At 45.2% G+C, this 59,276-nt stretch overlaps 10 protein-coding genes across 10 annotated transcripts; all 10 read right to left on the bottom strand.

Moving 5' to 3' along the window:
- Positions 1-9,131: 9,131 nt before the first annotated feature.
- Positions 9,132-11,959, bottom strand: pcdh1g32 (protocadherin 1 gamma 32; the record flags this gene model as incomplete). Its single annotated transcript, XM_084331487.1, has 1 exon — positions 9,132-11,959. The coding sequence occupies exon 1, from the start codon at positions 11,691-11,693 to the stop codon at positions 9,132-9,134; it is 2,562 nt and encodes an 853-aa protein (XP_084187613.1). The 5' UTR covers positions 11,694-11,959.
- A 2,464-nt stretch (positions 11,960-14,423) lies between these two features.
- On the bottom strand, positions 14,424-20,764 carry LOC311242526 (uncharacterized protein; the record flags this gene model as incomplete). Its single annotated transcript, XM_084331485.1, has 2 exons — positions 14,424-16,926; positions 18,297-20,764. The coding sequence occupies 2 exons, from the start codon at positions 20,762-20,764 to the stop codon at positions 14,424-14,426; spliced, it is 4,971 nt and encodes a 1,656-aa protein (XP_084187611.1).
- A 1,210-nt stretch (positions 20,765-21,974) lies between these two features.
- Positions 21,975-24,446, bottom strand: LOC311242338 (protocadherin gamma-C5-like; the record flags this gene model as incomplete). The annotated part of the gene is made up of 1 exon (XM_084331286.1): positions 21,975-24,446. The coding sequence occupies exon 1, from the start codon at positions 24,438-24,440 to the stop codon at positions 21,975-21,977; it is 2,466 nt and encodes an 821-aa protein (XP_084187412.1). The 5' UTR covers positions 24,441-24,446.
- Positions 24,447-25,622: 1,176 nt separating this feature from the next.
- Positions 25,623-28,091, bottom strand: LOC311242339 (protocadherin gamma-C5-like; the record flags this gene model as incomplete). Its single annotated transcript, XM_084331287.1, has 1 exon — positions 25,623-28,091. Exon 1 carries the CDS (start codon positions 28,083-28,085, stop codon positions 25,623-25,625), a length of 2,463 nt encoding a protein of 820 aa, XP_084187413.1. The 5' UTR covers positions 28,086-28,091.
- A 1,654-nt stretch (positions 28,092-29,745) lies between these two features.
- Positions 29,746-32,223, bottom strand: LOC311242525 (protocadherin gamma-C5-like; the record flags this gene model as incomplete). The annotated part of the gene is made up of 1 exon (XM_084331484.1): positions 29,746-32,223. The coding sequence occupies exon 1, from the start codon at positions 32,212-32,214 to the stop codon at positions 29,746-29,748; it is 2,469 nt and encodes an 822-aa protein (XP_084187610.1). The 5' UTR covers positions 32,215-32,223.
- A 1,060-nt stretch (positions 32,224-33,283) lies between these two features.
- Positions 33,284-35,827, bottom strand: LOC311242524 (protocadherin gamma-C5-like; the record flags this gene model as incomplete). Its single annotated transcript, XM_084331483.1, has 1 exon — positions 33,284-35,827. The coding sequence occupies exon 1, from the start codon at positions 35,819-35,821 to the stop codon at positions 33,284-33,286; it is 2,538 nt and encodes an 845-aa protein (XP_084187609.1). The 5' UTR covers positions 35,822-35,827.
- Positions 35,828-37,665: 1,838 nt separating this feature from the next.
- Positions 37,666-40,140, bottom strand: LOC311242523 (protocadherin gamma-C5-like; the record flags this gene model as incomplete). Its single annotated transcript, XM_084331482.1, has 1 exon — positions 37,666-40,140. The coding sequence occupies exon 1, from the start codon at positions 40,132-40,134 to the stop codon at positions 37,666-37,668; it is 2,469 nt and encodes an 822-aa protein (XP_084187608.1). The 5' UTR covers positions 40,135-40,140.
- Positions 40,141-41,300: 1,160 nt separating this feature from the next.
- Positions 41,301-43,772, bottom strand: LOC311242522 (protocadherin gamma-C5-like; the record flags this gene model as incomplete). The annotated part of the gene is made up of 1 exon (XM_084331481.1): positions 41,301-43,772. The coding sequence occupies exon 1, from the start codon at positions 43,767-43,769 to the stop codon at positions 41,301-41,303; it is 2,469 nt and encodes an 822-aa protein (XP_084187607.1). The 5' UTR covers positions 43,770-43,772.
- Positions 43,773-45,168: 1,396 nt separating this feature from the next.
- On the bottom strand, positions 45,169-47,643 carry LOC311242337 (protocadherin gamma-C5-like; the record flags this gene model as incomplete). The annotated part of the gene is made up of 1 exon (XM_084331285.1): positions 45,169-47,643. The coding sequence occupies exon 1, from the start codon at positions 47,635-47,637 to the stop codon at positions 45,169-45,171; it is 2,469 nt and encodes an 822-aa protein (XP_084187411.1). The 5' UTR covers positions 47,638-47,643.
- Positions 47,644-49,308: 1,665 nt separating this feature from the next.
- Positions 49,309-51,786, bottom strand: LOC311242521 (protocadherin gamma-C5-like; the record flags this gene model as incomplete). The annotated part of the gene is made up of 1 exon (XM_084331480.1): positions 49,309-51,786. One exon carries the CDS (start codon positions 51,784-51,786, stop codon positions 49,309-49,311), a length of 2,478 nt encoding a protein of 825 aa, XP_084187606.1.
- Between the last annotated feature and the right edge of the window lie 7,490 nt (positions 51,787-59,276).

The following is a 59,276-nucleotide window of genomic DNA, read 5'->3' as shown; positions in this document are numbered from 1 at the left end:
CGCCCTTACCCCGGGAACGATAGAGAGATAGAGGGATAGAAAGGAGAGACAGAGGAGAGGGATAGAAAAGAGAGAGATTGAGAGAGAGAGAGATACCCTCACAACACGCCGCTATCCTGTTACACACAAACGCCTTCGTCGAAAACCCATAACTCATGTTAGCGGCGGGAGTTAAAATGGTTGTCGGCGGGTTGGATTTCAGCGCTGCGCCCCGAGGGCTCTCCTCTGTGATTGGTCGACACACGGCCACGAGGCTCAATCTGTGCGCAAACACTCGCTCCTCCAACAAAAGCGTAAAATGTGTTCCTCTGAAAAGAAGGGTCGGGTTACATCACGGTGGAAGGATTTCACCTTTTCTTTCCCACGAGACATCGTCGTGTGGTCGTGTATACACTTTGCCGACTGTTTAAATTCGGTTCGCCGAGTGGCGGTAGACGTTATATACAAAAAGTAAGCATAGGTTTGATTCAATCGCATGGTAAATTAACTGCAATTATTATTATTTTTTTATTGATCTTTTTCCCCCTCCATTTTCCTCCGATTTTCTCCCATCCCAATGTTAGTCGTATGCCAATTCCCAGTCCCTTCCTGGTCGCTGCGCACTTACCCCCACAGTCGGTCTGGGAGAGTGGAGACTACCACGTGCTTCCTCCGACACACGTCCAGCCAATCAACCGCTTCTTTTCACCTGGCAGCGCGGATTCTCATCGAGAGGGTGTAACGTGTGGAAGGATCACACTATCCCACTCAGGTCCTATCCGCGCTTAGCAGGCGCCCCGACCGAACTGTAGGAGTCGCTGTTTTACAACGACCCGGACCCACCCCGCCAGCTTCCCCCACCCTCTAATACAGCCAATTGTATTAGTGTGAACGGCCAGCCAAGCTGGTGACAACCCCGGAGCTGTGAGCTGGACTCGAACAGGCGAATCCAGCTCACAGCTTCGGGGTTGGTGACGAACGCAATCTCCGCTACGCCACCTAACCGCCCAATTAACTGCAATTATGAAAAGTTGTCCGCAGGGCTTCAGACTTCACAACCTCACATGTCGAGCGCTCTACGGAAGCCCCACGGTGGAAGGATTTCAATATAAAAACAGGCACACAGGCGCTCTCTCCTTCCCTTTAAACCGCTATTAGGTCTCCGTCCGAATAAGACAGCCGTGTGTGAACATGGGGAAAGCTGAGCGTATATGTTTTTGCGAAAGCTCATCTTTCCCTCTTATCCACTGTGTGTTGCGGGTGGTATTCCGTCTCAAAGTGCACACTATGTGACGGTAGGGAAGGGAGCGAAAAGAGTGAACGAAATAAGTAGTAATAGTAAAGTTTGCATCCGCAGAGAGGGGCCCAGCATTCCAGCTGTGTGACTCTCCCTCTCTCTCTACACACACACACACACACACACATGTAGAGGTCGTGCCCAAGGTCAGATCCCACCACAGACAGGCCGGCAGGAATAAAGGCAAACACCGTCGATGATGACGCCCGGGTGCGTGTAGCTTTATGCCAAGCAAGCAGTGCAAAAATTTACCGTAGTGGCATGCAGTAATGCGCCTTTCATTTTCCGCCGCCCAGCGCCCAGGTCGCGCGGAAATAGGCTGTCTATTGCCATTCTCTTTGACAAACTCTAACCTTAACCAGCTCCTTAACAACGCCTAAACTTAACCGTTCTAACCTTAACCAACTCCGAAACAATGCCTAACCTTAACCTTAACCTTAACCATGCCTAACCTTAACCATAGAAATTATATTGCCATTCTCTTTGACAAACTCTAACCTTAACCAGCTCCTTAACAGCGCCTAAACTTAACCGTTCTAACCTTAACCAACTCCGAAACAATGCCTAACCTTACCTTAACCTTAACCATGCCTAACCTTAACCGGCGAAAGAATACACGTTAAAAAAAAATCACGTTAAAAAATATTTTCGATGGGATTCGAACTCGCCAGCAAACAAGCCATAGGATCCACAGCCATGTGTCCTTGCCAATTGAGCTATTGCTAGATACTGAATAAGGGGCGGTGACTTATATATATTGAGCTCCGCTCGTGTCGGATCTCATGCGCATGCGCGGGCACCTCACGCGAGCACGCCGGCGCACGCACGCACCTGAGCGAGCACGCCGCCGCCGGTGCACGCACGGTAGCATTTGTCTGAAAAGAAGGGCGCTTTACCGCACTAGCGTGCGGTGACGAATGCGGAAGCATTTTTGCACTGCTTGCTTGGCATTAACGTACAGGCCGCCCGGGTGGCGGACCGACTGGGAGTTTTAAAGGTAAACACTTCTCTCTCTCTCTCTGGGCTTTCGCCGCACTGTAAACGCACTGCGCTCGACTCATGCTTCACTGGGGCGCGCACCCACGCAGGGATGAGACCTCCTTTAGAACGTCAACAGTGCTGCTCGATGGAAAGTCGGAAAGTATGACGGGGGACGGGGGTTTTCATCTTCTGAACCGTCCCCGAAGCGGCGGGGATGTAGTTCCGGTGTCAGGGGGGGGGGGGGGGGGGGGGGGGCGTAACGGTTCAGAGAGTATCCAGTTTGTGACAACAGAGCTCAGAGCTGTGCCTCACTGCCTCATCACAATTCATTTTATCTCGCCGCCTTTTAAAAGTAGACCCAATCGCTTTGCGAGCGAAGACAAACCAAGCCCTTATACTGGAGAGTTCACGCGCTGAACCTGTTCAGATGAGGACCATGTAGTTCTGAACCTGTTCAGATGAGGACCATATAGTTCTGAACCTGTTCAGATGAGGAGTCATCGGAAAGGAAGGTACTGGAGACAGGGATCATCTTCTGAAAGATATTTAATGGGGTGCAAAGAAGCTCACTAACGTTCCAACACAAACGGCGTGTCTTCAGAGCGATGACTCTTCTTCAGATCGCGCTCCAACCTTCCTTTTTGACAAACCAAGCCCTCTTCCCAGATTTCAAACATCCGGAATGTACTCGCCTACTATTTCTGCGGAGGTTTAGCGGTTACGCGCGAGGGAGCGGGAGTGCCGGGTTTAACGGTTACGTGCGAGAGGGAGCGGGAGTGCCGGGTTTAACGGTTACGTGCGAGAGGGAGCGGGAGTGCCGGGTTTAACGGTTACGTGCGAGAGGGAGCGGGAGTGCCGGGTTTAACGGTTACGTGCGAGAGGGAGCGGGAGTGCCGGGTTTAACGGTTACGTACGAGAGGGAGCGGGAGTGCCGGGTTTAACGGTTACGTGCGAGAGGGAGCGGGGAGTGCCGGGTTTAGCGGTTACGTGCGAGAGGGAGCGGGAGTGCCGGGTTTAGCGGTTACGTGCGAGAGGGAGCGGGAGTGCCGGGTTTAACGGTTACGTGCGAGAGGGAGCGGGAGTGCCGGGTTTAGCGGTTACGTGCGAGAGGGAGCGGGAGTGCCGGGTTAACGGTTACGTGCGAGAGGGAGCGGGAGTGCCGGGTTTAGCGGTTACGTGCGAGAGGGAGCGGGAGTGACGGGTTTAACGGTTACGTGCGAGAGGGAGCGGGAGTGCCGGGTTTAGCGGTTACGTGCGAGAGGGAGCGGGAGTGACGGGTTTAACGGTTACGTGCGAGAGGGAGCGGGAGTGCCGGGTTTAACGGTTCCGTACGAGAGGGAGCGGGAGTGCCGGGTTTAACGGTTACGTGCGAGAGGGAGCGGGAGTGACGGGTTTAACGGTTACGTGCGAGAGGGAGCGGGAGTGCCGGGTTTAAAGGTTACGCGCGAGAGGGAGCGGGAGTGCCGGGTTAACGGTTACGCGCGAGGGAGCGGGAGTGCCGGATCAGACAGGCGACTCAGACAGAGCGGTGAGGACACAGGGGGGGGGATTACCGCCCCGCGGGTCTGAGTCCCTCATCCGGGGGAAAGAGACTTACACACTGACCGGCCGAGAGGCTTTAGAACGCACTCATCTTATGAACCGAGGATTTTTTTTTGGTGAGATTCCCAGGTGAATTACAACCTGATCCGGTTTCCTCATATCAGCCCTGCAGCCGCTTCCAGTTCAGGAAGCGCCGACCATGTGGTTTGTGTGTTGAGTTGATGGCGAGATGGATAATCGGTGTGTGAGAGTGTGTGTGTGTGTGTGTGTGTGTGTGTGTGTGCGTGTGTGTGTGTGTGTGTATATATATGTGTGTGTGTATGTGTGACAGAGCTCGGGATTCATCGGAGGGAATAAGCTGTGATAATCATTGCACAGCACAGGCGCATCTGTGCTCTGTCCAGTGTGTGTGTCTGTGTGTGTGTGTGTGTGTGTGTGTGTGTGTGTGTGTGTGTGTGTGGATTGTGGACCAAGGGAGAACATCTGGTTCAGTGGATCAATGGGGTGGCTGGTTAACCCTTTGCGCGCCATGAATGAAAGAGATTCAGAAGACAGCGCCTGGCAAAAACACATCGGTATATATATACCGTCTCTCACTCACAGGCCCCCGTCCACTTCCCTGACACGGCCCTCACACACACACACACACACACACACACAACACACCACACACACACACACCACACACATACACATACACACACACATACACACACATACACACACACATACACACACACCAGACACACACACACGCACACACACACACACACACAAGTTGGAATCCATCTGGCACTACTATGTGCAGAAGATTCAGTTTCGCAAAACACACACACACACAGATTGCCTTGGTGTTGAAAGCACCTCGGCTAGACTGCACCTGGTGCGCCGTCTGAAAAGAGGAAGTCCTTTTTGTTCTGCTTTTCCAATAACCTTCGGTACGTGCACGCACACGCACACACACGCACGCAACACACACACACACACCATATAACCTTCAGTACACAAGACCTGCATATTCCCTCCCCCAGTTATCCAACAACACTGTATCCAGTCTCTTAAGCTTCACTGCTGCTGACGCTCGCTGAGGGGAAACCAGATTACTGTAACACCTCTAGTGCCACAGTCAGGGACGGGACCCCTATGATACCAGGGACGGGACCCCTCTGATGTCACAGCCAGGGACGGGACCCTCTGATACCAACAGCACTGTCAAGTCAACACTGTGGCTCCTCCCACTGAAGGAGACCAGAGAGACACTGTCAACTGTACTGATGATGACGATGAGTGATATTACGTCTGATTTTAATACGGTGTCTCTCTCTCCCTCTCTCACACTCACATACAGTATACATAAACTAAACTAAACATGATTCATACGACAGCAGGTTAACCCTTTCACTGCCACACTACAGAAGGTTAACCCTTTACTATCACACTACCGTGTGATAGTAAAGGGTTAACCTTCTGTAGTGTGGCAGTGAAAGGGTTAAGACACAGGGGCCACGTGTTCGACTGACGCCCCTCCCCCCCGTGCTCGCGAGGCTTTATAAAGATCGTGGGACTATTATCTTTTCATATTTCTGCTTCAACAGGGCCGTTTTTTAAAAGGATAACTGCGTGAGAAGAAGATAGCAGAGCGAGGAGGAGGTGGTACACTATATAGGCAGTGAGTCAGACTCAACCCCCCCCCCCCCCCCCCCCCCAGAGGCCTTGAGTGTCCTGGCTGATGGTGGTTACGACCACAGAGTTGTAATAAGACTAGTTATGACACCCGGTCCTCCTGCATTAGTGCCCACTAGAACAGGCCCATACAACACATCACCCAGGAGCTGGCATCTGAAGCAGCGGCCTCCTGATGAATGGGGCGCCGGACACACGGACACTGGGGAGGGGGATGGACCCACGATGGGACACTCAGAGCCCAGGCCCTGCTGAGATTACACAGCGCTGGTGGGGCTCCGAGCGTCTGATTGTAATGCCGTCCACACACGCCGATCGTAGCCTTCTCTCTCTCTCTCTCTCTCTCTCTCTCTCTCTCTCTCTCTCAGGCCTCGCTCCATTACGGCCCGTCTGTCACTGTGGCACACGTGCGTGAATACATCCTCCCTCTCTTTCTTTCTTTCTTTCTTTCTTTCTCTCTCCTCTGTCGGCCTATCTATCCATCCCTCCATCCCTCCCTCCCTCCCTCCTCCCTCCCTCCCTCCCTCCTCCCTCTGTTGTCCTCTTCCCCACGTGTCATTGGAGCAGGGAGACAGATGGTACCCTGGGACGACCAGATTCAGAGTGAGAGAGGAATGTGAAGTAAGAGAGGGGGGAATATATATATAGAGAGAGAGAGAGAGAGAGAGAGAGAGAGAGAGAGAGAGAGAGAGAGAGAGAGAGAGAGAGAGAGAGAGGGGGGGATATATATATATATATAGAGAGAGAGAGAGAGAGAGAGAGAGAGAGAGAGAGAGATAGAGAGAGAGGGGGGGATATATATATATATATAGAGAGAGAGAGAGAGAGAGAGAGAGAGAGAGAGAGAGATAGAGAGAGAGGGGGGGGATATATATATATATATATATATATATATATATATACATATCTATATAGAGAGAGAGAGGAATATAGAGAGTAAGAGAGAGGGGGGAATATAGGGAATATATAGATATATATATAGAGAGAGAGGAATATAGAGAGTAAGAGAGAGAGGGGAATATAGGGAATATAGATATATAAATAGAGACAGAGAGATAGGACTATATAGTAAGAGAGAGAAGTAGAGATAGGACTATATAGTAAGAGAGGGAAGTAGAGATAGGACTATATAGTAAGAGAGGGAGAAATATAGAGGAATATAGAGAGTAAGAGAGATAAATAGAGACACAGAGAGAGAGAGAGGACTATAGAGTAAGAGAGAAATAGAGAGAGGAATATAGAGACTAAGAGAGATATAAATAGACACAGAGAGAGAGGACTATATAGTAAGAGAGAAGTAGAGAGAGAGAGGAATATAGAGAGTAAGAGAGAGAGAGTCAATATGGATAAGTCAACTACACAGAGTCATGCGAGGGGAAGAACCAACCAGGTAGAATAAACAGAGGTGGAGACAAACCAACATCCTGTTTCATCACGTGAGCTCGGTAACAACAACGTTGCTGCTCTGTGTTTTACATGACGGGCTACCGGGCCGAGCAAACCACCAAACCGCCCAGACACGCTTAAATATAGCCGTCCCGACTCATGCCTAAGTGAAAAGAGCTTTACTTACAGGGAGAGAGAGAGAGAGACGGAGACAGAGACAGAGAGAGAGAGATGCAAATTCTCTTCCCATGAATCATCCTGGCTATAGAGAGCACTGTCAGCCATTTTCACTAAGGCCTCGTGGAGGTTTGTTTCCCAGAGGACCTCTAAGGAGACAGTCGTCTGAATGTCCTGCAATGTGTGCGAACTCTGACCTCCATAGCCTCCCTCACCACATGGAAAAGGAATGATATGCAAGGAGGAAGGACAAGTAGTTTGGGAACTGGACATCAGGAATGCCCGGCCGAAACACCACACACACGCACACACACACACATCTACACACACAGGGCAGGGTCAGCTACTGTCATGTGACTGAGGGCCTGGAACCACTCAGTGAGAGTTCAGGGGACAACAGGAAGTGGGGGGTCGTACTGCCGACCCTTGGAATTCCTGTTTTTCAACTACTGCTTTATTCTCTCTCCATCCCCTTCACCCACTGACCCCCGTCTTTCCTTCCTCACACCCATCCTCTTCTCCACCCCCACCTCCTCCTGCCTTCTTCCTCTCCCTCTGTCTCTCTCTCTGCCTTCCTCCCCCTCTTCCTCTCTCTGCCTTCCTCTCCCTCTGTCTCTCTCTGCCTTCCTCTCCCTCTGTCTCTCTCTGCCTTCCTCTCCCTCTGTCTCTCTCTGCCTTCCTCTCCCTCTGTCTCTCTGCCTTCCTCTCCCTCTCTGTCTTCCTCTCCCTGTCTCTCTCTCTGCCTTCCTCTCCCTCTGTCTCTCTCTGCCTTCCTCTCCCTCTCTCTCTCTGCCTTCCTCTCCCTGTCTCTCTCTCTGTCTTCCTCTCCCTGTCTCTCTCTCTGCCTTCCTCTCCCTCTGTCTCTCTCTGCCTTCCTCTCCCTCTCTCTCTCTGCCTTCCTCTCCCTCTGTCTCTCTCTCTGCCTTCCTCTCCCTCTGTCTCTCTCTCTGCCTTCCTCTCCCTCGTCTCTCTCTGCCTTCCTCTCCCTCTGTCTCTCTCTGCCTTCCTCTCCCTCTGTCTCTCTCTCTGCCTTCCTCTCCCTCTGTCTCTCTCTGTCTTCCTCTCCCTCTGTCTCTCTCGGCCTTCCTCTCCCTGTCTCTCTCTGTCTTCCTCTCCCTCTGTCTCTCTCTGCCTTCCTCTCCCTCTCTCTGCCTTCCTCCCCCCCTCTGTCTCTCCTCCTGTCTTCCTCTGTGCCTCTCCCTCTGTCTCCCCCATCCTCTGCCTCTTCCTCTGCCTCCCCCATCCTCTGCCTCTCCCTCTGCCTCCCCCATCCTCTGTCTCTCCCTCTGTCTCCCCCATCCTCTGCCTCTCCCTCTGCCTCCCCCATCCTCTGCCTCTCCCTCTGTCTCCCCCATCCTCTGTCTCTCCCTCTGCCTCCCCCCCCTCTCTGTCTCTGCCTCCCTGGTCTCCTCTGCTCCTTCCATATCCAGTCCATTAGTCCCACACTATAGTATCTATTTTAATCTGTTGTTTCTCTCCTCCTCTCCATCTGTCAGACGTGCCGCTCCTACTCTCGCCCTCCTTTCCTATCCCCTTTGCAGTCCTCCCCCACCACCCTCTCTCTCCCTCCCTCCCTCTCTCTCTGCAGAGAACAGTGCTTCCCTTCCCTGCTGGCTTGGTTTAGTTATTGGAAGTCAGAGATAGTAACTGCATTTCCTCGCCCTGGGGTCAGATTAAATATTAAACTGTTGTCTCTCCGTGCCAGCTAACGGGAGAGAGCACACTCCTGAGAGCCCTCTCACCGCCGCCATCAGGGAGAGATGCTTTTACTAAAACAAGAGGCTTTAGAGAGAGAGAGAGAGAGAGAGAGAGAGAGATACTGCAGCGCTACGTGACTTTGACCATCTAGGTCAGTACTCTCTCTGTGTTAAAGCACCAGAACTATGGTTACTACCAAACATGTCCTACAGCTGTGTCGTTACAACAACAACACTATCACAAGTGAACACGAACAAACGGCTTCTTGGGGGGCGGTCGCAATGGCCGCACAAAAAAAAGAAAAACTCCAAACCTCAAACGGTCAAGATATTCCAGTGTTCCTACTGGTCCCAGTATATATCCCAGCAGTAGCCCCACCCATCACCTCTCACGACGCCCTCACCTCATTGGCTGAGTTCGTGAGGTGCTTCCTGCTCAGCGTCATGTTGAGCGTGTTGCTGTGGCTCATCAGCGGCGTCTTGACGAACACGAAGTCCCTGCTCTGGCTGGACAGCGTGGAGTAGCACGGCCGGTAGGTGCGCGTGCCGTCCTGCTGGGCGCCGCCGCCCCCCACCACCTCCATGTAGCGGATGGGCCCGTCCGTGTTGAGCTGCAGGTGCATGTCCTTGCCGCCGGGCCTCTGGTGGTACCGGCCGGGCCGGTGGCGGTCCAGGCAGCAGCAGCAGTCCGAGCCCCCCCCCACGCCGCCCGGGTCGCGGTGCCGCAGGCAGCGCACCATGAGCACCACGAAGGTGATGAAGGAGACGGCGGAGACGCAGGCCAGCGACACGATGAGGTACAGGGTGACGTCCGACATGCCCGTGTGCCGCGAGAACGGCGAGCGGCGGTGGCCTCCTTCTCCTCCGGCGGCGGGGGGCACGACGGCGCCGACCGCGCCCTTCTCCTCCACGGTCACCGTCACCTCCACGGTGGCGGAGCGCCGCGGCTCCCCGTTGTCCTGGACCACCACCGTGATCTCGTAGGCCGAGCCCGCCTCCTCCTCCGCCAGCTTGCGGGCCGTGCGCAGCTCGCCGTTGTGGGCGCCGATGCGGAACAGGCCGGCGTTGGGGCCCGGGGCGATGGAGTAGAAGAGCCAGGCGTTGTGCCCGCTGTCCGCGTCCACCGCCACCAGCTTGTTGACGAGGTGCCCCGACGCGGCCGCCTGCGGCACCGTGAGCTGCAGCCCGGTGTCCCGGGGGTAGGACGGGTGCACCACGGCCGGCGCGTTGTCGTTGCGGTCCACCACGAACACGTGCACGGTGACGTTGGCGGTGCGCGGGGGCGCCCCGCCGTCCCGCGCCTGCACCTCCACGCGGAACGCCGTCAGCTGCTCGTGGTCCAGCGAGCGCATGCTGTAGATGGCGCCGCTGTCCGGGTTGATGTAGACGTAGGAGGAGACGGGCGCGCCCTGCACCAGGCCGGGCAGGATGGAGTAGGAGACGCGGGCGTTGTCCCCGAGGTCGGCGTCCGACGCCGTCACCGCGGCGATGGGGGCGCTGGGCGCGTTGTTCTCCGGCACGTCCACCGAGTAGGAGGGCTGGGCGAAGGCGGGCGCGTTGTCGTTGACGTCGGAGAGCGCCACCACGAAGGTGGTGCGCGACGACAGCGGGGGGGAGCCGCCGTCCGTCGCCACCACCACCACCGTGTACTCCGGGACGCTCTCGCGGTCCAGCGTGCCGTCGGTGGTGAGGCTGTAGTGGCCGCCGAAGGCCGGGGTCAGTTTGAAGGGCAGCCCGGGCTGCTGCACCCGCAGGGTCACCTCGCCGTTGGCGCCCGAGTCCAGGTCGCGGGCGCTGATGAGCGCGATCACGGTCTCCGACGGCGAGTCCTCCCGCACGGGGCTGGTGAGCGACGTCAGCGTCACCTCCGGCGCGTTGTCGTTGACGTCGACCACGTCGATGATGACGTTGCAGGAGCCCTCCATGGCGGGCGAGCCCCCGTCGCGCGCCTGCACCGTGATGTGGTACACGCTGCCCGTCTCGTAGTCCACGGCGCCGTTCACGCGGATCTCCCCGCTCTTGGCGTCCACGTTGAACAGCTTGAGCACGCGCGCCGGCGTGTACTTGCTGAACAGGTACGAGATCTCCCCGTTCCGCTCGGAGTCGGCGTCGGTGGCGTTCAGCTTCGTCACCAGAGTCCCCGGTGCCACGTTCTCCGTCACGCTGACGGTCTTCACCTGCTCGTCGAACACGGGCGCGTTGTCGTTGACGTCCAGCACCTTGATGAGCAGCAGGGTGGAGCCCGAGCGCTCCGGTTGACCCCCGTCCACGGCGGTGAGCAGCAGGCGGAACGAGGCGCGCGCCTCGCGGTCCAGCGGCTTCTCCACCACCAGCTCGGGGAACTTGCTGCCGTCGCTCTTCGCCTCCACGTTCAACGCGAAGAAGTCGTTGGACGCCAGGTGATAAGTGCGCAGAGAGTTGGTGCCCACGTCCGGGTCCCGCGCGCTCTCCAGGCGGAACCGCGTGCCCGGCGCCGCCGCCTCGGAGATCTCCAGGGAGATGTTGTGGGTCGAGAACCTCGGCGCGTTGTCGTTCACGTCCAAGATGTCCACCACGACGCGGTGGATCTGCAGCGGGTTCTCCAGCACGATCTGAAGGTGCAGCGAGCACGCGAGGCTCAACTCGCACATGTGCTCCCGGTCTATTTTCTGCCTAATCACCAGATCGCCGGTGGCCGGGTTCACCTCCAAGTATTGCGCGTTGGACTCCGTGACCACGCGCAGTTTCCTCTGCACGGTCCTCTGCGCGGTCAGTCCCAAGTCCTCCGCGATGTTCCCGACGACGGAGCCGGGGCTCAGCTCCTCCGACACGGCGTAGCTGAGCTGCGCGGACACGCCGCAGGAGGAGGAGGAGAGCCAGGCCAGGAGGGCCAGCAGGCAGAGCCGGGAGGAGGGCCGCCCGCCGGAGCCGCGCGTCCTGCCGCCGCGCCTGGAGGAGTCGGGGGACTCCATTGTGCCGCGCTGCGCTGCGCTGCGCGTCGCTCCCGGGACGCGGGGGGGATGGAAGCGCTTACCGTTTCTCTTTCACCATAATAATACCGTCGATAGTCCCGTTATTAGTTATTAAAACCACCGCGCCGTCGTCCGTAAACATTTCCGTTTGAGAAATAAAGCGATGGGAAGTTTCGAGGTGATCATCATGACGGCGCGTTTCTTTAATAACGGTATAAAAAGAAACGGGAAAACACTTTTGGACTCTTCTTCTCTAAACTAAAACTTCTCTCTCTGTCTCCTCTCTGCTCTGCTGCGCCTCTCAGGGGGCGGGGCGAGGGCACAAAAGGCCGCTCCCCATTGGCTGGCGGGGCAGAGCCCGCCCCCCCCTTCACTCACAGAACTCTCTCACACACAACTTTACTAATCACCCCCTTATGTATTAGAGGAGCCCGTTACGTTGTGTGGCATTCTGTATGTCTGAACGAGACTGTTCAGTTAAAGACTAACAACCAACTCAATACTTATTATCACGGAGTCCAAAATGGATGACAGAATAAAAGTATTCCCTAACTTCTGAAAGAATCATGCAACTTTGCAGCATAACTCAGAGGAACAGACAGAAGGATATGAGAGAGGAGGACGGGGGTAAATATTAATTAATTGTTTTTTCTCGTGTGGAAATCCAATACCACGTAATGTTATTGATTTTTTTATAGGTAAACGATACGCAAAGCACAAAGCAGAACATGTCCAGATAAATGATAAATGTGCCCACAAGGGGGCAGAGTTTCCAAAAAAAGTCCCCCCCCCATCCCTAAAGTGCTGTCACTGCTAAGTGAGTGAAGGTTATGTAAAGCACAGTCACTTGGCAAGGATACAACATGTGATTGCTGCCAACTAACTAGGTTATATAATTAACACTGGCCTTACATGTGAATTAGACAAGTGGATAAAATCGTGTGTAGCATCAAAAGACCTCCATACATACAGTTCTGAGTGAAGACAGATATCGAAAATAATGTCTGATATAGAATATTTTTTTATGCTAATAGGCCTGTTGAAGTAAATGGATGCAAGTTATTTTGTGTACTCAAAGAGGTGTTGTATAATGAAAGCTACAATGTCAATAAATGACAACAAACACCCAATAAAATGAATAAAATAATGTGGAAATGTAGACCGTCTAACGGGAATGTGAGGAAATGTTTATGCTAGTGTAAGTTTGGCTATTTGTTCAATATGTCTCATTGACTGAATGAACAAACTGACTGAACAAAATAAAAAAGTATAGTTCTATAAATGTCATCATTTTTGACAGCCCATGTTGTAGGACATCAAAGTCTACACTCTATGTACACGCCTTTTTGAAAGGCGTGTACATAGAGTGTAGACTTTGATGTCCTACAACTGTCAAAATGATGACATTTATAGAACTGTACTTTTTTTATTTTGTTCAGTCAGTTTGTTCATTCAGTCAATGAGACATATTGAACCAAACTTGTACATTACACTAGCGTAAACAATATTACATAAACAGTTCATCACATTCCCGTTAAATGGTCTACAAATGGGGGGCGACAGTGGCTCAGGAGGTAGAGCAGTCATCTGGCAATCCGGAGGTTCCCGGTTCGATTCCCGCTCCTCCCGGGCAGCGTGTCGATGTGTCCTTGAGCAAGACACTTAACCCCTAATTTCTCCCGATGAGCAGGTTGGCACCTTGCATGGTCGCCTCCGCCGTCGGTGTGTGAATGCGTGGGTAAAATGTGAGGAACAAATTGTAAAGCGCTTTGGATAAAAGCGCTATATAAAAAAGCAGCCATTTACACATTATTTTATGTATTTTGTTGGGTGTTTATTGTCATTTATTGACATTGCAGCTTTCATATACAAAACTGCTTTGAGTACACAAAATAACTTGCATCCATTTACTGCAACAGGCCTATTAGCATGCATATTTCTTATATATCAGACAGTATCATTTTCTTCTCAATGCTATAGTGTTTTATATATGTGAAGTATGTGAAACCCACAAATATATATCCATCTTTGTATTCTATTTCAGGAGACGTTCAGTCATAAATATGGAGATGCTGGGTTATATGATATATACACATTCCATGTGTTTAATATAATTAATTTAAATATGACCCCACACCAATACTTGAACGTGTCAAATGTTTTGCAGAACATTTCTAGGCAACGTCATGTACATAACTGTGTAAAACATGAAAAGAAAAATAATGGTTCCAACCGGAAAAAATGTGCCGAAAGGTCTGGATTATTACATATCTCGATGTGATTTATCAAGAAATATCTACAGCAAGAATTTTGGGTCTCAATGAATCCAAAATGACAATGTGGTTAGAAGTGGTGGAGAGAATAAAAGCTAGCATAATAATGGTAGTGTCTGGTTAGGAGCGAGGGATAATGGATGGATTATCCAATGGGGGGTCCGGGAGGGGGGGGGGGGGGGGGGGGGGTACGAGCAAGAGCATACGTGTGTAGGGTATTAGATAGCAGGTATTAGGGGTATATCCTGTATAATACATTTAACTAAATGGTGATTTCATTGGATGTGCACTGTTAATAATGCTTGTATATCTTATTGTGTGTTGTCATGTTTGTTTATATGTTTGTTTAAAAAATAATAGAAAAAGAAAATACAAAAAAAGAAAAGAAAAATAATACACAAAAGAAAAAACAATAAACATTCAAACTTTTTACCACAAGGCCACTAAGATTTTAGGACTATTGAATAAAATTGTACCCTGCCTCAAAGCTCACCTGCTGGCTCTCAAAGGTCCAGGTGCTGTCAGGTAAAGAGGCGTCTAGGACGTTGATCATCTCCTTAAAGTCAGTGGTGCTGCTGGGCTTAACGAAGGTGAAATCACTGTACTCTGACATGGGAGAGAGGCAGGACCTGAAGGACTGACTCTGAGACAACATGTCTCCTCCCAGGACCTCCACGTACTTAATAGGCCCGTCACTGTTGAGCTGGATCTGCAGGTTTCTGTTGGGGTTCTTGTAGCCGTCATAGTCAGGCTGGCTCATGCAGCAACTACCGTCTCTGCTGTTCCTAACGCACTTGACTGCTAAGATGAGAAAAGTCACCACAGACAGTACAGACACCGAGGCCAGAGAGAGGATCAAATAAAGGGTGATTCTCCCACTTTTCTTGCTGGGCTCTGCTGCTTTCTGTCTGAGGTCCAAGATGGGCTCGTGGAGCCCGTCCTCTAGCAGAATGGACACCGTGACGGTGGAGGACTGGCCCGGTTCCCCGTCGTCCTTGATCTGTATAACCAGCCTCTGAGAGGAGTCGTCCTGCTCGGACACAGAGCGTTTAGTCCTCACCTCCCCCGTGTAAAGACTGACAGTGAACAGAGAGGCGTCTGTGGCCTCCGCCAGTTGATAGGAGACCAGTGCGTTATGACCCGAGTCAGCGTCCACGGCCGTCACCTTGGTAACCAGGTGGCCTGCTTTAGCGGAGCGAGGCATCCTCTGATGAGAGAGTGAGCCCAGGACAGCAGAGGAGGGGTAAATAACAGTGGGGGCATTATCGTTCTGGTCCAGGATAAAAACATGGACAGTAGCGTTGCTGCTCAGAGAAGGAGAGCCCTGGTCCTTTGCCTGCACCTGGATCTGGAACACCTTCAGTTTCTCATAGTCAAACGAGTGCATGCTGTAGATGCTGCCGTTATCAGAGTTCATGTAGACATAGGAGGACACAGACACCTCCTGAACCTTGGAGTCCAGGATGGAGTAGGAGATCTTGGCGTTTTCCCCAAAGTCCAGGTCAGATGCGGATACTGAGTAGAGTATGGAGCCTGGCACCCCGTTCTCTTTCAAATACACATTATAGGAGGGCTGGGTGAATATAGGAGGGTTGTCATTCACATCAGTGATGCTGACAGGTATAGTTCTCTTACTAGTCAGGGGAGGAGAGCCTGAATCAGTGGCTGTTATCTCAAGAGTATACTCTGAGAAGCTCTCTCTGTCTAAAGCACCACTGGTAACCAGTGCGTAATTATTAGAGAATGAGGGTTTCAGACTAAAAGGAAAACCTTTGGAGAGTTTTAACTTCACTTTACCATTATCACCGGAGTCAAGGTCCCGGGCACTGATTAAAGCCACTACCGTGCCACTGGGGGCATCCTCGCGCACTGGGCTGGGCTTTGAAGTGAGAACAATTTCTGGGGCATTATCGTTAACGTCGATAACATCTATCTGCACACGACACTGTCCCTCCATTTCAGGGACACCTTTATCTTTCGCGAGGATATCAATCTCATAAGTAGAAGCACTTTCATAATCTAACTGGTCCTTCAGAGAAACGTCTCCCGTTAAGGGATCTATAGAAAACCTGGATAGAACGGACTCTGGTGCGCGCACACCAAAGCCGTATACTATCTCCCCATTTAGACCCTCGTCGACGTCGATCGCTTTCGTTTTAACGAGAAACGTGCCTTTCACGCTATTCTCTGCCATTTCGACCTTATACAAGTTTTTTTCAAATACTGGAAAATTGTCATTTATGTCAAGCACGGTAATAGTTATCTGAGAAGTTCCAGATCTGACTGGGTTTCCCCCGTCTAGCGCTGTCAAGAGGAGCTGGTGAACAGCTGTTTTCTCTCGGTCTAAGTGTTTCTCTAAGATGAGTTCAGGTACTGTTTTACCCCCCTCGGTATCCTTAATTTTTAAGGAAAAGCATTCGTTTTTACTTAGTGTATAGGACTTTAATGAATTGCTTCCGACGTCGGGGTCCACTGCTCTTTCCAAAGGAAAACGCCTCCCTAACGCGGCTGATTCCGCTATTTTCAAAGTAAAATCCTGCGTTGGAAAACTGGGCGAATTGTCATTAATGTCTCGTATTTCCACCTCTATGCGGTGTAGCTGCAAAGGATCCTCAATTACAACCTGCAGAGGTAGAACGCAGGTGGCGCTTTGTCCGCATAAAGCCTCTCTGTCTATTCTCTCGTTCACCACCAGCTCGCCCTTCCCCGCATCCACGCTGAAATACTGCTTACCAGCCTCCGAGGCGACGCGCAGTTTACGGTCAAATATCTCTGATAGTCCTAAACCCAGATCTTTGGCCAGATTTCCTACCACAGAGCCCTGTTTCAGCTCCTCCGGGATGGTGTAGCGAGTCTGTCCGTCTATTGTACTCCACAAGAGGAAGAAATGATGCCACCAAAGAGCCTGCCACCTCCAGTCTCGGTATCCCGTTCTCTTTGTCATCCCTGAGCCGTTACAAAAGATTATTTCCCATCGAGATGTTTTTCCAAAATAAAGAGGTCCACGTTAAAATCCTCAGCCATGGCATATTCCAATCGAAAATAATTAATATTTGCACAGGGAAAATGGAGAAATGTTGAATAGATTTTGCATTTCTAGGGTATCTCTCTCTCTCCTCCAGCTCTGAGCACAGTGATGGTTTGGGTGCTGAGGCTGCATGGGGGGAGGGAGTAGATCTCTTTGTACAGTTGTGTATGCTATTGGTGCACAGCGTCCATCTCTAGCATCCAATCAGAGCGAAGGAGAACGCTGCTATTAAAGACACAAGAGCCTGTCTGTATCACGCAGCGTCAGTGAGGAGAGATGATGCTGAGGTGATTTTAAATACGTCAAAACATTTGTGATTGTATATAATTGAAATGGGTCAATGAGAAAAATCAGATTTTCTAATAACGTATTGTTATTTGTAAAAGCATTTTTGTTTTATTTATTTAATTATTGAACTGCTTTTATTTCAGCGAGTCTGTTATGTAACACTGTGAAAATATAAATAAATCCCTGAGTGAAAATAGATCTATAAAAAAAACATACTGAGCTTTGTTGTGTTTTATTTGTTGTGAATGAAAAAAAACAGGCTATGCATTAATACGGTATTCATTACTTTCACGCTGTCTTTTTTTTAATCAGTGTCAATACACGTTGCTGTCCACAGCTGAGGTGCTGAAACGCTCCCCGGTCTGTGACTCACCAGAAAAAGGCACAACAAACAAGCCCACAACATAACAGCACAAACAAAGGAGCACGGGTGCACCGCCTAGACCGTGAGGTGCGCTGTCCACAGCGGTGGTGCTGAAAGGCTCAGCTCTCAATGCTGTGAAAAATAATAACAGAGACCCTAAACACGATCGTCCGCAGTGAAGGAGGTGTACATGACGGTAGACAATTAGTGATTATCATGTAGCCAACTGTACTATCTTGCTCCTATACTGTCATCTGTGATGTTATTGTATTGTCTTGAAATATGTTTTCTCATTCATTGTGCCTGAGGTGAGAACAAAGATGATTTCCCAGGTCTGGTTAGATTATAATGCCCTAATTTTTTATGTCTTCTATAGTAAAAACTGTTTTGATGGAAAGTGACATGGAAAATGAACTACTGTCAGTCCTAAACGACAAGGCACAAATCACATTCTAACTAGCCTACAAGAGTATTGACCCTCAACACGAAATAAAGCTAATTATTGAATGTGAAAAGACATTAAAAAATAAAAGCCAAAGACTATCCAAGCTCCATTTAGTTGGAATGTAATTAAGCCATAGAATGATATGATTGGATAATCACCATTAAAATATCTGGAACTTCTGAGAGAACAATAAACGTCACAGTACTGTTGTTCACTGCTCACCTGCTGGCTCTCAAAGGTCCAGGTGCTGTCAGGTAAAGAGGCGTCTAGGACGTTGATCATCTCCTTAAAGTCAGTGGTGCTGCTGGGCTTAACAAAGGTGAAATCACTGTACTCTGACATGGGAGAGAGGCAGGACCTGAAGGACTGACTCTGAGACAACATGTCTCCTCCCAGGACCTCCACGTACTTAATAGGCCCGTCACTGTTGAGCTGGATCTGCAGGTTTCTGTTGGGGTTCTTGTAGCCGTCATAGTCAGGCTGGCTCATGCAGCAACTACCGTCTCTGCTGTTCCTAACGCACTTGACTGCTAAGATGAGAAAAGTCACCACAGACAGTACAGACACCGAGGCCAGAGAGAGGATCAAATAAAGGGTGATTCTCCCACTTTTCTTGCTGGGTTCCGCTGCTTTCTGTCTGAGGTCCAAGATGGGCTCGTGGAGCCCGTCCTCTAGCAGAATGGACACCGTGACGGTGGAGGACTGGCCCGGTTCCCCGTCGTCCTTGATCTGTATCACCAGCCTCTGAGAGGAGTCGTCCTGCTCGGACACAGAGCGTTTAGTCCTCACCTCCCCCGTGTAAAGACTGACAGTGAACAGAGAGGCGTCTGTGGCCTCCGCCAGTTGATAGGAGACCAGTGCGTTGTGACCCGAGTCAGCGTCCACGGCCGTCACCTTGGTAACCAGGTGGCCTGCTTTAGCGGAGCGAGGCATCCTCTGATGAGAGAGTGAGCCCAGGACAGCAGAGGAGGGGTAAATAACAGTGGGGGCATTATCGTTCTGGTCCAGGATAAAAACATGGACAGTAGCGTTGCTGCTCAGAGAAGGAGAGCCCTGGTCCTTTGCCTGCACCTGGATCTGGAACACCTTCAGTTTCTCATAGTCAAACGAGTGCATGCTGTAGATGCTGCCGTTATCAGAGTTCATGTAGACATAGGAGGACACAGACACCTCCTGAACCTTGGAGTCCAGGATGGAGTAGGAGATCTTGGCGTTTTCCCCAAAGTCCAGGTCAGATGCGGATACTGAGTAGAGTATGGAGCCTGGCACCCCGTTCTCTTTCAAATACACATTATAGGAGGGCTGGGTGAATATAGGAGGGTTGTCATTCACATCAGTGATGCTGACAGGTATAGTTCTCTTACTAGTCAGGGGAGGAGAGCCTGAATCAGTGGCTGTTATCTCAAGATTATACTCTGAGAAGCTCTCTCTGTCTAAAGCACCACTGGTAACCAGTGCGTAATTATTAGAGAATGAGGGTTTCAGACTAAAAGGAAAACCTTTTGAAAGTCGTAAAGTAAGTTTACCGTTATCACCAGAGTCAAGATCCCGTGCACTGATCAACGCTACTACAGTACCACTGGGTGCATCCTCGCGTACCCGGCTGGGTTTCGAAGTGAGAACGATTTCAGGGGTATTATCATTGACATCTAATATTTCTACTTGGACTGTACAATGTCCCTCCATTCTAGGCGAGCCTTTGTCTTTAGCGCTTATGTCCATTTCATAATTTGCAGTCGTTTCAAAATCTAATTTTCCTTTTAGAATTACTTTTCCAGATAATGCATCAATATCAAATACAGACAGAACATTGTCGAGTGTATGTGGTCCAAAAGAATATTCTATTTCTCCATTTTGATCCTCATCGATATCTTTTGCTACAGGATTAATGATGAATGTGCCATCTGCGCTATTTTCACTTATAGCAACTTTATAGACGTTTTGGTCAAAAACGGGAGAATTATCGTTGTTATCAAGCACAGTAATAGTTATCTGAGAGGTTCCGGATCTCACTGGGTTTCCCCCGTCTAATGCCGTTAAGAGAAGCTGATGCACAGCTTTTTTCTCTCGGTCAAGAGACTTCGCCAGGACTAACTCTGGAACCTTTCGTCCACCGGACACATCTTTTATCTTTAAAGTGAAACAGTCGTCTTTACTGAGGGTATACGACCTGACTGAATTACTCCCGACATCAAGGTCCTGTGCACTTTCCAGTGGGAAACGTGCACCGGAAGCAACATGCTCTGCGATTTCTAAAATGGATTCCTTAGATGGAAAACTTGGAGAATTATCATTAATATCCTGTATTTCAACTTCAACACGAAACAGTTGTAGCGGGTCTTCTATAACCACCTGCAGAGGTAGAAGACAGCTCGCGCTTTGTCCGCATAAAGCCTCTCTGTCTATTCTCTCGTTCACCACCAGCTCGCCCTTCCCCGCATCCACGTTGAAATACTGCTTACCAGCCTCCGAGGCGACGCGCAGTTTACGGTCAAAAATCTCTGATAGTCCTAAACCCAGATCTTTGGCTAGATTTCCTACCACAGAGCCCTGTTTCAGCTCCTCCGGGATGGTGTAGCGAGTCTGTCCGTCTATTGTACTCCACAAGAGGAAGAAATGATGCCACCAAAGAGCCTGCCACCTCCAGTCTCGGTATCCCGTTCTCTTTGTCATCCCTGAGCCGTTACAGCGCGTTATTTCCCATCGAGATATTATCCAGAACAAAGACTTCAATGTTAAAATCCATCTCCAGAGAGAATATTCCAACGATCACCAAAGATGTTTGTGCAGGTAAAGATGCGAAATTTAAGATAGATCTTTCATCTCTGTTTATTGTCTCATCCTCCTCTCTCCTCCAGCTCTGAGCAGTGTACGGGTAAGAGCGCTGAGGCTGCATGGGGGGAGGGAGTAGATCTCTTTGTACAGTCCTGTATGCTATTGGTGCACAGCATCCATCTAACATCCAATGAAAGGAGAGGAGAGGAAAGGAGAACAGAGTTCTTAAAGCTACAGCATGCTTTCTCTAAATAAACATGGTCTGTTAAAACAAAGGTAAAATCATAATTTGGTATTATTTCTGAATATTAGGGTGAAATTGATTCACTGAAAAAACAATTACATAATAATAATAATAATAATAATAATAATAATAATAATAATAATAATAATAATTATTATTATTATTATTTTAATGTAATAGATTAAATCAGTAATTTATATTATGTTTACTTAAGCAAGTATTGGAAACACAAATACATAAAATAAAAAGCCATAATAAATATTTCTGTGAAAAAGGAAAAAAGGTATGTAATGATTTGCCATTGTTGTACAGTAAAAGGTATATACAATCTACTGTTAAACCCCATTCATTATCAATGTATTTCAGTATGAGTTGCTGTCCACAGCTGTGGTGCTGAAACGTCTTTCTGTTCAAGTGGTCAAACACCAGGCAACAATCAGTGCTATAAATGCCTCTGTTTAAAACCTTGCCTATAGGAGTCTAAGGCGCTGTCCACCGACGTGGTGCTGAAACGCTGAGTTCACAATGTCTGTCAGATAACAGGTAGGCCTACTCCAAACACCAAACAGATTCCATTACTTCAGAACAAAGATATCGTTTTCTGGGACCAGACAACAGATATGCCTGTTTGCTAAAATATAGCAATTAAATAGATCTGGAAAACAACTGAGGCACCATATATTTTAGACAATTACACGATTATAAGTCATGATCATTTTCAAAGTGCTGGAGGGCTTATTGATATCACTTTTCATAATGGCCTGTTAAGTTTCACTGTAGTGAAATAATTGTATGTTACTTCTTATGACAAATGGTATGTCTTTTGATGTTGACACAGATACAGAACAGAGCTTCAACATTCCATCATTCTCTGCTCACCTGCTGGCTCTCAAAGGTCCAGGTGCTGTCAGGTAAAGAGGCGTCTAGGACGTTGATCATCTCCTTAAAGTCAGTGGTGCTGCTGGGCTTAACGAAGGTGAAATCACTGTACTCTGACATGGGAGAGAGGCAGGACCTGAAGGACTGACTCTGAGACAACATGTCTCCTCCCAGGACCTCCACGTACTTAATAGGCCCGTCACTGTTGAGCTGGATCTGCAGGTTTCTGTTGGGGTTCTTGTAGCCGTCATAGTCAGGCTGGCTCATGCAGCAACTACCGTCTCTGCTGTTCCTAACGCACTTGACTGCTAAGATGAGAAAAGTCACCACAGACAGTACAGACACCGAGGCCAGAGAGAGGATCAAATAAAGGGTGATTCTCCCACTTTTCTTGCTGGGCTCTGCTGCTTTCTGTCTGAGGTCCAAGATGGGCTCGTGGAGCCCGTCCTCTAGCAGAATGGACACCGTGACGGTGGAGGACTGGCCCGGTTCCCCGTCGTCCTTGATCTGTATAACCAGCCTCTGAGAGGAGTCGTCCTGCTCGGACACAGAGCGTTTAGTCCTCACCTCCCCCGTGTAAAGACTGACAGTGAACAGAGAGGCGTCTGTGGCCTCCGCCAGTTTATAGGAGACCAGTGCGTTATGACCCGAGTCAGCGTCCACGGCCGTCACCTTGGTAACCAGGTGGCCTGCTTTAGCGGAGCGAGGCATCCTCTGATGAGAGAGTGAGCCCAGGACAGCAGAGGAGGGGTAAATAACAGTGGGGGCATTATCGTTCTGGTCCAGGATAAAAACATGGACAGTAGCGTTGCTGCTCAGAGAAGGAGAGCCCTGGTCCTTTGCCTGCACCTGGATCTGGAACACCTTCAGTTTCTCATAGTCAAACGAGTGCATGCTGTAGATGCTGCCGTTATCAGAGTTCATGTAGACATAGGAGGACACAGACACCTCCTGAACCTTGGAGTCCAGGATGGAGTAGGAGATCTTGGCGTTTTCCCCAAAGTCCAGGTCAGATGCGGATACTGAGTAGAGTATGGAGCCTGGCACCCCGTTCTCTTTCAAATACACATTATAGGAGGGCTGGGTGAATATAGGAGGGTTGTCATTCACATCAGTGATGCTGACAGGTATAGTTCTCTTACTAGTCAGGGGAGGAGAGCCTGAATCAGTGGCTGTTATCTCAAGATTATACTCTGAGAAGCTCTCTCTGTCTAAAGCACCACTGGTAACCAGTGCGTAATTGTTAGAGAATGAGGGTTTCAGACTAAAAGGGAAACCTTTTGAGAGTTGTAGCGTCACTTTACCATTATCACCCGAGTCAATGTCGCGAGCGCTGATCAACGCTACAACTGTCCCACTGGGCGCATCTTCACGTACTGGACTTGGCTGTGAGGTCAGAACGATTTCAGGGACATTATCGTTGACATCTAAAACGTCGATTTGAACAGTACAATGCCCCTCCATCTCTGGAGAACCCTTGTCTTTCGCACTGATATCAATTTCATAATTTGATGCCGTCTCAAAATCTACATTTCCTTTCAAGGTAATTTCTCCTGTTATGGAATCTATATCAAACATTGATATTACTGACTCGGGAGTACGCTCGCCGAATGAGTACGTTAATTCCCCATTCTGCCCCTCGTCATTATCAGAAGCTATAACTTTGCTTATAAACGTGCCTTTTAAACTATGTTCAGATATAGAAACTTTGTAAATTGGCTTTTCAAACATAGGCATGTTATCGTTTACATCCAATACAATAATTGTTATCTTTGCTGTTCCAGATCTGACTGGATTGCCTCCATCTAAAGCAGTTAATAGCAACTGATGGATAGCCTTTTTCTCTCTGTCAAGTGGTTTCTCTAATATTAGTTCGGGGACTTTCCTTCCGTTGCTAACATCTTTTACTTTTAAACTGAAGCATTCATCTTTACTAAGCGTGTAGGACCTAAGCGAATTGCTTCCAACATCAGGGTCCACTGCATTCTCCAAAGGAAAACGACCGCCCGACACAGTTGATTCGGCAATCTTTAGCGTGAGCTCTTGCGTCACAAAACTAGGGGAGTTGTCATTAATGTCTCGTATTTCCACCTCTATTCGATGTAACTGTAGCGGGTCTTCTATAACCACTTGCAGAGGTAAAACGCAGCTCACGCTTTGTCCGCATAAAGCCTCTCTGTCTATTCTCTCGTTCACCACCAGCTCGCCCTTCCCCGCATCCACGCTGAAATACTGCTTACCAGCCTCCGAGGCGACGCGCAGTTTACGGTCAAAAATCTCTGATAGTCCTAAACCCAGATCTTTGGCTAGATTTCCTACCACAGAGCCCTGTTTCAGCTCCTCCGGGATGGTGTAGCGAGTCTGTCCGTCTATTGTACTCCACAAGAGGAAGAAATGATGCCACCAAAGAGCCTGCCACCTCCAGTCTCGGTATCCCGTTCTCTTTGTCATCCCTGAGCCGTTACAGCGCGTTATTTCCCATCGAGATATTATCCAGAAAAAAGACTTCAATGTTAAAATCCATCTCCAGAGAGAATCTTCCAACGATCACCAAATAGGTTTGTGCAGGTAAAAATGCGAAATTAAAGATAGATCTTTCATCTCTGTTTATTGTCTCATCCTCCTCTCTCCTCCAGCTCTGAGCAGTGTACGGGTAAGAGCACTGAGGCTGCATGGGGGGAGGCAGTAGATCTCTTTGTACAGTTATCTATGCTATTGGTGCACAGCATCCATCTAACATCCAATGAGAGGAGAGGAGAGGAACGGAGAACAGCGTTCTTAAAGCAACAGCGCCTTTTCTCTAAATAAACATGGTCTCTAAAAACAAAGCTAAAATCATTATAATTCCAACAATTTGGTATTATTTGTGAATATTAGGGTGAAATTGATTCACTGAAAAAACAATTACATAATAATAATGATAATAATAATAATTATTATTATTATTATTTTAATGTGATAGATTAAATCAGTCATTTATATTATGTTTACTTAAGCAAGTGTTGGAAACACAAATACACAAAAAAAAGCCATAATAAATATGTCTGTGAAAAATTCATGTAATGATTTGCCATTGTTGCACAGTAAAAGTTATATACAATCTACCGTTAAACCCCATTCATTATCAATGTATTTCAGTATGAGTTGCTGTCCACAGCTGTGGTGCTGAAACGTCTTGCCTTTCAAGTGGTCAAAGACCAGGCAACAACCAGTGCTATAAAAGCCTCTGTTTAAAACCTTGCACACAGAGTCAAAGGCGCTGTCCACAGATGTGGTGCTGAACCGCTGAGTTCACATTATGTCTGTCAGATAACAGATACTCCAAACACCAAACAGATTCCATTACTTCAAAACAAAGATTTAGTTTTCTGGGACCTGACAACAGAGATGCTGGTTTGCTAAAATATAACAATTAAGTACATCTGGAACACACCTCAAGGCACAATATGTTTAGACAATTATTATACTAAGCCATCATTCTCAAAGTGCTGGAAGGCTTGTTGTCATAATTGTCATAATGGCCGGTTAACAGAAGTTTCACTGTAGTTAAATGATTGTATGTTACTTCTTATGACAAAAGGTATGTATTTATACATTGATATACATACAGAACAGAGCTTCAACATTCCATCATTATCTGCTCACCTGCTGGCTCTCAAAGGTCCAGGTGCTGTCAGGTAAAGAGGCGTCTAGGACGTTGATCATCTCCTTAAAGTCAGTGGTGCTGCTGGGCTTAACGAAGGTGAAATCACTGTACTCTGACATGGGAGAGAGGCAGGACCTGAAGGACTGACTCTGAGACAACATGTCTCCTCCCAGGACCTCCACGTACTTAATAGGCCCGTCACTGTTGAGCTGGATCTGCAGGTTTCTGTTGGGGTTCTTGTAGCCGTCATAGTCAGGCTGGCTCATGCAGCAACTACCGTCTCTGCTGTTCCTAACGCACTTGACTGCTAAGATGAGAAAAGTCACCACAGACAGTACAGACACCGAGGCCAGAGAGAGGATCAAATAAAGGGTGATTCTCCCACTTTTCTTGCTGGGCTCTGCTGCTTTCTGTCTCAGGTCCAAGATGGGCTCGTGGAGCCCGTCCTCTAGCAGAATGGACACCGTGACGGTGGAGGACTGGCCCGGTTCCCCGTCGTCCTTGATCTGTATAACCAGCCTCTGAGAGGAGTCGTCCTGCTCGGACACAGAGCGTTTAGTCCTCACCTCCCCCGTGTAAAGACTGACAGTAAACAGAGAGGCGTCTGTGGCCTCCGCCAGTTTATAGGAGACCAGTGCGTTGTGACCCGAGTCAGCGTCCACGGCCGTCACCTTGGTAACCAGGTGGCCTGCTTTAGCGGAGCGAGGCATCCTCTGATGAGAGAGTGAGCCCAGGACAGCAGAGGAGGGGTAAATAACAGTGGGGGCATTATCGTTCTGGTCCAGGATAAAAACATGGACAGTAGCGTTGCTGCTCAGAGAAGGAGAGCCCTGGTCCTTTGCCTGCACCTGGATCTGGAACACCTTCAGTTTCTCATAGTCAAACGAGTGCATGCTGTAGATGCTGCCGTTATCAGAGTTCATGTAGACATAGGAGGACACAGACACCTCCTGAACCTTGGAGTCCAGGATGGAGTAGGAGATCTTGGCGTTTTCCCCAAAGTCCAGGTCAGATGCGGATACTGAGTAGAGTATGGAGCCTGGCACCCCGTTCTCTTTCAAATACACATTATAGGAGGGCTGGGTGAATATAGGAGGGTTGTCATTCACATCAGTGATGCTGACAGGTATAGTTCTCTTACTAGTCAGGGGAGGAGAGCCTGAATCAGTGGCTGTTATCTCAAGAGTATACTCTGAGAAGCTCTCTCTGTCTAAAGCACCACTGGTAACGAGTGCGTAATTGTTAGAGAATGAGGGTTTCAGACTAAAAGGTAAACCCTTTGAGAGCTGTAGCGTCACTTTACCATTATCACCGGAGTCAATGTCGCGAGCACTGATCAACGCTACAACTGTCCCACTGGGCGCATCTTCACGTACTGGACTTGGCTGTGAGGTCAGAACGATTTCAGGGGCATTATCGTTGACATCTAAAACTTCTATTTGAACAGTACAATGCCCCTCCATCTCTGGAGAACCCTTGTCTTTCGCACTGATATCAATTTCATAATTTGATGTGGTCTCAAAATCGACATTTCCTTTCAAGGTAATTTCTCCTGTTATGGAATCTATATCAAACGTTGATATTACTGACTCGGGAGTACGCTTGCCAAAGGAGTACGTTAATTCTCCATTTTGCCCCTCGTCGTTATCAGACGCTTTAACTTTGCTTATAAAAGTGCCCTTTAAACTATGTTCAAATATAGACACTTTGTAAACGGGCTTTTCAAACGTGGGAATGTTATCGTTTACATCCAATACCGTAATTGTTATCTTTGCTGTTCCAGATCTGACTGGATTGCCTCCATCTAAAGCCGTTAATAGCAACTGATGGATAGGCTTTTTCTCTCTGTCAAGTGGTTTCTCTAATATTAGTTCAGGGACTTTCCTTCCATTGCTAACATCGTTTACCTTTAAACTGAAGCATTCATCTTTACTAAGCGTGTAGGACCTAAGCGAATTGCTTCCAACATCAGGGTCCACTGCATTCTCCAAAGGAAAACGCACACCCGCAACAGTTGATTCGGCAATATTCAGTGTGAGCTCTCCTGTCACAAAACTAGGGGAATTGTCATTAATGTCTCGTATTTCCACCTCTATTCGATGTAACTGTAGCGGGTCTTCTATAACGACTTGCAGAGGTAGAACGCAGCTTGCGCTTTGTCCGCATAAAGCCTCTCTGTCTATTCTCTCGTTCACCACCAGCTCGCCCTTCCCCGCATCCACGCTGAAATACTGCTTACCAGCCTCCGAGGCGACGCGCAGTTTACGGTCAAAAATCTCTGATAGTCCTAAACCCAGATCTTTGGCCAGATTTCCTACCACAGAGCCCTGTTTCAGCTCCTCCGGGATGGTGTAGCGAGTCTGTCCGTCTATTGTACTCCACAAGAGGAAGAAATGATGCCACCAAAGAGCCTGCCACCTCCAGTCTCGGTATCCCGTTCTCTTTGTCATCCCTGAGCCGTTACAGCGCGTTATTTCCCATCGAGATATTATCCAGAACAAAGACTTCAATGTTAAAATCCATCTCCAGAGAGAATCTTCCAACGATCACCAAATATTTTTGTGCAGGTAAAAATGTGATATTAAAGATAGATCTTTCATCTCTGTTTATTGTCTCATCCTCCTCTCTCCTCCAGCTCTGAGCAGTGTACGGGTAAGAGCGCTGAGGCTGCATGGGGGGAGGGAGTAGATCTCTTTGTACAGTTATCTATTCTATTGGTGCACAGCATCCATCTAACATCCAATGAGAGGAGAGGAGAGGAACGGAGAACAGTGTTCTTAAAGCAACAGCATGCTTTCTCTAAATAAAAAAGTGAAATCATTATAATTCCAATAATTTAGTATTATTTGTGAATATTAGGGTGAAATTGATTCACTAAAAAAACAATTACATAATAATGATAATAATAATAATAATAATAATTATTATTATTATTTTAATGTATTCGATTAAATCAGTAATTTATATTATGTTTACTTAAGCAAGTATTGGAAACTCAAATACATTAAAAAAGCCCTAATAAATATGTCTGTGTAATGATTTGCCATTGTTATACATGAAAATGTATATACAATCAATCCTTAAACCCCATTCATTATCGATGTATTTCACTATGAGTTGCTGTCCGCAGATGTGGTGCTGAAACGTCTTGCCTTTTAAGTGGTCAAACACCAGGCACACTGTGAACTTCAACAACCAGTACTACAAAAGCCTCTGTTTAAAACATTGCCAACAGAGTCAAAGGCGCTGTCCACATATGTGGTGCTGAAATGCTGAGTTCACATTATGTCTGTCAGATAACAGAAAGGTAAAATCATTATAATTCCAATAATTTGGTATTATTTGTGAATATTAGGTTGAAATTGATTCACTGAAAAACAATTACATAATAATAATGATAATAATAATAATAATTATTATTATTATTTTAATGTATTAGATTAAATCAGTCATTTATATTATGTTTACTTAAGCAAGTATTAAAAACACAAATACATACAAAAAAAGCCATAATAAATATGTCTGTGAAAAAGTAAAAAGGTATGTAATGATTTGCCATTGTTGTACAGTAAAAGGTATATACAATCTACCCTTAAACCCCATTCATTATCAATGTATTTCAGTATGAGTTGCTGTCCACAGCTGTGGTGCTGAAACGTCTTGCCTTTCAAGTGGTCAAAGACCAGGCAACAACCAGTGCTATAAAAGCCTCTGTTTAAAACCTTGATTCAAAGGCGCTGTCCACAGATGTGGTGCTGAAACGCTGAGTTCACAATATTATGTCAGATAGCAGATACTCCAAACACCAAACAGATTCCATTACTTCAAAACAAAGATATAGTTTTCTGGGACCTGACAACAGAGATGTCTGTTTGCTCAAATAAACAATTAAGTACATCTGGAACACACCTCAAGGCACCATATTTGTTGCCAATTACAAGATTATACTAAGCCATCATTCTCAAAGCGCTGGAAGGCTTATTGTCATCACTTGTCACAATGGCCTGTTAACAGACGTTTCACTGTAGTTAAATGATTGTATGTTACTTCTTATGACAAATGGTATGTATTTACGTTGATACAGATACAGAACAGAGCTTCAACATTCCATCATTCTCTGCTGCTCACCTGCTGGCTCTCAAAGGTCCAGGTGCTGTCAGGTAAAGAGGCGTCTAGGACGTTGATCATCTCCTTAAAGTCAGTGGTGCTGCTGGGCTTAACGAAGGTGAAATCACTGTACTCTGACATGGGAGAGAGGCAGGACCTGAAGGACTGACTCTGAGACAACATGTCTCCTCCCAGGACCTCCACGTACTTAATAGGCCCGTCACTGTTGAGCTGGATCTGCAGGTTTCTGTTGGGGTTCTTGTAGCCGTCATAGTCAGGCTGGCTCATGCAGCAACTACCGTCTCTGCTGTTCCTAACGCACTTGACTGCTAAGATGAGAAAAGTCACCACAGACAGTACAGACACCGAGGCCAGAGAGAGGATCAAATAAAGGGTGATTCTCCCACTTTTCTTGCTGGGCTCTGCTGCTTTCTGCCTGAGGTCCAAGATGGGCTCGTGCAGCCCGTCCTCTAGCAGAATGGACACCATGACGGTGGAGGACTGGCCCGGTTCCCCGTCGTCCTTGATCTGTATAACCAGCCTCTGAGAGGAGTCGTCCTGCTCGGACACAGAGCGTTTAGTCCTCACCTCCCCCGTGTAAAGACTGACAGTGAACAGAGAGGCGTCTGTGGCCTCCGCCAGTTGATAGGAGACCAGTGCGTTATGACCCGAGTCAGCGTCCACGGCCGTCACCTTGGTAACCAGGTGGCCTGCTTTAGCGGAGCGAGGCATCCTCTGATGAGAGAGTGAGCCCAGGACAGCAGAGGAGGGGTAAATAACAGTGGGGGCATTATCGTTCTGGTCCAGGATAAAAACATGGACAGTAGCATTGCTGCTCAGAGAAGGAGAGCCCTGGTCCTTTGCCTGCACCTGGATCTGGAACACCTTCAGTTTCTCATAGTCAAACGAGTGCATGCTGTAGATGCTGCCGTTATCAGAGTTCATGTAGACATAGGAGGACACAGACACCTCCTGAACCTTGGAGTCCAGGATGGAGTAGGAGATCTTGGCGTTTTCCCCAAAGTCCAGGTCAGATGCGGATACTGAGTAGAGTATGGAGCCTGGCACCCCGTTCTCTTTCAAATACACATTATAGGAGGGCTGGGTGAATATAGGAGGGTTGTCATTCACATCAGTGATGCTGACAGGTATAGTTCTCTTACTAGTCAGGGGAGGAGAGCCTGAATCAGTGGCTGTTATCTCAAGATTATACTCTGAGAAGCTCTCTCTGTCTAAAGCACCACTGGTAACCAGTGCGTAATTATTAGAGAATGAGGGTTTCAGACTAAAAGGAAAACCTTTGGAGAGTTTTAACGTCACTTTACCGTTATCACCGGAGTCAAGGTCTCTTGCACTGATCAAAGCTACTACAGTACCACTGGGCGCATCCTCGCGCACTGGGCTGGGTTTTGAAGTGAGAACGATTTCAGGGGTATTATCATTAACGTCTAACACATCTATCTGCACACGACAATGACCCTCCATTTCAGGCAAGCCTTTGTCTTTGGCCCTGACATCTACACGATATGATGGAGAACTTTCATAATCCAACTGTCCCTTCAAATATATTTCCCCCGTGATGGGATTTATGTCAAACATCGACAATATGGAAACTGGCGTGTCGATACCGAACGAGTATTCAATCTCTCCATTCGGGCCATCATCTACATCCGTTGCTTTAGTCTTAACAATTAAAGTCCCCTTCATGCTATTTTCACTGATAACTGCTTTATAAACAGTCTTTTCAAAAGTCGGAATATTATCGTTTACATCCAGAACAGTTATGGTGATCTGTGAAGTCCCAGACCTGGCCGGGTTCCCTCCATCTAAAGCCGTCAATAGTAGCTGGTGAACAGCTTGTTTCTCTCTATCGAGTGGCTTCTCTAACACCAGCTCTGGAACCTTTTTTCCATCCTCAAATTCTTTAACCTTTAAGCTAAAACATTCATCTTTACTGATGGTGTATGACTTCAAGCCATTGTTACCTACATCTGGGTCCTCTGCGCTCTTCAACGAAAAACGAACACCCGCAACAGTGGATTCGGCTATTTTCAACATAAACTCTTGATTTAAAAAACTGGGAGAATTATCGTTTATGTCTCTTATTTCCACCTCAACTCGATATAACTGTAGGGGATTTTCTATTACAACCTGCAGAGGTAGAACGCAGGTGGCGCTTTGTCCGCATAAAGCCTCTCTGTCTATTCTCTCGTTCACCACCAGCTCGCCCTTCCCCGCATCCACGCTGAAATACTGCTTACCAGCCTCCGAGGCGACGCGCAGTTTACGGTCAAAAATCTCTGATAGTCCTAAACCCAGATCTTTGGCCAGATTTCCTACCACAGAGCCCTGTTTCAGCTCCTCCGGGATGGTGTAGCGAGTCTGTCCGTCTATTGTACTCCACAAGAGGAAGAAATGATGCCACCAAAGAGCCTGCCACCTCCAGTCTCGGTATCCCGTTCTCTTTGTCATCCCTGAGCCGTTATAGCGCGTTATTTCCCATCGAGATATTATCCAGAACAAAGACTTCAATGTTAAAATCCATCTCCAGATAGAATATTCCAATAGAAAGATCACCTAATGATGTTGGCTTGCTAAATTACAGGTATAATTCCATCCTCGAGTGTAGAATCACATCCTTCTCTTCTCTAGCTCTGCAAGGCATTTAAAGGCTTAGGCTATTCTGAGGCTGCATGGGGGGAGGGAGTAGATCTCTTTGTACAGTTCTGTATGCTATTGGTGCACAGCATCTACCCATCATCCAATGAGAGGGAAACACAGCCGTGCTCTTAAAGTCGCAGTAGCAGCCTGTCTTTAAGCCTATATCCTCAGTGTGATGAGAAGGAATGGTAAATGCTACATATTTCACTGGAAATCATTAACCAATTATTCAAATGATAAGTCATCACTAGATATTATAAAATGCATCCAGGTTACTCAAGAAAAAAAAAACGACATGATAGGGTATTCATATCACTACCTCAAATCGTTTGCGCTGACTACAAAATGTGGTTGATGTAATATACAATTACTTTTATAATGCCAACAAGTCTGCAAAGGGACCTTCCCTACTCTGACAATTATATTGAAAATAAAGCAACATGTAATGTTTCAAAGATGTCCTATATAAATGAAAGACAAGCCATGGAAAGTAATACAATATCAAAGTAGGCCTACTTTTTTAAGTGTCGCTGTTCACTCAAATGGTGCTGAAAGCAATTAAATAGAAGGCACATTTAAAATGGCAAATGCAAGAAACCACAAGAGTTCAAATAGATTGCAGTCCACAACTAATTTCATCTGATGTCGCTGTTCACAGTGGTGGTGCTGAAACCAAAGCATTCACATAGGAAACAAAAAGCAATACCCATGACAGTAGACTCAGAAACAGAATGGTGGTGAAAGGGAATATCTAGCTTACTAAGTGTAAGCATTATTGTGTTCAGAATGGTTGTGGAAGTAGTAATGAGTCTCAACGAATAGCCATTGATTAGGTCATTATGTGGTTCCACTGTGACACAGTTCTAAAAATAAGATATTTTTATACGACAAATAATGTGTCTACTATCTTTGATTCAAGGACAGATCTTTGGTCATTACAATTGCATTCATATCTGCTCACCTGCTGGCTCTCAAAGGTCCAGGTGCTGTCAGGTAAAGAGGCGTCTAGGACGTTGATCATCTCCTTAAAGTCAGTGGTGCTGCTGGGCTTAACGAAGGTGAAATCACTGTACTCTGACATGGGAGAGAGGCAGGACCTGAAGGACTGACTCTGAGACAACATGTCTCCTCCCAGGACCTCCACGTACTTAATAGGCCCGTCACTGTTGAGCTGGATCTGCAGGTTTCTGTTGGGGTTCTTGTAGCCGTCATAGTCAGGCTGGCTCATGCAGCAACTACCGTCTCTGCTGTTCCTAACGCACTTGACTGCTAAGATGAGAAAAGTCACCACAGACAGTACAGACACCGAGGCCAGAGAGAGGATCAAATAAAGGGTGATTCTCCCACTTTTCTTGCTGGGCTCTGCTGCTTTCTGTCTGAGGTCCAAGATGGGCTCGTGGAGCCCGTCCTCTAGCAGAATGGACACCGTGACGGTGGAGGACTGGCCCGGTTCCCCGTCGTCCTTGATCTGTATAACCAGCCTCTGAGAGGAGTCGTCCTGCTCGGACACAGAGCGTTTAGTCCTCACCTCCCCCGTGTAAAGACTGACAGTGAACAGAGAGGCGTCTGTGGCCTCCGCCAGTTGATAGGAGACCAGTGCGTTGTGACCCGAGTCAGCGTCCACGGCCGTCACCTTGGTAACCAGGTGGCCTGCTTTAGCGGAGCGAGGCATCCTCTGATGAGAGAGTGAGCCCAGGACAGCAGAGGAGGGGTAAATAACAGTGGGGGCATTATCGTTCTGGTCCAGGATAAAAACATGGACAGTGGCGTTGCTGCTCAGAGAAGGAGAGCCCTGGTCCTTTGCCTGCACCTGGATCTGGAACACCTTCAGTTTCTCATAGTCAAACGAGTGCATGCTGTAGATGCTGCCGTTATCAGAGTTCATGTAGACATAGGAGGACACAGACACCTCCTGAACCTTGGAGTCCAGGATGGAGTAGGAGATCTTGGCGTTTTCCCCAAAGTCCAGGTCAGATGCGGATACTGAGTAGAGTATGGAGCCTGGCACCCCGTTCTCTTTCAAATACACATTATAGGAGGGCTGGGTGAATTTAGGACGGTTGTCATTCACATCAGTGATGCTGACAGGTATAGTTCTCTTACTAGTCAGGGGAGGAGAGCCTGAATCAGTGGCTGTTATCTCAAGATTATACTCTGAGAAGCTCTCTCTGTCTAAAGCACCACTGGTAACCAGTGCGTAATTGTTAGAGAATGAGGGTTTCAGACTAAAAGGAAAACCTCTGTCCAGTTGGAGTTGTAACGTTACTTTACCGTTATCACCAGAATCAAGGTCCCGAGCACTGAGCAAAGCTACAACTGTGCCACTGGGAGAGTCCTCGCGCACTGCGCTGGGTTTTGAAGTCAGAATAATTTCTGGAGCGTTATCATTAACGTCTAAAACGTCTACTTGAATACTACAATGGCCCTCCATTTCTGGATTTCCTCTGTCTTTTGCCCTAATATCAATCCGATATGAAACAGTTTTCTCATAATCAAGATTACCTTTTAAATATATCTCACCTGTCCATGAATTGATTTCAAATATTGAGAGGACAGTTTCGGGTGTGCGCTTACCAAAAGAATATTGGATCTCTCCGTTCTGACCTTCGTCAATATCCGTTGCCTTAAGTTTGAAAAGAGACGTTCCTTCAGAACTATTTTCCTTAATGCTGACCTTATAAACCGACTTTTCAAATACAGGAATATTATCATTTATATCAAGCACTGTTATAGTTATCTGCGCGGTCCCTGATTTGCTAGGGTTTCCGCCGTCCAGTGCTGTCAAAAGGAGTTTATGAACAGCTTTTCTCTCCCGATCAAGAGGTTTTTCTAGTAGGATCTCAGGCACTTTCTTACCACCTTCAATCTCCTTTACCTTCAAACTAAAACATTCGTCTTTGCTAAGTGTGTAGGTCTTTAAACCATTACTTCCAACATCGGGGTCTTCGGCGCTCTCCAGTGGGAAATACACACCCGCAACGGTCGACTCTGAGATTTCTAGCGTAATTTCATTTGTCAGAAAACTAGGGGAGTTGTCATTAATGTCTCGTATTTCCACCTCTATCCGATGTAACTGTAACGGGTCTTCTATAACCACTTGCAGAGGTAAAACGCAGCTCACGCTTTGTCCGCATAAAGCCTCTCTGTCTATTCTCTCGTTCACCACCAGCTCGCCCTTCCCCGCATCCACGCTGAAATACTGCTTACCAGCCTCCGAGGCGACGCGCAGTTTACGGTCAAAAATCTCTGATAGTCCTAAACCCAGATCTTTGGCTAGATTTCCTACCACAGAGCCCTGTTTCAGCTCCTCCGGGATGGTGTAGCGAGTCTGTCCGTCTATTGTACTCCACAAGAGGAAGAAATGATGCCACCAAAGAGCCTGCCACCTCCAGTCTCGGTATCCCGTTCTCTTTGTCATCCCTGAGCCGTTACAGCGCGTTATTTCCCATCGAGATATTATCCAGAACAAAGACTTCAATGTTAAAATCCATCTCCAGAGAGAATATTCCAACGATCACCAAATATGTTTGTGCAGGTAAAAATGCGAAATTAAAGATAGATCTTTCATCTCTGTTTATTGTCTCATCCTCCTCTCTCCTCCAGCTCTGAGCAGTGTACGGGTAAGAGCGCTGAGGCTGCGTGGGGGGAGGGAGTAGATCTCTTTGTACAGTTATCTATTCTATTGGTGCACAGCATCCAGCTAACATCCAATGAGAGGAGAGGAGAGGAAAGGAGAACAGTGTTCTTAAAGCAACAGCATGCTTTCTCTAAATAAAAAAGTTAAATCATTATAATTCCAATAATTTAGTATTATTTGTGAATATTAGGGTGAAATTGATTCACTAAAAAACAATTACATAATAATGATAATAATAATAATAATAATAATAATAATAATAATAATAATAATAATAATAATAATAATAATAATAATTATTATTATTATTATTATTATTATTTTAATGTATTCGATTAAATAAGTAATTTATATTATGTTTACTTAAGCTGAGTATTGGAAACTCAAATACATACAAAAATCCCTAATAAATATTTCTGTGTAATGATTTGCCATTGTTGTACATGACAATGTATATACAATCAATCCTTAAACCCCATTCATTATCAATGTATTTCACTATGAGTTGCTGTCCACAGATGTGGTGCTGAAACGTCTTGCATTTTAAGTGGTCAAACACCAGGCACACTCTGAACTTCAACAACCAGTAATAAATAATAATAATGATGACTTGGATTTATATAGCGCTCTTCACTGACCCAGAGCGCTTCACATAGTCCATTATTCATTCATACACAGTCATACCGATGGTGGTAAGCTACAAAAGCCTCTGTTTAAAACATTGCCAACAGAGTCAAAGGCGCTGTCCACAGATGTGGTGCTGAAATGCTGAGTTCACATTATGTCTGTCAGATAACAGAAAGGTAAAATCATTATAATTCCAATAATTTGGTATTATTTGTGAATATTAGGTTGAAATTGATTCACTGAAAAACAATTACATAATAATAATGATAATAATAATAATAATTATTATTATTATTATTATTATTATTTTAATGTATTAGATTAAATCAGTCATTTATATTATGTTTACTTAAGCAAGTATTAAAAACACAAATACATACAAAAAAAGCCATAATAAATATGTCTGTGAAAAAGTAAAAAGGTATGTATTGATTTGCCATTGTTGTACAGTAAAAGGTATATACAATCTACCTTTAAACCCCAATCATTATCAATGGATTTCAGTATGAGTTGCTGTCCACAGCTGTGGTGCTGAAACGTCTTGCCTTTCAATTGGTCAAAGTCCAGGCACACTCTGAACTTCAACAACCAGTGCTACAAAAGCCTGTTTAAAACATTGATTCAAAGGCGCTGTCCACAGATGTGGTGCTGAAACGCTGAGTTCACAATATTATGTCAGATAGCAGATACTCCAAACACCAAACAGATTCCATTACTTCGAAACAAAGATATCATTTTCTGGGACCTGACAACAGAGATGTCTGTTTGCTCAAATAAACAATTAAGTAAATCTGGAACACACCTCAAGGCACCATATTTTTTCCAATTACAAGATTATACTAAGCCATCATTCTCAAAGTGCTGGAAGGCTTATTGTCATCACTTGTCATAATGGCCTGTTAACAGAAGTTTCACTGTAGTTAAATGATTGTATGTTACTTCTTATGACAAAAGTTATGTATTTTGACACAGATACAGAACAGAGCTTCAACATTCCATCATTCTCTGCTGCTCACCTGCTGGCTCTCAAAGGTCCAGGTGCTGTCAGGTAAAGAGGCGTCTAGGACGTTGATCATCTCCTTAAAGTCAGTGGTGCTGCTGGGCTTAACGAAGGTGAAATCACTGTACTCTGACATGGGAGAGAGGCAGGACCTGAAGGACTGACTCTGAGACAACATGTCTCCTCCCAGGACCTCCACGTACTTAATAGGCCCGTCGCTGTTGAGCTGGATCTGCAGGTTTCTGTTGGGGTTCTTGTAGCCGTCATAGTCAGGCTGGCTCATGCAGCAACTACCGTCTCTGCTGTTCCTAACGCACTTGACTGCTAAGATGAGAAAAGTCACCACAGACAGTACAGACACCGAGGCCAGAGAGAGGATCAAATAAAGGGTGATTCTCCCACTTTTCTTGCTGGGCTCTGCTGCTTTCTGTCTCAGGTCCAAGATGGGCTCGTGGAGCCCGTCCTCTAGCAGAATGGACACCGTGACGGTGGAGGACTGGCCCGGTTCCCCGTCGTCCTTGATCTGTATAACCAGCCTCTGAGAGGAGTCGTCCTGCTCGGACACAGAGCGTTTAGTCCTCACCTCCCCCGTGTAAAGACTGACAGTGAACAGAGAGGCGTCTGTGGCCTCCGCCAGTTTATAGGAGACCAGTGCGTTATGACCCGAGTCAGCGTCCACGGCCGTCACCTTGGTAACCAGGTGGCCTGCTTTAGCGGAGCGAGGCATCCTCTGATGAGAGAGTGAGCCCAGGACAGCAGAGGAGGGGTAAATAACAGTGGGGGCATTATCGTTCTGGTCCAGGATAAAAACATGGACAGTAGCGTTGCTGCTCAGAGAAGGAGAGCCCTGGTCCTTTGCCTGCACCTGGATCTGGAACACCTTCAGTTTCTCATAGTCAAACGAGTGCATGCTGTAGATGCTGCCGTTATCAGAGTTCATGTAGACATAGGAGGACACAGACACCTCCTGAACCTTGGAGTCCAGGATGGAGTAGGAGATCTTGGCGTTTTCCCCAAAGTCCAGGTCAGATGCGGATACTGAGTAGAGTATGGAGCCTGGCACCCCGTTCTCTTTCAAATACACATTATAGGAGGGCTGGGTGAATATAGGAGGGTTGTCATTCACATCAGTGATGCTGACAGGTATAGTTCTCTTACTAGTCAGGGGAGGAGAGCCTGAATCAGTGGCAGTTATCTCAAGATTATACTCTGAGAAGCTCTCTCTGTCTAAAGCACCACTGGTAACCAGTGCGTAATTATTAGAGAATGAGGGTTTCAGACTAAAAGGTAAACCCTTTGAGAGCTGTAGCGTCACTTTACCATTATCACTGGAGTCAATGTCGCGAGCGCTGATCAACGCTACAACTGTCCCACTGGGCGCATCTTCACGTACTGGACTTGGCTGTGAGGTCAGAACGATTTCAGGGGCATTATCGTTGACATCTAAAATGTCGATTTGAACAGTACAATGCCCCTCCATCTCTGGAGAACCCTTGTCTTTCGCACTGATATCAATTTCATAATTTGATGCCGTCTCAAAATCTACATTTCCTTTCAAGGTAATTTCTCCTGTTATGGAATCTATATTAAACGTTGATATTACTGACTCGGGAGTACGCTTGCCAAATGAGTACGTTAATTCCCCATTCTGCCCCTCGTCGTTATCAGAAGCTATAACTTTGCTTATAAACGTGCCTTTTAAACTATTTTCAGATATAGACACTTTGTAAACAGGCTTTTCAAACATAGGCATGTTATCGTTTACATCCAATACAGTAATTGTTATCTTTGCTGTTCCAGATCTGACTGGATTGCCTCCATCTAAAGCAGTTAATAGCAACTGATGGATAGCCTTTTTCTCTCTGTCAAGTGGTTTCTCTAATATTAGTTCCGGGACTTTCCTTCCGTTGCTAACATCTTTTACTTTTAAACTGAAGCATTCATCTTTACTAAGCGTGTAGGACCTAAGCGAATTGCTTCCAACATCAGGGTCCACTGCATTCTCCAAAGGAAAACGACCGCCGGCCGCAGTTGTTTCAGCAATATTCAGTGTGAGCTCCTGCGTTACAAAACTAGGGGAATTGTCATTAATGTCTCGTATTTCCACCTCTATTCGATGTAACTGTAGCGGGTCTTCTATAACGACTTGAAGAGGTAAAAGGCAGCTCGCGCTTTGTCCGCATAAAGCCTCTCTGTCTATTCTCTCGTTCACCACCAGCTCGCCCTTCCCCGCATCCACGCTGAAATACTGCTTACCAGCCTCCGAGGCGACGCGCAGTTTACGGTCAAAAATCTCTGATAGTCCTAAACCCAGATATTTGGCTAGATTTCCTACCACAGAGCCCTGTTTCAGCTCCTCCGGGATGGTGTAGCGAGTCTGTCCGTCTATTGTACTCCACAAGAGGAAGAAATGATGCCACCAAAGAGCCTGCCACCTCCAGTCTCGGTATCCCGTTCTCTTTGTCATCCCTGAGCCGTTACAGCGCGTTATTTCCCATCGAGATATTATCCAGAACAAAGACTTCAATGTTAAAATCCATCTCCAGGGAGAATATTCCAACGATCACCAAATATGTTTGTGCAGGTAAAGATGCTAAATTAAAGATAGATCTTTAATCTCTGTCTATTATCTCATCCTCCTCTCTCCTCCAGCTCTGAGCAGTGTACGGGTAAGAGCGCTGAGGCTGCATGGGGGGAGGGAGTAGATCTCTTTGTACAGTTATCTATGCTATTGGTGCACAGCATCCATCTAACATCCAATGAGAGGAAAGGAGAACAGCGTTCTTAAAGCAACAGCGCGTTTTCTCTAAATAAACATGGTCTGTAAAAACAAAGCTAAAATCATTATAATTCCAATAATTTGGTATTATTTGTGAATATTAGGGTGAAATTGATTCACTAAAAAACAATTACATAATAATAACGATAATAATAATAATTATTATTATTATTTTAATGTGATAGATTAAATCAGTCATTTATATTATGTTTACTTAAGCAAGTATTGGAAACACAAATACACTAAAAAAGTCATAATAAATATGTCTGTGAAAAAGGAATGTAATGATTTTCCATTGTTGTACAGTAAAAGGTATATACAATCTACCGTTAAACCCCATTCATTATCAATGTATTTCAGTATGAGTTGCTGTCCACAGCTGTGGTGCTGAAACGTCCTGCCTTTCAAGTGGTCAAAGACCAGGCAACAACCAGTGTTATAAAAGCCTCTGTTTAAAACCTTGCACACAGAGTCAAAGGCGCTGTCCACAGATGTGGGGCTGAAATGCTGATTTCACAATATTATGTCAGATAGCAGATACTCCAAACACCAAACAGATTCCATTACTTCAAAACAAAGATATAGTTTTCTGGGACCTGACAACAGAGATGTCTGTTTGTTCAAATAAACAATTAAGTAAATCTGGAACACACCTCAAGGCACCATATTTTTTGCCAATTACAAGATTATACTAAGCCATCATTCTCAAAGTGCTGGAAGGCTTATTGTCATCACTTGTCACAATGGCCTGTTAACAGAAGTTTCACTGTAGTTAAATGATTGTATGTTACTTCTTATGACAAATTGTATGTATTTACGTTGATACAGATACAGAACAGAGCTTCAACATTCCATCATTCTCTGCTGCTCACCTGCTGGCTCTCAAAGGTCCAGGTGCTGTCAGGTAAAGAGGCGTCTAGGACGTTGATCATCTCCTTAAAGTCAGTGGTGCTGCTGGGCTTAACGAAGGTGAAATCACTGTACTCTGACATGGGAGAGAGGCAGGACCTGAAGGACTGACTCTGAGACAACATGTCTCCTCCCAGGACCTCCACGTACTTAATAGGCCCGTCACTGTTGAGCTGGATCTGCAGGTTTCTGTTGGGGTTCTTGTAGCCGTCATAGTCAGGCTGGCTCATGCAGCAACTACCGTCTCTGCTGTTCCTAACGCACTTGACTGCTAAGATGAGAAAAGTCACCACAGACAGTACAGACACCGAGGCCAGAGAGAGGATCAAATAAAGGGTGATTCTCCCACTTTTCTTGCTGGGTTCCGCTGCTTTCTGTCTCAGGTCCAAGATGGGCTCGTGGAGCCCGTCCTCTAGCAGAATGGACACCGTGACGGTGGAGGACTGGCCCGGTTCCCCGTCGTCCTTGATCTGTATAACCAGCCTCTGAGAGGAGTCGTCCTGCTCGGACACAGAGCGTTTAGTCCTCACCTCCCCCGTGTAAAGACTGACAGTGAACAGAGAGGCGTCTGTGGCCTCCGCCAGTTGATAGGAGACCAGTGCGTTGTGACCCGAGTCAGCGTCCACGGCCGTCACCTTGGTAACCAGGTGGCCTGCTTTAGCGGAGCGAGGCATCCTCTGATGAGAGAGTGAGCCCAGGACAGCAGAGGAGGGGTAAATAACAGTGGGGGCATTATCGTTCTGGTCCAGGATAAAAACATGGACAGTAGCGTTGCTGCTCAGAGAAGGAGAGCCCTGGTCCTTTGCCTGCACCTGGATCTGGAACACCTTCAGTTTCTCATAGTCAAACGAGTGCATGCTGTAGATGCTGCCGTTATCAGAGTTCATGTAGACATAGGAGGACACAGACACCTCCTGAACCTTGGAGTCCAGGATGGAGTAGGAGATCTTGGCGTTTTCCCCAAAGTCCAGGTCAGATGCGGATACTGAGTAGAGTATGGAGCCTGGCACCCCGTTCTCTTTCAAATACACATTATAGGAGGGCTGGGTGAATATAGGAGGGTTGTCATTCACATCAGTGATGCTGACAGGTATAGTTCTCTTACTAGTCAGGGGAGGAGAGCCTGAATCAGTGGCTGTTATCTCAAGATTATACTCTGAGAAGCTCTCTCTGTCTAAAGCACCACTGGTAACCAGTGCGTAATTATTAGAGAATGAGGGTTTCAGACTAAAAGGAAAACCTTTGGAGAGTTTTAACGTCACTTTACCGTTATCACCAGAGTCAAGGTCTCGTGCACTGATCAAAGCTACTACCGTGCCACTGGGGGCATCCTCACGCACTGGGCTGGGTTTTGAAGTGAGAACTATTTCTGGGGCATTATCATTAACGTCTAACACATCTATTTGCACACGGCAATGCCCCTCCATTTCAGGCAAGCCTTTGTCTTTGGCACTGACATCTACACGATATGATGGAGAACTTTCATAATCCAACTGTTCCTTCAAATATATTTCCCCTGTGATGGGATTTATGTCAAACATCGACAATATCGAAACTGGCGTGTGGATACCGAACGAGTATTCAATCTCGCCATTTGGGCCGTCATCTATATCCGTTGCTTTAGTCTTAACAATTAAAGTTCCCTTTGTGCTATTTTCACTGATAACTGCTTTATAAACAGTCTTTTCAAAAGTCGGAATATTATCGTTTATATCCAGAACAGTTATGGTGATCTGTGAGGTCCCAGACCTGGCCGGGTTCCCTCCATCTAAAGCCGTCAATAGTAGCTGGTGAACAGCTTGTTTCTCTCTATCGAGTGGCTTCTCTAACACCAGCTCTGGAACCTTTTTTCCATCCTCAATTTCTTTAACTTTTAGGCTAAAACATTCATCTTTACTGATGGTGTATGACTTCAAGCCATTGTTACCTACATCTGGGTCCTCCGCGCTCTCCAACGGAAAACGGACACCCGCAACAGTGGACTCCGATATTTTCAACATAAATTCTTGTTTTAAAAAACTAGGAGAGTTATCGTTTATGTCTCTTATTTCCACCTCAAACCGATGTAACTGTAGCGGGTTTTCTATAACCACTTGCAGAGGTAGAACGCAGCTCGCACTTTGTCCGCATAAAGCCTCTCTGTCTATTCTCTCGTTCACCACCAGCTCGCCCTTCCCCGCATCCACGCTGAAATACTGCTTACCAGCCTCCGAGGCGACGCGCAGTTTACGGTCAAAAATCTCTGATAGTCCTAAACCCAGATCTTTGGCTAGATTTCCTACCACAGAGCCCTGTTTCAGCTCCTCCGGGATGGTGTAGCGAGTCTGTCCGTCTATTGTACTCCACAAGAGGAAGAAATGATGCCACCAAAGAGCCTGCCACCTCCAGTCTCGGTATCCCGTTCTCTTTGTCATCCCTGAGCCGTCACAGCGCGTTATTTCCCATCGAGATATTATCCAGAACAAAGACTTCAATGTTAAAATCCATCTCCAGAGAGAATATTCCAACGATCACCAAAGATGTTTGTGCAGGTAAAGATGCGAAATTAAAGATAGATCTTTTATCTCTGTTTATTGTCTCATCCTCCTCTCTCCTCCAGCTCTGAGCAGTGTACGGGTAAGAGCGCTGAGGCTGCATGGGGGGAGGGAGTAGATCTCTTTGTACAGTCCTGTGTGCTATTGGCGCACAGCATCCATCTAACGTCCAATAGGAGATAAGGAGAACAGTGTTCTTAAAGCTACAGCGTGCTTTCTTTAAAATGCATGTTGTCTGAGAGGAAAAGTGACATCATAAGGTAAATATATAATTTGGTATTTTTTGTGTGAAATGTATTCACTGAAAAATAAATATTATATTTGTCAAATACAGCCTCATGTGTAAATACACGTCAGTCAACCAAGTCTAAGTCTATCTTTTGTATTTGTTGTTGTTGCTTTTAAACACGAGGTGCAATCAGGCCTTATATTCCTTTTATTTGAACAATTATTGAAACCATGATTACATCAAATGTTTCTAAATTAAACACATGTCAAAAAAGGAAAAACGTAATTAAATTATTTGCCATTGTTGTACATGAAAAGCTATCTAGAATTATCTTGTGAAAAGCTATATATAATAATAATCTACCGTTAAGCCGTATTTAACTATGTGTTTCAGCGCGAGTTGCTTTCCAGAGCTGTGGTGCTGAAACGCCCTGCGTTTCAAGTGCTCAAACACGCAGGCACTCTACCATATGAGCAAAGCCAACATCCAACTACTACAACAATGGGATGCGTTTTACAAAGCCTCTGTTTAAAAGGTCCATAGAGTGAAAGACTCTGTCCACAGATGTGATGCTGAAACGCCCTGCTTTTCAAGTGCTCAAACACGCAGCCACTATACCATATGTATGAACAAAGTCAACAACCAACTACTACTAACAATGGGATTCGTTTTACAAAACCTGTTTAAAAGGTTGCTGTCCATAGAGGTGGTGCTGAAACTTTCACAATGTTTGTTAAATAACAGATACCCCAAACAGCAAAATATGTGATGTTCCATTACATCAAAATGGATAGACAGTTTTGCCTGAAAGAACCAGTGTTGCTAAAATATAGGAATTAAATAACACTGAAGGCACCTTATTTTAAGAATAATCTACTAATCAATGATCATTTTGAAAGTTCTGGAGTTTTTTTTGCCATGGCTATCCTGTTTACAGATGTTTCACTGCAGTGCAATGGTTGTATACAGAGACAGGGTATAGAGCTTCTTATGACAAAAGGTATGTCTTTATATGTTGATATACATACAGAACAGAGCTTCAACATTCCATCATTCTCTGCTCACCTGCTGGCTCTCAAAGGTCCAGGTGCTGTCAGGTAAAGAGGCGTCTAGGACGTTGATCATCTCCTTAAAGTCAGTGGTGCTGCTGGGCTTAACGAAGGTGAAATCACTGTACTCTGACATGGGAGAGAGGCAGGACCTGAAGGACTGACTCTGAGACAACATGTCTCCTCCCAGGACCTCCACGTACTTAATAGGCCCGTCACTGTTGAGCTGGATCTGCAGGTTTCTGTTGGGGTTCTTGTAGCCGTCATAGTCAGGCTGGCTCATGCAGCAACTACCGTCTCTGCTGTTCCTAACGCACTTGACTGCTAAGATGAGAAAAGTCACCACAGACAGTACAGACACCGAGGCCAGAGAGAGGATCAAATAAAGGGTGATTCTCCCACTTTTCTTGCTGGGCTCTGCTGCTTTCTGTCTGAGGTCCAAGATGGGCTCGTGGAGCCCGTCCTCTAGCAGAATGGACACCGTGACGGTGGAGGACTGGCCCGGTTCCCCGTCGTCCTTGATCTGTATAACCAACCTCTGAGAGGAGTCGTCCTGCTCGGACACAGAGCGTTTAGTCCTCACCTCCCCCGTGTAAAGACTGACAGTGAACAGAGAGGCGTCTGTGGCCTCCGCCAGTTTATAGGAGACCAGTGCGTTATGACCCGAGTCAGCGTCCACGGCCGTCACCTTGGTAACCAGGTGGCCTGCTTTAGCGGAGCGAGGCATCCTCTGATGAGAGAGTGAGCCCAGGACAGCAGAGGAGGGGTAAATAACAGTGGGGGCATTATCGTTCTGGTCCAGGATAAAAACATGGACAGTAGCGTTGCTGCTCAGAGAAGGAGAGCCCTGGTCCTTTGCCTGCACCTGGATCTGGAACACCTTCAGTTTCTCATAGTCAAACGAGTGCATGCTGTAGATGCTGCCGTTATCAGAGTTCATGTAGACATAGGAGGACACAGACACCTCCTGAACCTTGGAGTCCAGGATGGAGTAGGAGATCTTGGCGTTTTCCCCAAAGTCCAGGTCAGATGCGGATACTGAGTAGAGTATGGAGCCTGGCACCCCGTTCTCTTTCAAATACACATTATAGGAGGGCTGGGTGAATATAGGAGGGTTGTCATTCACATCAGTGATGCTGACAGGTATAGTTCTCTTACTAGTCAGGGGAGGAGAGCCTGAATCAGTGGCTGTTATCTCAAGATTATACTCTGAGAAGCTCTCTCTGTCTAAAGCACCACTGGTAACCAGTGCGTAATTGTTAGAGAATGAGGGTTTCAGACTAAAAGGAAAACCTTTGGAGAGTTTTAACGTCACTTTACCATTATCACTGGAGTCAATGTCGCGAGCACTGATCAACGCTACAACTGTCCCACTGGGCGCGTCTTCACGTACTGGACTTGGCTGTGAGGTCAGAACGATTTCGGGGGCATTATCGTTGACATCTAAAATGTCGATTTGAACAGTACAATGCCCCTCCATCTCTGGAGAACCCTTGTCTTTCGCACTGATATCAATTTCATAATTTGATGCCGTCTCAAAATCTACATTTCCTTTCAAGGTAATTTCTCCTGTTATGGAATCTATATCAAACGTTGATATTACTGACTCGGGAGTACGCTCGCCAAATGAGTACGTTAATTCCCCATTCTGACCCTCGTCATTATCAGAAGCTATAACTTTGCTTATAAACGTGCCTTTTAAACTATGTTCAGATATAGAAACTTTGTAAATGGGCTTTTCAAACATAGGCATGTTATCGTTTACATCCAATACAATAATTGTTATCTTTGCTGTTCCAGATCTGACTGGATTGCCTCCATCTAAAGCCGTTAATAGCAACTGATGGATAGGCTTTTTCTCTCTGTCAAGTGTTTTCTCTAATATTAGTTCAGGGACTTTCCTTCCGTTGCTAACATCGTTTACCTTTAAACTGAAGCATTCATCTTTACTAAGCGTGTAGGACCTAAGCGAATTGCTTCCAACATCAGGGTCCACTGCATTCTCCAAAGGAAAACGCACACCCGCCGCAGTTGTTGTTTCGGCAATATTCAGTGTGAGCTCTTGCGTTACAAAACTAGGGGAGTTGTCATTAATGTCTCGTATTTCCACCTCTATTCGATGTAACTGTAGCGGGTCTTCTATAACGACTTGCAGAGGTAGAACGCAGCTCACGCTTTGTCCGCATAAAGCCTCTCTGTCTATTCTCTCGTTCACCACCAGCTCGCCCTTCCCCGCATCCACGCTGAAATACTGCTTACCAGCCTCCGAGGCGACGCGCAGTTTACGGTCAAAAATCTCTGATAGTCCTAAACCTAGATCTTTGGCTAGATTTCCTACCACAGAGCCCTGTTTCAGCTCCTCCGGGATGGTGTATCGAGTCTGTCCGTCTATTGTACTCCACAAGAGGAAGAAATGATGCCACCAAAGAGCCTGCCACCTCCAGTCTCGGTATCCCGTTCTCTTTGTCATCCCTGAGCCGTTACAGCGCGTTATTTCCCATCGAGATATTATCCAGAACAAAGACTTCAATGTTAAAATCCATCTCCAGAGAGAATATTCCAACGATCACCAAATATGTTTGTGCAGGTAAAGATGCGAAATTAAAGATAGATCTTTCATCTCTGTTTATTGTCTCATCCTCCTCTCTCCTCCAGCTCTGAGCAGTGTACGGGTAAGAGCGCTGAGGCTGCATGGGGGGAGGGAGTAGATCTCTTTGTACAGTTATCTATTCTATTGGTGCACAGCATCCAGCTAACATCCAATGAGAGGAGAGGAGAGGAAAGGAGAACAGTGTTCTTAAAGCAACAGCATGCTTTCTCTAAATAAAAATGTTAAATCATTATAATTCCAATAATTTAGTATTATTTGTGAATATTAGGGTGAAATTGATTCACTAAAAAAACAATTACATAATAATGATAATAATAATAATTATTATTATTATTATTTTAATGTATTCGATTAAATCAGTAATTTATATTATGTTTACTTAAGCTGAGTATTGGAAACTCAAATACATACAAAAATCCCTAATAAATATGTCTGTGTAATGATTTGCCATTGTTGTACATGACAATGTATATACAATCAATCCTTAAACCCCATTCATTATCAATGTATTTCACTATGAGTTGCTGTCCACAGATGTGGTGCTGAAACGTCTTGCCTTTTAAGTGGTCAAACACCAGGCACACTCTGAACTTCAACAACCAGTACTACAAAAGCCTCTGTTTAAAACATTGCCAACAGAGTCAAAGGCGCTGTCCACAGATGTGGTGCTGAAATGCTGAGTTCACATTATATCTGTCAGATAACAGAAAGGTAAAATCATTATAATTCCAATAATTTGGTATTATTTGTGAATATTAGGTTGAAATTGATTCACTGAAAAACAATTACATAATAATAATGATAATAATAATAATTATTATTATTATTATTTTAATGTATTAGATTAAATCAGTCATTTATATTATGTTTACTTAAGCAAGTATTAAAAACACAAATACATATAAAAAAAGCCATAATAAATATGTCTGTGAAAAAGTAAAAAGGTATGTAATGATTTGCCATTGTTGTACAGTAAAAGGTATATACAATCTACCCTTAAACCCCAATCATTATCAATGTGTTTCAGTATGAGTTGCTGTCCACAGCTGTGGTGCTGAAATGTCTTGCCTTTCAAGTGGTCAAAGCCCAGGCACACTCTGAACTTCAACAACCAGTGCTACAAAAGCCTCTGTTTAAAACATTGATTCAAAGGCGCTGTCCACATATGTGGTGCTGAAACGCTGAGTTCACAATATTATGTCAGATAGCAGATACTCCAAACACCAAACAGATTCCATTACTTCAAAACAAAGATATCGTTTTCTGGGACCTGACAACAGAGATGTCTGTTTGCTCAAATAAACAATTAAGTAAATCTGGAACACACCTCAAGGCACCATATTTTTTGCCAATTACAAGATTATACTAAGCCATCATTCTCAAAGTGCTGGAAGGCTTATTGTCATCACTTGTCATAATGGCCTGTTAACAGAAGTTTCACTGTAGTTAAATGATTGTATGTTACTTCTTATGACAAAAGGTATGTATTTTGATGTTGACACAGATACAGAACAGAGCTTCAACATTCCATCATTCTCTGCTGCTCACCTGCTGGCTCTCAAAGGTCCAGGTGCTGTCAGGTAAAGAGGCGTCTAGGACGTTGATCATCTCCTTAAAGTCAGTGGTGCTGCTGGGCTTAACGAAGGTGAAATCACTGTACTCTGACATGGGAGAGAGGCAGGACCTGAAGGACTGACTCTGAGACAACATGTCTCCTCCCAGGACCTCCACGTACTTAATAGGCCCGTCACTGTTGAGCTGGATCTGCAGGTTTCTGTTGGGGTTCTTGTAGCCGTCATAGTCAGGCTGGCTCATGCAGCAACTACCGTCTCTGCTGTTCCTAACGCACTTGACTGCTAAGATGAGAAAAGTCACCACAGACAGTACAGACACCGAGGCCAGAGAGAGGATCAAATAAAGGGTGATTCTCCCACTTTTCTTGCTGGGCTCTGCTGCTTTCTGTCTGAGGTCCAAGATGGGCTCGTGGAGCCCGTCCTCTAGCAGAATGGACACCGTGACGGTGGAGGACTGGCCCGGTTCCCCGTCGTCCTTGATCTGTATAACCAGCCTCTGAGAGGAGTCGTCCTGCTCGGACACAGAGCGTTTAGTCCTCACCTCCCCCGTGTAAAGACTGACAGTGAACAGAGAGGCGTCTGTGGCCTCCGCCAGTTGATAGGAGACCAGTGCGTTATGACCCGAGTCAGCGTCCACGGCCGTCACCTTGGTAACCAGGTGGCCTGCTTTAGCGGAGCGAGGCATCCTCTGATGAGAGAGTGAGCCCAGGACAGCAGAGGAGGGGTAAATAACAGTGGGGGCATTATCGTTCTGGTCCAGGATAAACACATGGACAGTAGCGTTGCTGCTCAGAGAAGGAGAGCCCTGGTCCTTTGCCTGCACCTGGATCTGGAACACCTTCAGTTTCTCATAGTCAAACGAGTGCATGCTGTAGATGCTGCCGTTATCAGAGTTCATGTAGACATAGGAGGACACAGACACCTCCTGAACCTTGGAGTCCAGGATGGAGTAGGAGATCTTGGCGTTTTCCCCAAAGTCCAGGTCAGATGCGGATACTGAGTAGAGTATGGAGCCTGGCACCCCGTTCTCTTTCAAATACACATTATAGGAGGGCTGGGTGAATATAGGAGGGTTGTCATTCACATCAGTGATGCTGACAGGTATAGTTCTCTTACTAGTCAGGGGAGGAGAGCCTGAATCAGTGGCTGTTATCTCAAGATTATACTCTGAGAAGCTCTCTCTGTCTAAAGCACCACTGGTAACCAGTGCGTAATTATTAGAGAATGAGGGTTTCAGACTAAAAGGAAAACCTTTTGAGAGTTGTAGCGTCACTTTACCATTATCACCGGAGTCAATGTCGCGAGCACTGATCAACGCTACAACTGTCCCACTGGGCGCGTCTTCGCGTACTGGACTTGGCTGTGAGGTCAGAACTATTTCAGGGGCATTATCGTTGACATCTAAAATGTCTATTTGAACAGTACAATGCCCCTCCATCTCTGGAGAACCCTTGTCTTTCGCACTGATATCAATTTCATAATTTGATGCTGTCTCAAAATCTAAATTTCCTTTCAAGGTAATTTCTCCTGTTACGGAATCTATATCAAACGTTGATATTACTGACTCGGGAGTATGCTTGCCAAATGAGTATGTTAATTCTCCATTTTGCCCCTCGTCATTATCAGAAGCTATAACTTTGCTTATAAAAGTGCCTTTTAAACTATGTTCAGATATAGACACTTTGTAAACAGGCTTTTCAAACGTGGGAATGTTATCGTTTACATCCAATACTGTAATTGTTATCTTTGCTGTTCCAGATCTGACTGGATTGCCTCCATCTAAAGCAGTTAATAGCAACTGATGGATAGGCTTTTTCTCTCTGTCAAGTGGTTTCTCTAATATTAGTTCGGGGACTTTCCTTCCGTTGCGAACATCTTTTACCTTTAAACTGAAGCATTCATCTTTACTAAGCGTGTAGGACCTAAGCGAATTGCTTCCAACATCAGGGTCCACTGCATTCTCCAAAGGAAAATGCACACCCGCCGCAGTTGATTCTGCAATATTCAGTGTGAGCTCTCCTGTCACAAAACTAGGGGAGTTGTCGTTAATGTCTCGTATTTCCACCTCTATTCGATGTAACTGTAGCGGGTTTTCTATAACGACCTGCAGAGGTAGAAGACAGCTCGCGCTTTGTCCGCATAAAGCCTCTCTGTCTATTCTCTCGTTCACCACCAGCTCGCCCTTCCCCGCATCCACGCTGAAATACTGCTTACCAGCCTCCGAGGCGACGCGCAGTTTACGGTCAAAAATCTCTGATAGTCCTAAACCCAGATCTTTGGCTAGATTTCCTACCACAGAGCCCTGTTTCAGCTCCTCCGGGATGGTGTAGCGAGTCTGTCCGTCTATTGTACTCCACAAGAGGAAGAAATGATGCCACCACAGCAGCACCTGCCATGTAGGCATTCTATTCCGCCACATCGCTTCTCGATCCATGAAAAAATTATATCCACCGCTATTCACCCAGATTTCACCTTCCCAGCGGACAGTATGATCCAATATCAACGTCGTTCATATCTCACGGTGATAGAGACTCGTATATGTGTGCATCCATATCCCTCTCCTCCAGCTCTAAGCGTCGCACGGTGCTGAGGCTGCACGGGTGGGTGAGGGGGTGGAGGGAGTGGATCTCTTTGTACAGTTCTGTTAGCTATTGGTGCACACTGTCGACCGGTTTACACCAATCATGGCTTCGCGAGCGAGTAGAGAACTGTGACGTCTGGAGCGCAGAGGAATCACAGCTTCTCCATAACGCAAGACGTGAATCTATTCCCTTGCTTTCTATTCTATTGACAAAAGAAAATACCGGTAGTCATATTTGCATTTATTATTCTTTTCTTTTGTATCAGTCTGTGCACCATCATTACTCATTCAATTATCAATCAATAATTTAACCAGTGCCCCTATCATTTCAAAATAATATGTCAAATGTGTATAGATATTCTAAATAAGACACTGAAAAACATTATTTATCGATGATAGTCGCATCTTAATGGAGGAGGCACTGTAGTGCTTGCATTGATCATCTAATGCACTATGGAGGAAGGGTTGAATATGGATCCACACATCATCATCTTGTCTCCAGGCTCTGTGATGCCTCTGTGTCTGACAAGGCTCTTCGTTGCCTTCCTGTGGCCAGAGAAAGCTACTGCAGCTACACACGTCACCAGAGACGCTCCACGATGTTCACAGACATAATGCTACCAAACAGCCGTCATAAAATACCCGTATGGAGGTCTGTAGAGCAAATGAAGAGGGGAGGGGGAGTACAGAGGGGGAACAATCCACGCAACTCTCTCTGTCATTCATTCATTTATTCTCTCCCTCTATTTCCCCCTCTCTCGCTCTTTCAATCTCACTCTCACACACGCACACGCACACACACACACACACACACACACACACACACACACACACACACACACACACAATTATTTGTCCTAATTCCACGAACCAATTATAGGCAGATGGTGTAAAAAAAGACCCTACACTTTATTTGCTCTTAATCTACCAATCAAATCAATCTAAACGGTAGTGAAAATAAGCCATCTACTAACCTGGCCTGCCTGGCAACAGGGAGCGTAAGGGTCTTGACCCATTTCAGACTATGAAAACGGAGAAGGTCTTAAAATGCACAAATTCAACATTACAATAAAATGTAATAAAATATGCCATTACGATATGTACAGCTATATATAACAAATAAATAAATATGTATACATACATAATAGTCACAGTATATTTTCAATTGTCTGACTAGGTTTGGGCGACAGAGGGCGATGTAGAGGGTTGAGTGAGAGAGAGAGGGAGAGAGAGAGAGAGAGAGAGAGAGAGAGAGGGAGAGGGAGAGCGTTCTCAGTGAGTGCTGGAGCTGATTTCAGCACCACGCTGGTGGACAGCGCCACACAGGCGGCCAACTCATGCTGCTGCATGCTCGTTTAAAGGGCAGACCACGTGGCTCTGACTCCCAGGCTGGGACACAGAACAGCAGCCTTCCACACACTCCCCCTTTTTGCTCACCGAACACGTGGAGACACAACGTACTGTAGCGTCATCAACGAAAACAAACAATGCCCCGAGGTCGTCGGAGGAACGTCCTGTTCATATTTCTATTGTTATCATGGAAAACACCTACCTTGGTGAATGGAAATGACGACTAGTATTGAAGGAAAACAAGAACAAATCATTCAACATGCTCATTTAAAATACTTTAAAAAAAAAATCTCAACTATAAAATATAGAACAATTTGAAAAATTACCATGCAAGCATTTGACCTCATTAAAAGCCCTGTGCATTTTGTAATTACGTTTGCCTATTGAATGAATGAATGAATGATGAATGAAAGATTACATTTTCGAACAAGTATAAAACAATATATATCTGTTCATTTGACATAATAATAGATAATAAAAAAAAGAGAACAAAAAGAGAAACAAATAAACTAATCATAGTTTACCCTGTTCGAAAAAGGACTAGGAAGAAATATACACTTTTAATTCCTACCCCTTTTTAACTATCACACATTATAATTTAATATATTGTTAATTATATGTATAAACGCTGTAACTCTATACAATCCAATACATTTATATATAAATACATTTATATAAATATACCTATAAATATATAATATATATAATAAATAAATACCATATGATATACATCATTTTGTATTTACATCATCTTACACTCCCAATCAACACACTTCCTCTTCCAGATACCTATTTAAGAAAGATTTGTTGTACATCTTTTTAAACTGATTTATGTTTGTGCTCTGTTTTATCTCTAACTCCAGACTGTTGCACCCCACAGATTAACACATACTTTTCATTTTGGTTCTGACACTGAGTTTCTTTTTTAAGTTTAGCTCTCCTCAGATTATAGGCACCTTCTCTTTCCCTGAACATGTTTTGTATTTTGGCAACAGCGTATTTCTGGCTTTCTACGTGATTTGTGATGTTTTAAATTTGACCAGATCCATACATTTCAAGGTGTTTGATTTAAGAAACAGTGGGTTTGTGTGTTCTACTGTATATATCCTGCCTTGTGTATTATCCTTATTAGTCTATCACACTTTAATAATCTAATAATGATCAAACTTTCACCTGAAAACATGCCCAAAGGTTTGACATTTGAATCAACAGCTCATACGTCACCCATAAATGGGATCAAAATATGAACAGATTCATCTGAGGACATCTTATGGGAACTGTATCTCTACTGTCTGTGCTACCTTGCCTGTCCACTCATTACTCATGGGATCAAGTTAAATCTGGCCAGTTGCTAGTCCTTCCTCCCACACACACACACAGTCCTCAAGACACTAACTGGCCAAGGCTACCAAATACCAGGACCATTAGCTGACATTCACAGCTGAGGTGTTTGACATGTACAGTCAACAGGCTGATACCTGAGCAGTTTGTCCAGGAAGGCTTGTTCCACATACAAGTCAAAATGACAATCTCTCTCAAGGATCAGCACTTCCTCTCTGGTCTTCATTCAAGCACTTCTCTCTGGTCTTTGACAAACGTGATGCCCGGAGTAGCCTATTTGTAACGTTGAGTATCACAAGTAACATTAAACCATAAACAAACAACCTGATTAAGGGTGTAATTTGCCTCCTCAATGAACACTCAATGTTATTCTAACTGTAGAACAAAGAACTCCCACACAGTCCAACACTATCCAGCATATATTCCGATATGGAATCCAGCACATCTGGCTGCAGATGTTTTGACTATAAATGGCTCTGTGAATTGTCCTTGTTTTTGTTTTAATTGCTATATGTTTTATTTTTTTTATTGTTTTAGTCTGTAAATGTGAAATTGTAACTGTGCTGCTTCCTATCTTGGCCAGGACGCTCTTGTAAAAGAGATTTTTAATCTCAATGAGACTTTTTTCTGGTTAAATAAAGGTTAAATAAAATAAAATAAAATAAAACACTGTCCTCTCCCTCAGATAAGCGGATGAAGGTCTTTGTACCGAAACATTTGTTCTCTATAAATATGTTTTAATAACAGTGTGCGGGAGGTCTGTGCTCTGCTGTTGTCGACCCTGGTCTTCTCCTGCGCACCTTGTCCACCCATACAGGTGTGGACACGTACTGGTTGATGTTGTTTTAACTGCAGATTGAGTGCCTTGGCACCGCCTTTTAGGAATCTATTTACTCCTGCAGTCAGTGAGCACAGATTAGCACACTACCCCTTAAGTACCTGCTTGTGTTGTAACATTAAACCATTCAGGCATCGGCCCTGAACATGCTCACTCCTCGTACTTTAAAGAAAAAGAAAAGTAAATAAAGAAATCTTGAATATAATAGAAAAATAGCCAAACTTACCTTGTAAGCAGCTGACGCCATCTCATTATAAACACTGTGTATTTAGGTGTGTACTAGTCTATCAATCATCAAACAACACAAAACATGTAGAAATGTTTTATTCGGGTACAAAGGTTTACGCACACGCGCACACACACACGCACGCGCGCACACACACACACACACACACACACGCGTGCGCACACACACACACACACACACACACACACACACACACACACACACACACACACACACACACACACACACACGCACATCCATGTCATTCACTTTCAATGTAACCTTTCTGTTCAGCCTCTGTCGTTGTTGTTGTTCATACCGGCAGTCAAGTGTACTGATTGACATGCAGGATGTAGAGGATGCATTGCCACGTATACAGTATATCTCTGTTGTATTGTACTGTACAGCGATGGTCTACTGGTGTAACTGTTGTGTACCTCAGACGAAGAACCATATAAGTCTGTTTTAATTTGTCAGAGGAACAATGTTTTCAAACATCATTATCTAAAGATGGTAAGTCAGAGTGTTGTGTTCACTCATAGTTAAAGACAGTATAGGTTAAGTACTTTATTAACTAAAGATGGTAAGTTAGAGTGTTGTGTTCATTCATAGTTAAAGACAGTAGAGGTTAAGTACTTTATTATCTAAAGATGGTAAGTCAGAGTGTTGTGTTCATTCATAGTTAAAGACAGTAGAGGTTGAGCACTTTATTATCTAAAGATGGTGAGTTAGTGTGTTGTGTTCATTCATAGTTAAAGACAGTAGAGGTTGAGTACTTTATTATCTAAAGATGGTAAGTTAGAGTGTTGTGTTCATTCATAGTTAAAGCCAGTAGAGGTTGAGTACTTTATTATCTAAAGATGGTAAGTTCGAGTGTTGTGTTCATTCATAGTTAAAGACAGTAGAGGTTGAGTACTGTATTATCTAAAGATGGTAAGTTAGAGTGTTGTGTTCATTCATAGTTAAAGACAGTAGAGGTTGAGTACTTTATTATCTAAAGATGGTAAGTTAGAGTGTCGTGTTCATTCATAGTTAAAGACAGTAGAGGTTGAGTACTTTATTATCTAAAGATGGTAAGTTAGAGTGTTGTGTTCATTCATAGTTAAAGACAGTAGAGGTTGAGTACTTTAACTAAAGATGGTAAGTTAGAGTGACGTGTTCATTCATAGTTAAAGACAGTAGAGGTTGAGTACTTTATTATGTAAAGATGGTAAGTCAGAGTGTTGTGTTCATTCATAGTTAAAGACAGTAGAGGTTAAGTACTTTATTATGTAAAGATGGTAAGTCAGAGTGTTGTGTTCATTCATAGTTAAAGACAGTAGAGGTTGAGCACTTTATTATCTAAAGATGGTGAGTTAGTGTGTTGTGTTCATTCATAGTTAAAGACAGTAGAGGTTGAGTACTTTATTATCTAAAGATGGTAAGTTAGAGTGTTGTGTTCATTCATAGTTAAAGCCAGTAGAGGTTGAGTACTTTATTATCTAAAGATGGTAAGTTCGAGTGTTGTGTTCATTCATAGTTAAAGACAGTAGAGGTTGAGTACTGTATTATCTAAAGATGGTAAGTTAGAGTGTTGTGTTCATTCATAGTTAAAGACAGTAGAGGTTGAGTACTTTATTATCTAAAGATGGTAAGTTAGAGTGTCGTGTTCATTCATAGTTAAAGACAGTAGAGGTTGAGTACTTTATTATGTAAAGATGGTAAGTCAGAGTGTTGTGTTCATTCATAGTTAAAGACAGTAGAGGTTAAGTACTTTATTATGTAAAGATGGTAAGTCAGAGTGTTGTGTTCATTCATAGTTAAAGACAGTAGAGGTTGAGTACTTTATTGTCTAAAGATGGTAAGTTAGAGTGTTGTGTTCATTCATAGTTAAAGACAGTAGAGGTTGAGTACTTTATTATCTAAAGATGGTAAGTTAGAGTGTTGTGTTCATTCATAGTTAAAGACAGTAGAGGTTGAGTACTTTATTATCTAAAGATGGTAAGTTAGAGTGTCGTGTTCATTCATAGTTAAAGACAGTAGAGGTTGAGTACTTTAACTAAAGATGGTAAGTTAGAGTGGTGTGTTCATTCATAGTTAAAGACGGTATAGGTTGAGTACTTTATTATCTAAAGATGGTAAGTTAGAGTGTTGTGTTCATTCATAGTTAAAGACAGTAGAGGTTGAGTACTTTATTATCTAAAGATGGTAAGTTAGAGTGTTGTGTTCATTCATAGTTAAAGACGGTAGAGGTTGAGTACTTTATTATCTAAAGATGGTAAGTTAGTGTGTTGTGTTCATTCATAGTTAAAAACAGTGGAGGTTGAGTACTTTATTATCTAAAGATGGTAAGTTAGTGTGTTGTGTTCATTCATAGTTAAAAACAGTAGAGGTTGAGTACTTTATTATCTAAAGATGGTAAGTTAGAGTGTTGTGTTCACTCATAGTTAAAGACAGTAGAGGTTGAGTACTTTATTATCTAAAGATGGTAAATTAGAGTGTTGCGTTCATTCATAGTTAAAGACAGTAGAGGTTGAGTACTTTATTATCTAAAGATGGTAAGTTAGAGTGTTGTGTTCATTCATAGTTAAAGACAGTAGAGGTTAAGTACTTTATTATCTAAAGATGGTAAGTTAGAGTGTTGCGTTCATTCATCGTTAAATACAGTAGAGGTTGAGTACTTTATTATCTAAAGATGGTAAGTTAGTGTGTTGTGTTCATTCATAGTTAAAAACAGTAGAGGTCGAGTACTTTATTATCTAAAGATGGTAAGTTAGAGTGTTGCGTTCATTCATCGTTAAATACAGTAGAGGTTGAGTACTTTATTATCTAAAGATGGTAAGTTTGTTCATTCATAGTTAAAAACAGTAGAGGTTGAGTACTTTATTATCTAAAGATGGTAAGTTAGAGTGTTGCGTTCATTCATCGTTAAATACAGTAGAGGTTGAGTACTTTATTATCTAAAGATGGTAAGTCAGAGTGTTGTGTTCATTCATAGTTAAAAACAGTAGAGGTTGAGTACTTTATTATCTAAAGATGGTAAGTTAGAGTGTTGTTTTCATTCATAGTTAAAGACAGTAGAGGTTGAGTACTTTATTATCTAACAATGGTAAATTAGAGTGTTGTGTTCATTCATAGTTGAAGACAGTAGAGGTTGAGTACTTTATTATCTAAAGATGGTTAGTTAGAGTGTTGTGTTCATTCATAGTTAAAGACAGTAGAGGTTAAGTACTTTATTATCTAAATATGGTAAGTTAGAGTGTTGTGTTAATTTATAGTTAAAGACAGTAGAGGCTGAGTACTTCACACTCCAAGTGACTTAGATTAACTTCACAACTGCAACTACATGGGCTGTCCCAAAGATTTCAAAACAGACTTATATGGTTCTTCAATTTCTTGATCAGTTTGTGTCGTCAGTCTGTCCTTGTTCTTGTGTGAAATGTCTACTTGCTGAATCACAGATGTGTGTTTGCTGGCCTCGCTGAAACTACTTAGGACTGAGAAAATTGTCTTACCTTATTTGGAGGGACAGAGGTAGGTGTGACAGGAAGACAGGGAGGAAATGACATCATCAACAGCAGCCGGAGAGGAGAACATGGAACAGAAGAA

Source organism: Notolepis coatsorum (assembly GCF_963971535.1).
Source record: "Notolepis coatsorum genome assembly, chromosome: 16".
Taxonomy (NCBI): domain Eukaryota; kingdom Metazoa; phylum Chordata; class Actinopteri; order Aulopiformes; family Paralepididae; genus Notolepis; species Notolepis coatsorum.
This window is presented reverse-complemented; position numbering and strand designations above follow the sequence as displayed.